Source organism: Mya arenaria, chromosome 12 (assembly GCF_026914265.1).
Source record: "Mya arenaria isolate MELC-2E11 chromosome 12, ASM2691426v1".
NCBI classification, from domain to species: domain Eukaryota; kingdom Metazoa; phylum Mollusca; class Bivalvia; order Myida; family Myidae; genus Mya; species Mya arenaria.
In genome coordinates, this window is record NC_069133.1 from 64,790,219 (window position 1) to 64,859,772 (window position 69,554).

General features: G+C 35.2%; 2 protein-coding genes across 2 annotated transcripts; both read left to right on the top strand.

Annotated features, from left to right (window-relative positions):
- Positions 1-6,464: 6,464 nt before the first annotated feature.
- On the top strand, positions 6,465-11,823 carry LOC128210946 (toll-like receptor 7). The gene is made up of 2 exons (XM_052915288.1): positions 6,465-6,478; positions 6,619-11,823. The coding sequence occupies exon 2, from the start codon at positions 6,993-6,995 to the stop codon at positions 9,228-9,230; it is 2,238 nt and encodes a 745-aa protein (XP_052771248.1). The 5' UTR covers positions 6,465-6,478; positions 6,619-6,992; the 3' UTR covers positions 9,231-11,823.
- Positions 11,824-29,764: 17,941 nt separating this feature from the next.
- LOC128212173 (toll-like receptor 4) lies at positions 29,765-32,727 on the top strand. Its single transcript, XM_052917481.1, has one exon. It carries the CDS (start codon positions 29,900-29,902, stop codon positions 32,135-32,137), a length of 2,238 nt encoding a protein of 745 aa, XP_052773441.1. The 5' UTR covers positions 29,765-29,899; the 3' UTR covers positions 32,138-32,727.
- Positions 32,728-69,554: the final 36,827 nt, after the last annotated feature.

Sequence of the window (69,554 nt, forward strand, 5' to 3'; positions counted from 1 at the left end):
ACTCTGGCTGAATTTGTAACTATGATGTTTTAGTGGCAAATGGAATACGAACATATCAATTTAGTATGCTTTCTACTTTTATTAAACGAACTACAGACTCAATCGAAGGTACACAGTTGGCAACTGGGCTCTACGCAATCTGATGTATTTCGGCTAGCAAAATCTGAAGGTATGTTTGCAGAGCCTGCTAGATGTCTTACATGGACCTGCTAGCGACTGAATATTGATAGGAAAGAGGGCACCATTGGACTTGCTGAAAATTTACCTCTACACAACATTTCCACAGCCTGAACACATGGTTAACTGTCTGTAAAGACACATGCTTGCTTATCATATTGCATAATGTAAGGACTGAATTGATTGATGGCTGTAGCAATGCCCACATCCTCTATCTCACATGATAGCCACGAAACCTGGTGTTTGCACTGAAGAAACCTGCCAAGAGAAAAGGGTCTGGTCTCTTGTTACGTACAGTGTGCCTCCGTAGTACTGTGGTAATCAAACGCTGATCTGTGAAGAACAATATATTTGTGGTTGTTTAGAGCCGACGGAGCATCACTAAAGATCTGCTATGATGAATCAGTCAAATATATAGCTTCTCTTGAGATTGTTTGCCGGCAATCAGATCAATTAACGGAGAAAAGTAAGTTGAGCAATGTCAAAAAATTATTCCTGAAATTTTGTACGCACTTATAAAAGAGCGTAGTCCACGAAAAGTCTCTGTAGGAGCATGCGAAGATAATGTAGCAATGCAATTGGAGCTTGCGAAAATCTGACCACCAGACAATAATGATGCATCCGAGTATGCCAACTGTCTTTGGACAAATCACTGTCTTGGATGGTGACAAACGTAAACGACGCATAGAAAGGGCCTCTAACATATGTTGCCAGTTTCACAAAATATCACCTACAGAGTTTGCCCTACAATACAAGTTATCGGCAAGCTATACTTTCACAGTATCCTGAGTAAGATCACCACGTACTTGATACATTGGCTCTTCCAAAGCTTTCTCAGACCCTGGCATGCCCATATCACAACGTGTACAGATACGCACACCTTTGAACGGGGTAGCAACGCCACAATACTTCAGAGACTGTGTGGGCAAATGTAATTGGTAAAACGCACTAGTCAAGTCACTTTGGATAATAATTTTCCACCGGCCAATAGCTCGTAGTGTGGAGTCTACATCTGGAAGTAAGCTCGGTTGCTGTTTGTAATTACGTTGTCACGTTGATATCTTGAAGTCGACCAAACGAACATTGTCTCACTAATTCATCAAACTTTTGTTGTTATTCAATCAGTCTTTTCCTCGAGTATTGTGGTACTCGACCCTTTTGCTGTTGAGGTTGTACAGGGCTCATAATTACCACGGCCGCATCGTTGAAACCAGCTATATCTGAAGGAAAAAAATATCATCGTACCTTTGAACAGATCTCGGAATTAACTTTAAAATGCCTGTGGAAACTAATTGTCAGGCTCGATAGATACACTGCTTAAATGTACGGTAGTGAGTTTACAGTCTGACTAAGTGAGCTGTTGGGGATCGAAGGCTGGTTCCTCCTATCGGTAGTTGTATGGAACTGTGTACCTGGCTAAGGCGATATGCTGATGCTTCTACACGCGTTGTGTTTCCGATGTGTCATTGTTTATCCGAATTAGTCAATTGATTGCATCAACAAGCCGAGCCGTTAGCCACTGGACTTCTTCAGCTAAAGATCTGGACTCAAAAGCGATAGTTGCTTCAGGATTAATGTCAGCAGGTAGATTAATTTCTAAGAACGACCCATGCACAATGATAGAAGAGGGACGCCCAGTTCTTAACACAAAAGGCTGTGTGCGCCGTACAATATTGGTCCGAGTAATGCCTCGATGTGGTCCATAGTTTGTCTTGTTATTGTTGTCAACAGTGATTCATTGTCATTATTAAAGCCACGTAATGGTTGAGCAGTTGTCTTTCGCTCTCAAGTTGTTCGACTAAGTACTTAGCTAAATTTGGGTCAAGTGACAATGTATATTGTAACTTTTGTTTCCAAGCTTCGAATGGCGTTATCGTTTCATGTTTGTTCAATTGCCAGTTTAGGTGCACGTATGCTCTGTGCCATTGTAAAGTCTAAGTTGAACTTCAGCTTATGTACAGTTGACTTTCTAACTGTCTTTCCTTAAAAATCATTTCTTGGAACGTGTGAGAATTCTTATGTCTACTGTGTTTACAAGATATGGAGTGAGTTTGTATACACCCTAACGTTGCCTCCACGCACGCCAGTAAGGAACCACACGAGGCAAAAAGTAGAAGATTAACCTTTGAATTTCTGTTACAATTTTTACTGAAGAGACATGGCAAAATAATCATGGACTACGGTGTAAGGGAGATAATTCTGTACTGGTATGTGTTCTTCCGTACGGCAGTATCATAGAGAAACCGGTATGTGTTTTAGAATCATATCATAGAAAGTCTACTCTACCTTAGAATAAGTATCAAGTTTAAATATGTTTTCCCTATTTATTTTTGATTTCAAAAGTATCCAAAGTCAAGAAAGAGTACGATAGGATAATGCACTATAATAATTCTGGCCAATTATGGTAATTGCTTAAGCTGCATTAACCCATAAGGGACTCAACTGACATTTAGGGCGTTCCATTAAAACAAGTTGAGACAGATACAGGGACACAGATGGTTTGGAGAAACAACCGCAATCATATGATAATGATGGTTTAGAATCCTACGAAATGTCAGCTGATTTAGGTGTTATTTTTTGTCCCAAACAATTAATTTGAAACTAACTATTAAAATCCAGTATTGAAGAAGTCTGCGGCATTTCAGAGCATAGTTATACTGAATTGAGATTAAAAAAGTGCAATTTTACACAAGAATCATAAAATAATAATTATAGTGTGTAGCGTAATTGTGTTTGATGTTTTTGATTTGTCTGATGCACTTTTAAAAGCATTTAAACAACTTCTAGAGAAAATATCCAATATATTTTTATTTGTATGTTTGATATGTTAAATACAATTATATGATACATGTTTCCACGAAAACCAGCAAAAACAAATTCATTAAAAAAAATTAACGCGGAAAACGAAATGTGTATTGGTAAAAATCACAACTCTAGTTATTTTCCGTTTCGGGATAAAGCCATTCTTGCTAGTACTCATTTTAAAATACTTAATATATAATTGAATAAAATCATTTTCCATTTCAGATTCATTTACAATAAATGATTAAACTTCAAAGGATAGCATATATTATATGAGCATGATGGAATTGGACCAAGCATCATTGTCTCTGCTTGACTTAGTATATTGTATCATTACCAACCGTGAGTAGATATGGAAACTTGACAATTCAAGAAAAGATCAAATTCTTCATGGATTTGTACATGAACTTTGTCAAATAAGCTAATGTTTCTAAAAACACATATTTTTAAATAAAACATAACCATACCAGTTATCTTGATATCTTGTGTTTATTACAGACAAAGGGAAACTTAGATAAGTGCTTGAACTCTCTAATTTCGTAATAAAAATGTTTTATTATACCGGAAAGCCTGCTAAATGAATAAAAAATGCAATAGCATGTTTCGATAATATTATTAAAAGGCTTCTGATTTTACAAAACAAATCCGAAATTCCTAATGATTTGATCATTAGTCAACACTCGAGCTTAGCACTATCTTTAAACATCATTTGCTAACCAGTTCGCCAAGAACAAACTTGGCTCTTGGAAGCAATTTGTGGCTCCTATGTAACCATCGTATGCTTTGAATTTGCTGTGTACATGAAAATACAAGTATCTTCTCTAGATTATGCAATCTGGTTGAAATGTATATAATATTTCCTTAAAACCGACCAAATGTGTGAAGGTCATGGTTATTAGGACTGGTCTATAACACAACAATTTTCAACTGGTGTTCCTAATTTTTGTTACCCAACGTGTACGGATGGTAGATTATGCATGGCAATGATTTCGAAAATTATCCTGTTCTACTTTTCATCAGTATAATAGGGGACCTGTTGTGATTGAAATAATTTAATCAAGGTTGGATTGTATTAAGTTGTAAAAAGTCTAACCGACTTTAGAAAAAGTGTTTGGTTTTAACACGTTGTATTTATTGAAGAATATACACAATGCAAAGTCGAATACTTATAATTGTAATTCGTCACAAAATATTATATTGGTCCGCCGGTTGAACGACTGGTTCCATTATAGCGCTTTATGGACATGTCTGTAAGATGTTTCCAACTTGCCGTAATAAGAGTTATATCCAGCTCACAGTGCCGATATGTCAACGTTTGTGAAACTGCAAGGATAAGACCAGTGACGTTTCAAAACAATTTGTCAACTCGTGTGACAAATACAATCTACAGGAATAAGACCAGAGACGTTTCAATTCATTGTGCCTACTCGTGTGACAAATACAAAACATGCAGGGATAGGCCCAGTGACATTTTAATACATTGTGTCAACTCGTGTGACAAATACAAAACATGCAGGGATAGGCCCAGTGACATTTTGATACATTGTGTCAACTCGTGTGACAAATACAAAACATGCAGGGATAGGCTCAGTGACATTTTAATACATTGTGTCAACTCGTGTGACAAATACAAAACATGCAGGGATAAGCCCAGTGCCATTTTAATACATTGTGCCAACTCGTGTGACCAATACAAAACATGCAGGGATAGGCCCAGTGACATTTTAATACATTGTGTCAACTCGTGTGACATAAACAATCATGCAGGGATAGGCCCAGTGGCATTTTAATACATTGTGTCAATTGTGTGACAAATACAAAACATGCAGGGATAGGCCCAGTGACATTTTAATACATTGTGTCAATTCGTGTGACAAATACAAAACATGCAGGGATAGGCCCAGTGACATTTTAATACATTGTGTCAACTCGTGTGACAAATACAAGACATGCAGGGATAAGCCCAGTGATATTTCAATACATTGTGTCATTTCGTGTGACGAATATAAACTAAACCGCAGGGATAAGCCCAGTGACGTTTCAATACATTTCGTCAACTCGTGTGACAAATATAAACCGCAGGGATAAGCCCAGTGACGTTTAAATACATTGTGTCAACTCGTGTGGCAAATATAAACAGCAGGAATAAGCCCAGTGTCGTTTCAATACATTGTGTCAACTTGTGTGACAAATATAAACTACAGGGATCAGACCAGAGACGTTTCAATGCATTGTGTCAACTCGTGTGACAAAGATTAACTGCAGGGATAAGCCAAGAGACGGGCTTCGTGTCCATTAAGGGTGTACATTGGGACCGGAACATAAATGGAATGTATTAGGCACTAAACATGGTAAGGGGAGTTTCATACCTTACATAGTTCTTATTATAACGTTATAAGGATTGATCAATGACCGTTTACCTGTATGGTCAAGGAGACTTATAATACATTGTAGGATATGAAATGACCGACCTAAGGGGTTCAGTTTGTGGAACTACCGCAAAACGGAATAACCGGAAAATAATAGAGTGTGCAAGGGGTGTAGGAGGAGGCTTGGATTCATACTGAAGTGTTGTGAGGAGCTTTATTGTGTTTGAGGGGCAGAGGGAGGTGGCTATATAAGGGTTTCATATATATTTATAAGTTTTAAAGTAACCCTCACACACAATATGGTATGAACAACATTTCTAATGCAATGTTGAATTCCTTTTTGGCCCCCTTCCCTCATCCCCGCCCCCAAAGCACAAAGTAGACCTTTTAGTTGAAGGGAAAGGGGTAATCAAAGGGGCGAAGTATCAGTGGCGCGAAGCGCCCAACCGAACAGTTTCTACTTTACCGACTTATCTGTTTTTCAATCGTTCAAAGGAAGTAAACATTTGAAGAAAGAAAATGATAAAAACAATTGGAATCAAAACAGTACCTTATGTGCCTTCCTCCAGTTAAGGAGAGCTACAGCTCCGGAAATAGGAAAGTGAGTTGGTCTACCACACTTGTCACATTGAAAGTGCCTTTGTGGAAGTCCAATCTGTCATCAAATACTCCATGTCGAATGCAAAACATAAACAAACATTAAATGTAAGTAGCAAAAAAAAAGTTGTTAATATTGTACCTCATTGTATGTTTCAATTGTCAAAAGGAAATATTTTTCTCAAAAATGACTCTTTAATCATGTTTTACTTTATCTAGCCAACATACCACTAAAGAGATATATATATAAATGTTTTTTAAACTTTTTTTCTCATTTCTAATTAATTATATTTCAATCATCTGCCAATCTCAAACCTCCCGTTAAGAGTTAATTGAAGTTTGGAGGTCAGTTAAGTTTAACAGCCGGTTCGACCGTTAAATCAAGCTGTTAAAGTTAACGGGACTTTTGAGCAACTCAACAGTAATGAACGTTACAATTTAAATGACCGTTAGGTGTTTAACGGTCTGTTAAGCCTAACGGAGGTTTTAAGCAACCGGCCGCAGACGAATACGGAAGTTGATAAGTTTGCCTTGTATAAATTTTATGTGTTCATAAACCTTGACAAGAAGTTAAATTTAAACTGATTTAAGAATATTTCAATATTTGTTTCAGGTTCGACTGAATGTATGTATGTGGTTTAAAAGCTATTGTACAGTTTTGTTTATTTTTCAGATACTGCGATCAAATTACGTCAAAACTTCCGCGTCGCCTAATGTAGTAATCAAAAGAGGAATGCAGAGACTAGCTTCTTCATTGCAAAAGCAAACAAAAACACACTTTTATTGACATCACAAATAAGAAAACAACAGAATCGGAATTTTAATCTTGGATTTTAATGGAGAAAACCGATAAATTGAGTGTTTCTCTTTATCTGGAACAAATAGTTATCATGCATTAAACCAGACTGAGACAAAAAAGGATCACGCATTAACTAATATTCGTTTTACTTCCTAGTTCCTGGTCACAAAACAACTGGCACGTACTTTGAACGCTGTAAACATGGAAGAAGATTAAAGTCATAACAAGAGGAGTTTCGTACCCAAAAAATGTTTTATTCACACATTATTGTAACTTTTTTTGTTTTAAGTACTGGAATCATTTCCGCAGTCGTGTTGCCTAAACAGCATTGTATGAAAATGGGGTCAAGTATACTGAAATGCAATTATATACCACTGGAATTAAATTCGACAGTGAAAACCTTTATATTAGAAGACGCTGATGGAGTGCATTTACAATTTGTTGGTGACACTTGGCGTGAACTTCAGAATCTGAGAATGGAGTTAAAACTGGATACAACAAATCTTGTTTATCCATTCATGGAGATCAAGCCTAACACTTTTATCAACCTTACTCAATTGACTAAACTCGGTATTCATTCTCGCAATGCGTCTTTCTCTAAAGGTGCGTTTAATGGTCTAGCGCATTTAAAAGTTCTTGATTTAGACAATTGTCCACGATTGTCAATTGAAACTTTAGTGTCTGCACTGAAAAGTAGCGACGTCATGCATAATTTGGAAACATTGTCTCTGGACTGGATGTTTTCGTGGGAATCGCCACAATATATGAGATGGACTGAAGACGTGTTCTTGACATTATCTCGAATGCCTTTGAAAGAAATCGTAGTGACTAACACTGGGATAAATTTTAATTTTCAACATTTCGAATATTTAGCAAAATATTTGGAAATTGTAAACCTTCATGACTCCACATTTAGCTACCAGGAGCCGGATTTGCCTGGAGATTTTCTTCGCATGGAGAATTTAAAAGTTTTGAATGCAAGCTTCACGAAAGTTGATGGTCAAAATGATATATTTGGCATGTTTAATCATATTCCAGTCATGTCTAATGCTAGTGTTGTGATAAAGATTCCGCCAATACTAGAAACTTTAGAAACTCTGGATGTAAGTGGAGCTCTCCAAAGTCCATTAAAACACAAAATGATGAATATAAAATTGATTTTTAAATGGAATGAACACAGATGGAAGCCTAAGGACCTAAGCTTAAAAAACAACGATCTGCTGTATGTCGACGTTACGATGGAAACTCCACAGAATAACACTTTCAGGTACATTGACCTTTCCGAAAACAAAATGGAATATATTTCACCTACTTGGTTTGCTACAAGCTCGATGACTATTACGATTATTGACTTGTCAGGAAACAGATTGGATATAATGTTTCGGGAAAACAGTCAAGTGTTTTGTTCTTTATTCCGTAACCTTATAAGGCTTGAAACTCTTAAAATGTCCGATAATAAACTGCATTCGATTCCAACAAATATGTTCGTATCAAATACCAATCTTCAATATTTGGATTTGTCGAATAATAAACTCACCCAGATTACGTTTAAACTAGAAATACTGAACTACGGACTGTATTTAGATATGTCGGGAAATCGGTTTTCGAATCCTGATAAAAAGTCCCTTGATCGGCTGAAGAATATAGAAACTATTATAAATAGAAACAAAACGGGAAATAACAATGAAATACAACTGAAAGACAACACATTTGCCTGTCAAACGTGTGAAAATAAAGATTTTATAGAATGGGTTTCGCAAACAAGTTTGGTTAATTTGATAAAACAGCAGCTAACTTGCTTTACTGAGAATAGCCAAAAAGAAAATATTTCTTTTAAAACATATCAACGCTTGAGCATCTTATGTGATACGCCTGCAAGGAAAGTCCGAATAATTTTGTTGGTAACAAGTTTGGTTGTCTGCATTATCATTTGCACATTAACTGGCATAAAAGCATACCGCAAATTTTCTAGAAAACAAGCTGATTTGGTAAAATTACGAGAACGGATAAAACAGATTAAAGAAAACAAATATTCTAAACAATATTTGGTTTTTCTATCATATTCCAACAAAGATGAAGAGTTCATAGACAATAATGTAGTTCATGGTTTAGAAAAGGCACTTGTCACATATATTGGAACAAATAGAGAGCTTATTTGTCGAGGGGACCTCCATTTTAGGATTGGCCATAACATTTGCAACGAAATGGAGAGATTATTTGTCAAGTGTAGCGCGATGCTTGTATTTGTAACAGAGAACTTCTGCAGAAGTCAGTTTTGTAAAAGAGAGTTTGAATTTGCAACGGCGATGAAGATTCCTGTAATTTTAATGTTAAAAGATGAAGTAGATGTTGACGTTATGCCAGCTGAAATGCGAATGCTTTTTGACACATTGACCAGGTTTTTATGGACGGAAACTGATGGAGGTTTTATTATAAAGACCTCATGGGAAAATGTATGTAGATCCTTAGTCCTTGCAATGAAATAGAAAAAAAAACATTTGATATGAAAAATTATGAAACTCCTGTTCTACACATCGCAATGTCACTGACAGGTTTAACGAATGTGAAACAAAATAATGTTTGTCTTTTCTCCTGTCCTGTGCAAGCCAAACAATAACACATTGATAAAGCATTTCACTGTTTCCTTCATCGTATTCAAGATCTTATATAAGGGAACGGAAACGAATTCATTGTCAAATATGTTTTACAACTGCAACTGTACCTTTTTGTTTGTGAAAGTAAATTGAATGTTCCGATGATTTTAACATTGAAGGATAACGTTTGTGTCGATATATGTGTATTGCAATGTATTGCATTCGCTCAGGAGGTTTTGTTAAAAACCTCGACCAGAGTAATGAGGACGGAGATTGATGATTGTCGTGGAAAAACTTCCTTATAATTATAATATTGTTTTTCTTGTTGTTTGATATATTCATGATAATCTATGATGTGTTATATACTGAATGCTCGTTTGAAGTGCTTCGGTGTTGAATAGTAGTATCATCAAAAATAGTTTTGTGTATGAATGTTTCTTTCCGACTGAAAATAAAACCTATCAGAATGTTTTTTGAAATGACTGAATTGGCGAAATAAATGAGTTTAATGATTTAAACAAGACTAGTACATGTTTCTTCAGTCAACGTCTTTATGTTTTGTTTTGGTAAATTGTTTACCTTAATACTGAATAACAGATTTCAAAAAGTTGTCATTAATCATGATTTGTTAAGTGAATATCAATGAGGTTTTAGACAAGGATATTCAACAGTGGAAGATATGTTTGTCATAAATATGTTAATAGACTTACTTCATAATTCAAAGAAAAACTTATTTTGTGCATTAATAGATCTTAAAGGAGCATTTGATACCATAAACAGAAGCTACTTGTGGCTTAAATAAGATAAATTGTGTATAGCAGGGAAATTTATACAAATTGTAAAAAAATATGTATGAAAATGCTAAAAGTTGTGTACGTGTTAATGGTGTAAAGTCAAACTATTTTCCTTGTACTATAGGTGTAAGGTAGGGCCAGAGCCTTTCTCCGTTGTTATTTTCTATGTTTGTAAACGATTTGCATAGCTTCTTTACAAATAGTAACATTGTTAATGGTACAATTGTGTATAAACATGATGATGATGTTCGTTTGATATATTTTTTAAAGTTATTTGTATTGCTCTATGCAGATGACACAGTCATATTGGCAGAATCATATACAGATCTGCAAAATGCTCTAAACATATATGAAAATTATTGTAAAAGATGGCAACTTACTGTTAACACCACTAAAACCAAAGTGCTTATTCTTTCGAAGGGAAGACGTGTTGAACACGAATTCCTTCTATGCGATGATAAATTAGAATTAGTAAACGAATATGAATATTAAGGTGTGTTATTTAGTAGAAGTGGTTCTTTTTTCAAAGCAAAGGAATATATCGCAAAGCAAGCCACAAAAGCTATGCTTGTTTTGTTGAAGAAAGCTAGATATCATTGTCTTTCTATTGAATTGCAAATTGATTTATTTCACAAAGTTGTCAAACCTATTTTATTATATGGATGTGAATGTTGGGGTTATGGTAATATTAATATTCTCGAGAAAGTGCAACTTAAGTATTTGAAATATGTGTTAGGTGTCAAGAGCAGTACACCAAACTGTATTCTATATGGCGAAACTGGTGTTAAACCTCTAAATATTGACATTAATACTCGTTTGATTGACTTTTGGTCAAAATTAATAACCCCGCCGTTACCTAAACTTACTGTATCTTTATATAATATTGTCCTAAGTAGATTTATGTTTTCCGAAAATCCACGACAGTCCCATTTCCAGTGGATTCGTAATATTAAAGAAATATTGATTAAATGCGGGCATATTTACATTTGGCAGAGTCATGACATTTTAAACAGATCATGGTTTAAGAAAACTGTTTATCAAAAATTGTCCGATCTCTTTATTAATGAATGGTTTTCTACTATAAATACATCTAGAAAATGTATAAATTATAGATTGTATAAAGAAAATTTGAATTTGAAAATTATCTTGTACAGACACCTTACAAACTCTTGCGATATATGATAAAATTTAGAACTAGAAATAAAAAAATACCTGTTGAAATTGGAAGCTGGAATAATGTAGAAAACAACGATAGAAAATGTTTATTTTGTAACGATAATAGCATAGGAGATGAACATCATTATTTATTGGAATGTCAAGAATTTGTTAGTAAAAAAAGTTGTCTTGATAATAAATATATTAGACATCTAAATACTATTAAATTTAAACAAGAAATGCAAATAAGACCTGATTCAGGTATACATTTTGAAAAACTCTGTAAGCTTATTAAAGATATAATGGTTAGATTCTCTTAATGATACATATATTGATGTATTTTGTTTCCCTTTTAATGCCACCTCCATTATAAAGGTATAATGTCAATATTGGATGTCACTGATTGAATTTATTGATTCTTATAGAGTATGTCTTAAAATGTTGAGACTATTCTCGTTCTTTACATAGTTGTGTATATATATATTTCAATACTCTTTTTGTCATGTTTTGTGACATGAGTTATACGAAATAAACTTGGAAACTTGGAAACTTTAAATATATATAGATACATTAACACCTCATTCCTTAACTATGGTTGTTGCTTATCAATTTCACATTATTTGTGTTTAATGTGCAATGGCATTTCCCATCGAAATCGCGTGCATTTGTTCGATACTACTGTCCTGTCACTGGGCCCGATAATACTAATGTGCACAGCATATTTACCACGGAACTATATTATCAATGAAATCGTAGTAAAATTATTGGCAACCTTCAAAACTAAAATATGCAATAATGCAGTTAAAACAAAATGAGCAACGATAATTTGATTGATTTTAATGTAGATTTTGATTTCATGATGGATGGAACAGTTGAAGAAATATTAAACGACAATGATGATGACTTATTTCGGAATTCGGAATTGACATTTGGAAAAAATAGAGCATCTGACAAAACATGAAATCGAGGAAATGAAACAATAACATATTGTAGTGCAACCAGCAACGTCAAGAAGAAAATGCTCAATTCAACGCTTAGTCTTCTCGCGTCCTCTGGCTTTCCGTCCGCGAAAGTTCCTATTGCTAAACACGTTACCCACCCCACCGGCACTGTCGTTTCATCCGATGTTGATTTCCAAATGAATGACAATGCACTTGCTGATTTGTCCAACACCGTATTCCAACATGGTTTAAACACCATTTGATCCTTCAACATAACGTTCAAAAAGTAAATTGACTGGAATTTCACTCCAATTTGAAAAATCGTGACTTATAAACGCTAGTATTGCGTATTTTCGCGAGATATAATGAGAACTTTGTAGGTGGCGATATTTTTGTTGTTTCTTGTAATTGTTAATTTTTCATAATTCCTGTCGTATTTTTTTAGCTGAATTACAGTTATAATACGTTGTGAAAAAAAATACGTCCTTCAAAAAATATAAAAATTAAACCCATGAATAAGGAACTATTTTTTCTGCGCATTCATTGTTTGATAGATTTAAGTTACCGTAGCTGTTCAATTTTACCTATCATTGAGAACAACGATAGAAAGAGAAAAGAGAAAATGCTCTTGAATAATCTATTTTTTTAGCAGAAATATATATTTAAATAAATGTAAATATAAGTATTAAAATTCGACATTTTGCATTTTATTGCGTTATGGTATGCACTGTGGATATATACTACATGAAAAGAAAATGCTCAAAGTGTGCAAGCTCATATCTTAAATTTATAAACTTATCTTTTATTTGTGAGTTCAATCAAAAAAAAAACATTGCGATCGACGCATTAACATTTTAAAAAACAAAAATAAAACGTTGGATATACTTCATTTTGGGCGAAGCGGTACCATAACTCATAGCGGTTATTACAATATTAACTTTTAATCTTTGTGACAATTATTTTTGTCGGTCGTCATTACACCTGCTGCAAAGGAAGGGATACTCAAAATAAAGGTATAACATTAAGATAAAATAGTGTTTTTGCAAAACATATCAATTTCCAAATGAAATTGAAACTTTATGCGCTTGGCAATTTATCCCTAAATATATGATTGTGATAACAAAAACGATATGATTTAATAAAGAAAATGGAGTACTGTTCCGAGACACATCTTCAATCTTCAAAGTTTATTGACAAATCGGCATACACAGCTGAGAGACTCATAATTACTAAGTACAGTGTGTGTATACCACGTAATACATTGCGTAATAAATGCTACGTCGGAAGGCAACATTTTGCTTCAAAAGAAGACTTTAAACAAAGATAACTTCACTATTTCTTCACTATTTTATATGAAACATAGCGCAGTCTACGCCGCTTACGAAGCCCCACCTTCGGTATTTTACCAGAGTTTGATTGAGAGTCTAGTTTCTGAGTTTCGGAGTACTCTTTAAACATTATTTTGGAAACATGTATGTCGAAGTGTTTGATGAAACTAATCAACTTAACAATCAGTAATAAAACGAAGCCGGGGCTCCTTAAGAGGCATAGACTGGCCTTTGTTTCATTTAAATTGTGTAATAAAAGAAAAAGCAAAATCTTGCCGTCCGACGTAGCATATATTACGTAATTTATCAATTGGTATACACACAATGTAAGTGTATAAGTCGGTTGTTAGCTCGTTTATCACACAAGTGTTATCGTCATTTTTTCACTGCGTGTATCACACGACTCAATGTGTTAGTCGGTCGATTGCTCGGTAATCACATTACTAAGTGTGTTAGTCGGTTGTTAACTCGTATGTCATATTATTAAGTGTGTTAGTCGGTTGTCCGCTCGTATGTGACATTACTACGTGTGTCAGTCGATTGTTTGTACGTATGTCACATTACTTAGTGTGTTAGTCGGTTGGTTGCTCGTATGTGACATTACAACGTGTGTCAGTCGGTTGTTTGTACGTATGTCACATACCTTAGTGTGTCAGTTGGTTGGTTGCTCGTATGTCACAATACTAAGTGTGTTAGTCGTTTGTCTGCTCGCATGCCACATTACTACGTGTGTTAGTCGGTTGTCTGCTCGTTAGTCACATTTGTACGTGTGTTAGTCAGTTGTCTGCTCGTATGTCACATTACTAAGTGTGTAAGTCGGTTGTCCGCTCGTATGTCACATTACTACGTGTGGCAGTCGGTTGTTTGTACGTATGTCACATTACTTAGTGTGTTAGTGGGTTGGTTGCTCGTATGTGACATTACAACGTGTGTCAGTCGGTTGTTTGTACGTATGTCACATACTTTAGTGTGTCAGTTGGTTGGTTGCTCGTATGTCACAATACTAAGTGTGTTAGTCGTTTGTCTGCTCGCATGCCACATTACTACGTGTGTTAGTCGGTTGTCTGCTCGTTAGTCACATTTGTACGTGTGTTAGTCAGTTGTCTGCTCGTATGTCACATTACTAAGTCTGTAAGTCGGTTGTCCGCTCGTATGTCACATTACTACGTGTGTCAGTCGGTTGTTTGTACGTATGTCACATTACTTAGTGTGGTAGTGGGTTGGTTGCTCGTATGTGACATTACAACGTGTGTCAGTCGGTTGTTTGTACGTATGTCACATACTTTAGTGTGTCAGTTGGTTGGTTGCTCGTATGTCCCAATACTAAGTGTGTTAGTCGTTTGTCTGCTCGCATGCCACATTACTACGTGTGTTAGTCGGTTGTCTGCTCGTTAGTCACATTTGTACGTGTGTTAGTCAGTTGTCTGCTCGTATGTCACATTACTAAGTGTGTAAGTCGGTTGTCTGCTCGTATGTCACATTACTTAGTGTATAGGTCGGTTGTCTGCTCGTATGTCACACTACTAAGTGTGTAAGTCTGTTGTCTGCTCGTATGTCACATTACTAAGTGTGTAAGTCGGTTGTCTGCTCGTATGTCACAATACTAAGTGTGTTAGTCGGTTGTATGCCCGTATGTCACATAACTAATTGTGTTAGTCGGCTTTCTGGTCGTATGTCACACTACTAAGTGTGTAAGTCGGTTGTCTGCTCGTATGTCACATTACAAAGTGTGTTAGTCGGTTGTCTGCTCGTATGTCACTATACTAAGTGTGTAAGTCGGTTGTCTGCTCGTATGTCACATTACAAAGTGTGTTAGTCCGTTGTCTGCTCGTATGTCACTATACTAAGTGTGTAAGTCGGTTGTCTGCTCGTATATCACATTACAAAGTGTGTTAGTCGGTTGTCTGCTCGTATGTCACAATACTCAGTGTGTTAGTCGGTTGTATGCCCGTATGTTACATTACTTAGTGTGTTACTCGGTTTTCTGGTCGTATGTCACATTACAAAGTGTTTTAGTCGGTTGTCTGCTCGTATGTCACATTACAAAGTGAGTTTGTCGGTTGTCTGCTCGTATGTTACAATACTAAGTGTGTTAGTCGGTTGTATGCCCGTATGTCACATAACTAATTGTGTTAGTCGGTTTTCTGGTCGTATGTCACACTACTAAGTGTGTAAGTCGGTTGTCTGCTCGTATGTCACATTACAAAGTGTGTTAGTCGTTTGTCTGCTCGTATGTCACAATAATAAGTGTGTTAGTCGGTTGTATGCCCGTATGTCACATTACTTAGTGTGTTACTCGGTTTTCTGGTCGTATGTCACATTACAAAGTGTGTTAGTCGGTTGTCTGCTCGTATGTCACATTACAAAGTGAGTTGGTCGGTTGTCTGCTCGTATGTCACATTACAAAGTGTGTTAGTCGGTTGTCTGCTCGTATGTCCCAATACTAAGTGTGTTAGTCGGTTGTATGCCCGTATGTCACATTACTTAGTGTGTTAGTCGGCTTTCTGGTGGTATGTCACATTAATAAGTGTGTTAGTCGGTTGTCTGCTCGTATGTCACCTTACTAAGTGTGTTAGTCGGTTGTCTGCTCGTATGTCAGCTTATTAAGTGTGTTAGTCGGTTGTCTGCTCGTATGTCACATTACTACTTATGTTAGTTGGTTGGTTGCTCGTATGTCACATTACTAAGTGTGTTTGTCAGTTTTCTGGTCGTATGTCACACTACTAAGTGTTTAAGTCGGTTGTCTGCTCGTAAGTCACATTACTAAGTGTGTTAGTCGGTTGTCTGCTCGTATGTCACATTACTAAGTGTGTTAGTCAGTTTTCTGTTCGTATTTCACATCACTCAGTGTGTAAGTCAGTTGGTTTATAGTTCCGTGTTTACTTTATTAGTTATCTAACAAAAGGTAAAAGGGTAATAGTAGTAGCAGCAGCAGTAGTGGTAATAGTAGAAGCAGCAGTTGTGGTAATAGTAGCAGAAGTGGTAGCAGAGGTAATCGTCTTATTGTGAATTCAACACGATGGCAAGCATTTAAATTGCAGTGCAAAATTACAAGCTTTTGTCGATGAACAGAGATATGGAATGTACAATTGAAAACGTCTGAAATATTTTGATGTACATCTCGTTTCCTACTGTTGTCATTGGTTAATTTGAGTCTGTATGTTATCCCAAACTCATATTTATCCCATACCAAAGTCAAAAAGGTCACCAAGGTCAAAGTTCCGGCATGACTGAACTTATATTAACAACTACAAGAATAAGTTCGGTGATAAACAATCCTCCTCGACGAGTGTGACCCTTCAGATAACATATTGTAATCGCTAGATATGTATAACATGATTAGTCGTTTCCTATCGATTATCAATTGTTTACAGATAAAAAGACAAACTATTTGAAAGTAGTTTGGAAATAGGATGTTTTTTGGCAATTCCGTGATAATGTTTTACTGATTTTTTTGTTTTATTATACCAAAAAGTGTTCGTAACGAATTTTTAATTTAGTATTATAATGATTATTATTATTTGAAAACCAAGCATAAGAAGGCTTCTGATTCCGACACATCCGTAAAATCCTTGTAAATATGCTAACACTCGAGTTCAGAACATTTCTGCATCCTGATGTGGCAACCATTTCGCAAATTCATTCAAGCTGAGAACATAGGGGGCACTGGAAGCTTTTTTTCTGGATAGTAAGTACCGCCTGATACTTTGCACATGGTTAACTGTATTTGATGCGTACATACAACGTAAGATTCCACATAGAAGGCTAAGACCGTGTTATGGTCCATTGCGTTGAAACAGGCGCTATATCTTCTCTTTCTAAGGAAACTAATTTTAAAAACAAGCAAATTAGTATGACGTTTAAAAAATGATAAGCATGGTACATAATTACCTAATCCTTACACATACATGTACAATAATATATAAATGAAATTAATTTATGTGTGCGTACTATAAATCAATACCACAGCAATATTAGTACGGAAATGAACAAATTGTTTTGTTTTGGGTAATAAATCACGTTTTAGTAAATAATTTAGCACACATACATTTCAAGGCATAAACAACAAATGTATTCCGAAATATGTATGTTAATTCGAAAAATAATATGCAAAATATTTCCCCATTAACACAAGACAATCACTTTTAACAAGTGATATCAACTGTTAAGTATACGTAAAAACACATTATTTATATGCATGATAACATGAGCTTAAACGGTTATGTTTTGAGGATAATTGTCTCTCTCTTTACAAAAATAATTAAAATGCATACTAAAGTGAAAAGCATTTTCTCAGCCCTAATATAAACTAGTTTATGTCATGCTGATGTCAAGAACACAATCAGAATGATACTTAGGAAGCCTTCTTTGGTGTTAAGCTCTAGAACTGATACCAGAACCTAAAAGGTATGTATCTATTTCATGTAGAGAAAACTGAAGTTCGTCAACTTCAGATGATGTTGTAATAAAAGGTTGACTAATGACGATTGACACTAGATCTGCAGGATCAGGCGGACGTTCTGGTTGAGTCAACGTTGGTTAAATTTTAGCCGGCGCTGGTGGTTGGTAGTCACAGCACTGAGGTTCTAACTCGAATTCCGACTAATTATCCGAATCTGCATGAATTACTAGTCGATCCGTAGAGTTGATATCACTCGGTACGCGGTAACACTCACTTTGCTTCACTTTATACGAAGTAGCGCGAAGCTGATATCCGACGAATATCTTAATGAAATACCACTCACTATCACACGATACCACGAGATATATGTTTCTAGCCTTAAATTTGCTTTTGCCTGAATAAAGATACATTAGGTCATCGACACGAACATAATTAGACTAGCTAGTAAACTCTCCAGTTCGCTTATATTTTTCACTACATGCATATTTTTTGTTTCGAGAGTTATGTTGTTGCAGAATAATGTCCCTATCTGACACTGGAATTGAGATTAATGTGTCCGTAAGTCCCGCGAAACGAGACCTGATTTATGTAAACGCGAGATGAGTCTTGCAACACAGATAGCTTAACCTACATTTCAGACCTGACCACACCTGGTTCATACCAAACAAGTTCACTTTCAAGTTCTTGTATACCTTTCTTAGAAACTGGATTTTTGATGATGTTCTTTATGCGTCCTATTTCAAGAACAATGTTTAGTCTTTGAACAGTGTCATTTGAAAGTATGGGCCATTGAACGGGTATTGTTGTATTGTTCTGCATATAAACAAACCAGCGCTTCTCTGATAGTGTCTCTCTTTTCATCATCTAGTATGCAAGCTTTAGTGTAAAAAGTCACGGTGTCACGCAAAACAAGTATTTTCTGACAATCACGTTCTAAGATATCTGCTGCAAATATTGTACCAATATACTCTAGAGGATCCTCATTGTCCGCTCTTGAACGGGTACTGAAACTTTCAGTAGTGAAGAGCACAAATGACACTTCGAAATTGTTCCCTTGAATGCAATAGATAAATCAAGGGCATATTAATGTCTTTTAATTACAAGCTCCAGTTGATGTTTTGTCGGATGGTCTAACTTGACGTGCAGAGCATTTACAAGACCATCGAGTACGGACCTTGGTACAACAATCAACTCAGCAGGTGAAAGTTATTGATCAGTACCTTTCCATCACTAACAAATTGTGCAATAAACTTGACCCGTAGGTAACGTTTAACATCTTTTAGATTGATAAGCTTCTTAAAAGGACGAGTTTCAGGTGAGCATGTGTACTTCGTAAATCAGGACACTCTGAACGAATTTATAACCATGATGATTTAGTGGCAAATGGAAGACGAACATATCGATTCAGTATGTTTTCTACTTTTATTTAACGAACTACAGACTCAAATGAAGGTACACAGTTGGCAATTGGGCTCTACGCAATTTGATTAATTTCGGCTAGCAAAATCTGAAGGTATGCTTGCAGAGCCCACAAGATGTCTTACATAGACTTGCTAGCGACTGAATATGGATAGGAAAGAGGGCACCCTTGGACTTGCTGAAAATTTACATCTAAACAACATTTCCACAGTCTGAACACATGGTTAACTTTCTGTAGAGACACATGCTTGCTCATCATATTGCATAATGTAAGGACTGAAGTGATTGATGGCTGTAGCAATACCCAAAGCTTCTATCTCACATGGTAGCCACGAAACCTGGTGTTTGCACACTTTGGCTCCGTTAACACGTCTAGTAGTGGACCCTTCTGTGGTAATCAAAAGCTGATTTTATGGTCTGGGAAGAACAATACACTTGTGGTTGTTTAGAGCCGACGGAGCATCACTAAAGATCTGCTAAGATGAGTCAGTCAAATATAGCTTCTCTTGAGATTGTTTGTCGGCAAACAGACCAACTAACGGAGAAAGGTAAGTTGAGCAATGTGTAAAAACTATTCCTGAAATTTTGTACGCACTTATAAAAGAGCGTAGGCCACAGAAAGTCTCTGTAGGAGCATACGAAGATTATGTAACAATGCAATGGGAGCTTGCAGAACTCTTACCACCAGACCATAATGATGCATCCGAGTATGACTATTGTCTTTCGACTAATCACTGTTTTGGATGGTGACAACCGTAAGCTACATCTAGAAAGGGCCTCTAACACACGTTGCCAGTTGCACAAAATATCACCTAGAGAGTTTGCCCTACAACACAAGTCAAGTCAAGCTTAACTACCACAGCATCCTGCATAAGATCACCACGTACTTGATACATTGGCTCTTCCAAAGCTTTCTCAGACCCTGGCATGCCCATATCACAACGTGTATAGATACGCACACCTCTGAACGGGGTAGCAACGCCACAATACTTCAACGACTGTGTGGACAAAGATATTTGGTAAAACGAACAAGTCAAGTCATTTTTGATAATATTTTTCCACTGGCCAATAGTTCGTAGTGTGCAGTCTACATCCTAAAGTAAGCTCGGTTGCGGTTTGGAATTCTAACATCTGTGAAGGCGGTGACAAGACGATAACCACCTTTTGGTTGTTTAACTAGGAATGAGGGGTTAAGATATTCAGCTGTTACGTTGATATCTTGAAGTCGACCCTACACACCTTGGCTCACTAATTCATCAAACTTTTGTTGTCTGCTCGTAAGTCACATTACTAAGTGTGTTAGTCGGTTGTCTGCTCGTATGTCACATTACTAAGTGTGTTAGTCAGTTTTCTGTTCGTATTTCACATCACTCAGTGTGTAAGTCAGTTGGTTTATAGTTCCGTGTTTACTTTATTAGTTATCTAACAAAAGGTAAAAGGGTAATAGTAGTAGCAGCAGCAGTAGTGGTAATAGTAGAAGCAGCAGTTGTGGTAATAGTAGCAGAAGTGGTAGCAGAGGTAATCGTCTTATTGTGAATTCAACACGATGGCAAGCATTTAAATTGCAGTGCAAAATTACAAGCTTTTGTCGATGAACAGAGATATGGAATGTACAATTGAAAACGTCTGAAATATTTTGATGTACATCTCGTTTCCTACTGTTGTCATTGGTTAATTTGAGTCTGTATGTTATCCCAAACTCATATTTATCCCATACCAAAGTCAAAAAGGTCACCAAGGTCAAAGTTCCGGCATGACTGAACTTATATTAACAACTACAAGAATAAGTTCGGTGATAAACAATCCTCCTCGACGAGTGTGACCCTTCAGATAACATATTGTAATCGCTAGATATGTATAACATGATTAGTCGTTTCCTATCGATTATCAATTGTTTACAGATAAAAAGACAAACTATTTGAAAGTAGTTTGGAAATAGGATGTTTTTTGGCAATTCCGTGATAATGTTTTACTGATTTTTTTGTTTTATTATACCAAAAAGTGTTCGTAACGAATTTTTAATTTAGTATTATAATGATTATTATTATTTGAAAACCAAGCATAAGAAGGCTTCTGATTCCGACACATCCGTAAAATCCTTGTAAATATGCTAACACTCGAGTTCAGAACATTTCTGCATCCTGATGTGGCAACCATTTCGCAAATTCATTCAAGCTGAGAACATAGGGGGCACTGGAAGCTTTTTTTCTGGATAGTAAGTACCGCCTGATACTTTGCACATGGTTAACTGTATTTGATGCGTACATACAACGTAAGATTCCACATAGAAGGCTAAGACCGTGTTATGGTCCATTGCGTTGAAACAGGCGCTATATCTTCTCTTTCTAAGGAAACTAATTTTAAAAACAAGCAAATTAGTATGACGTTTAAAAAATGATAAGCATGGTACATAATTACCTAATCCTTACACATACATGTACAATAATATATAAATGAAATTAATTTATGTGTGCGTACTATAAATCAATACCACAGCAATATTAGTACGGAAATGAACAAATTGTTTTGTTTTGGGTAATAAATCACGTTTTAGTAAATAATTTAGCACACATACATTTCAAGGCATAAACAACAAATGTATTCCGAAATATGTATGTTAATTCGAAAAATAATATGCAAAATATTTCCCCATTAACACAAGACAATCACTTTTAACAAGTGATATCAACTGTTAAGTATACGTAAAAACACATTATTTATATGCATGATAACATGAGCTTAAACGGTTATGTTTTGAGGATAATTGTCTCTCTCTTTACAAAAATAATTAAAATGCATACTAAAGTGAAAAGCATTTTCTCAGCCCTAATATAAACTAGTTTATGTCATGCTGATGTCAAGAACACAATCAGAATGATACTTAGGAAGCCTTCTTTGGTGTTAAGCTCTAGAACTGATACCAGAACCTAAAAGGTATGTATCTATTTCATGTAGAGAAAACTGAAGTTCGTCAACTTCAGATGATGTTGTAATAAAAGGTTGACTAATGACGATTGACACTAGATCTGCAGGATCAGGCGGACGTTCTGGTTGAGTCAACGTTGGTTAAATTTTAGCCGGCGCTGGTGGTTGGTAGTCACAGCACTGAGGTTCTAACTCGAATTCCGACTAATTATCCGAATCTGCATGAATTACTAGTCGATCCGTAGAGTTGATATCACTCGGTACGCGGTAACACTCACTTTGCTTCACTTTATACGAAGTAGCGCGAAGCTGATATCCGACGAATATCTTAATGAAATACCACTCACTATCACACGATACCACGAGATATATGTTTCTAGCCTTAAATTTGCTTTTGCCTGAATAAAGATACATTAGGTCATCGACACGAACATAATTAGACTAGCTAGTAAACTCTCCAGTTCGCTTATATTTTTCACTACATGCATATTTTTTGTTTCGAGAGTTATGTTGTTGCAGAATAATGTCCCTATCTGACACTGGAATTGAGATTAATGTGTCCGTAAGTCCCGCGAAACGAGACCTGATTTATGTAAACGCGAGATGAGTCTTGCAACACAGATAGCTTAACCTACATTTCAGACCTGACCACACCTGGTTCATACCAAACAAGTTCACTTTCAAGTTCTTGTATACCTTTCTTAGAAACTGGATTTTTGATGATGTTCTTTATGCGTCCTATTTCAAGAACAATGTTTAGTCTTTGAACAGTGTCATTTGAAAGTATGGGCCATTGAACGGGTATTGTTGTATTGTTCTGCATATAAACAAACCAGCGCTTCTCTGATAGTGTCTCTCTTTTCATCATCTAGTATGCAAGCTTTAGTGTAAAAAGTCACGGTGTCACGCAAAACAAGTATTTTCTGACAATCACGTTCTAAGATATCTGCTGCAAATATTGTACCAATATACTCTAGAGGATCCTCATTGTCCGCTCTTGAACGGGTACTGAAACTTTCAGTAGTGAAGAGCACAAATGACACTTCGAAATTGTTCCCTTGAATGCAATAGATAAATCAAGGGCATATTAATGTCTTTTAATTACAAGCTCCAGTTGATGTTTTGTCGGATGGTCTAACTTGACGTGCAGAGCATTTACAAGACCATCGAGTACGGACCTTGGTACAACAATCAACTCAGCAGGTGAAAGTTATTGATCAGTACCTTTCCATCACTAACAAATTGTGCAATAAACTTGACCCGTAGGTAACGTTTAACATCTTTTAGATTGATAAGCTTCTTAAAAGGACGAGTTTCAGGTGAGCATGTGTACTTCGTAAATCAGGACACTCTGAACGAATTTATAACCATGATGATTTAGTGGCAAATGGAAGACGAACATATCGATTCAGTATGTTTTCTACTTTTATTTAACGAACTACAGACTCAAATGAAGGTACACAGTTGGCAATTGGGCTCTACGCAATTTGATTAATTTCGGCTAGCAAAATCTGAAGGTATGCTTGCAGAGCCCACAAGATGTCTTACATAGACTTGCTAGCGACTGAATATGGATAGGAAAGAGGGCACCCTTGGACTTGCTGAAAATTTACATCTAAACAACATTTCCACAGTCTGAACACATGGTTAACTTTCTGTAGAGACACATGCTTGCTCATCATATTGCATAATGTAAGGACTGAAGTGATTGATGGCTGTAGCAATACCCAAAGCTTCTATCTCACATGGTAGCCACGAAACCTGGTGTTTGCACACTTTGGCTCCGTTAACACGTCTAGTAGTGGACCCTTCTGTGGTAATCAAAAGCTGATTTTATGGTCTGGGAAGAACAATACACTTGTGGTTGTTTAGAGCCGACGGAGCATCACTAAAGATCTGCTAAGATGAGTCAGTCAAATATAGCTTCTCTTGAGATTGTTTGTCGGCAAACAGACCAACTAACGGAGAAAGGTAAGTTGAGCAATGTGTAAAAACTATTCCTGAAATTTTGTACGCACTTATAAAAGAGCGTAGGCCACAGAAAGTCTCTGTAGGAGCATACGAAGATTATGTAACAATGCAATGGGAGCTTGCAGAACTCTTACCACCAGACCATAATGATGCATCCGAGTATGACTATTGTCTTTCGACTAATCACTGTTTTGGATGGTGACAACCGTAAGCTACATCTAGAAAGGGCCTCTAACACACGTTGCCAGTTGCACAAAATATCACCTAGAGAGTTTGCCCTACAACACAAGTCAAGTCAAGCTTAACTACCACAGCATCCTGCATAAGATCACCACGTACTTGATACATTGGCTCTTCCAAAGCTTTCTCAGACCCTGGCATGCCCATATCACAACGTGTATAGATACGCACACCTCTGAACGGGGTAGCAACGCCACAATACTTCAACGACTGTGTGGACAAAGATATTTGGTAAAACGAACAAGTCAAGTCATTTTTGATAATATTTTTCCACTGGCCAATAGTTCGTAGTGTGCAGTCTACATCCTAAAGTAAGCTCGGTTGCGGTTTGGAATTCTAACATCTGTGAAGGCGGTGACAAGACGATAACCACCTTTTGGTTGTTTAACTAGGAATGAGGGGTTAAGATATTCAGCTGTTACGTTGATATCTTGAAGTCGACCCTACACACCTTGGCTCACTAATTCATCAAACTTTTGTTGTAATTCAATCAGTCTGTTCCTCGAGAATTGTGGAACTCGACCCTTTTGCTGTGGAGGTTGTACTGGGCCCATATTTACCACGGCCGCATCGTTGAAACCAGCTATATCTGAAGGAAAATATAATCGTTCCTTTCAACAGATCTCGAAATTAACTTTACAATGCCTCTGGAAACAAATTGTCAGGATCGATAGATACACGGCTTAAATGTACGGAAGTACTAAGTGAGCTGTTGGGGATCGAAGGCTGGTTCCTCCTACCGGGAGTTGTATGAAACTGTGTACCTGGCTAAGGCGATATGCTGATGCTTTTGCACGCGTTGTGTTTCCGATGTGTCATTGTTTATTGTCATTGGATTCGTCCATTGACTGCTTCAATTCGTTAGACACTGGGCTTCCTCAGCTTAAGATCTGGGCTCAAAAGCGATAGTTGCATCAGGATTCATGTCAGCAAGTAGATTAATTTCTAAGAACGACCCAGGACAAATGACAGAAGTGGGACGCTCAGTTCTTAACACAAAAGGATGTGTGCGCAATACAATATTGGTCCGAGTAATGTCTGGATGTGGTCACTATTGTGTCTTGCTATTGTTGCCAACAGTGATTTCACGATAAACCGTGCGGATAGTTTTATCGTTGCTTGTCATGAAAGGAATGCCAGCAAGTACCTCGACATCTAAGTTATTAACAACACGAGCCTCCAACTCTAACTCACATTTACAAATGTACCCCTAGTTAAAATTATAAGTGTTTCATCAACAATATTCAATGAATAACGCCGTCTGCCTTTGGAACTCTCTGATTTGTTGTCTTTTCTGCTGCGCCAAAGTACTTTACTACAGATTGTTTCATCAAATTGATCTCTGCACCACTGGCCAATGTAAATTGCAATGGGAAATGTTTATAGACAGTTTTCATATAAGGTGACTGTTTGGTGACTACACTTCTTGACGCATGTACAACTCGTACAACTCGTTGATTGTGAACCACATTCTTGGACATCTGCCGTATGTGTATCTTATTCTTAAGAATCTGCAAAAATTGTTGTGTGACGGATCTTTCCAGTAGAATTGATATTCTTCCTGTCTTTTTCGGGTAAAAACTGACACCATTGAAAGCATTTAAACAACTTTTAGGAAAAAATATTCAAGATATTTGTATTGGTATGTTTAATATCTTAAATACAAGTATATGATTCATGTTTCCACGTAAAGCCAGCAAAAAACAAATTCAGTAATAAAACATAATAAAGTTAATGTGGCAAACGAAATGTGTATTGGTAAAAATCACAACTCTAGTAATTTTCTGTTTCGAAATAAAGCCATTATTGCTAGTTCTCATTTTTAAATACTGAATATATATTTGAATAAAATCATTTTCTATTTCAGTTTCATTTACAATAAATGATTTAACTTCAAAGGATAGCATATATTATATGAGCATGATGTAACTGGAAGAAGCAGCATTGTCTCTGCTTGACTTAGTATATTGTATCATTACCAAACGTCTTACATGAGTAGATATGGAGACTGGACAATTCAAGAATAGATCAAATTCTTCATGGATTTGTACATGAACTTTGTCAAATAATGTAATGTTTCTAAAAACATAATTTTAGATAAAATGTTACCATGCAGTTATCTTGATATGTTTTGTTTATTACAAACAAAGGGGAACTTAGATTAGTGCTTGACCTCTAATATCGTGATATATCCTATCGGAAAGCCTGCTAAATAAAAAGAAAATGCAATAACAAGTTTCGATAATATTATTAAATGGCTTCTGATTTTACCAAAAAAACCCGGATTTCCTAATGATTTGATAATTAGCCAACACTCGAGCTTAGCACTATCCTTAAACATAATTTGGTAGCCAGTTCACCAAGAACAAACTTAGCCCGAGGCACAATTTGTGGCTCCTATGTGACCACCTTATGCTTTGAATTTGCTTTGCACATGAAAATAAATGTGTCTTCTCTAGATTATGCCATCCGGTTGAAATGTATATTATATTTCCTTAAAAACCGACCAAATGTGTGGAGGCCATGGTTATTAGGACTAGTTTATAAAACAACAATTTTCAACTGGTTTTCCTAATCTTTGTTACCCGACGTGTTCGGATGGTAGAGATGGCATGACAATGATTTCCAAACTTACCCTGTTCTACTTTTCATCAGGATGATAGGGGAACTGTTGTGATTTTTTTATAATTTGATCAAGGTTGGATTGCATTTAGTGCCATATATATAAACTGCTTGGATAATCCCAGTTATGTTTTCAATAAATTGTGTCAACTCATGTGATGAATATAAACTGAAGGGATACAACTCAGTGACAAAATATCCTACTAGACTAGATGCGTCCTTTTCCTGCCACCTTATACAATTTGGATAACACGAAACAGACATAATCAAGGCTAATCAAAGTGCCGATATGTCAACTTCTGTGAAACATAGATAAGCCCAGTGTTTTTTTCAATATATTGTGTCAACTCGTATGACAAATATATACACGCAGGGATAATCCCAGTGGCATTTTAATGCATTGTGTCAACTCGAGTGACAAATACAAAGCAGAGATAATCCCACTTACGTTTCAATACATTCTGTCAACTAGTGTAACAATTATAAACTGCCGGGATAAGCCCATAGACGTTTCAATACATTGTGTCAACTCGTGTGACACATATAAACAGCAGGGATTAGCACAGTGACGTTTCAATACATTGTGTCAACTCGTGTGACAAATATAAACAGCAGGGATTAGCACAGTGACGTTTCAATACATTGTGTCAACCCGTGTGACAAATATAAACTGAAGGGATACAACTCAGCGATAAAATATCCGACTAGACCAGATAGGTCCTTTTCGCGGCACATTATGAAACTTGGATAACACGAAACAGACACCAACAAGGCATCTCGATATTAATTAATCAATTCTTAGTAGAATAAACTGCCGGCTAAACGACAATGTCTTCGAAACGTTTTTGATATTTTGATTCATGTCCCTGTAGATCCCACTGTTTTTGTCGGAGCTATTTTCAGTCCCTGTCACATTTCTTACGAACCGGTGTCATAGCAGCACAGTGAGCAATTTGTAAATTTTGATTGTCAGGTTGTTTAATGGCGTTATTTCTATATGTCAATAGACATATAGAAACGAAATTAAAATCAAAATGAACTTTTTTAACTTGATAAATGATTTCATTTTATATTTCCCGAATGTTAAGGATATAAAATCAAATGCTATTCAAGGATAAGCGTCAGTGGAGACAAAGTATTAGAAACATTTGATGATTGGTTATAAATAGAGGAAACAATTCGAAAAATATTAAGCACTTGCTTTCAGCACGTTTACGAAACCTCATTTGACAATTTGTCCACTCGGAGCAAAATGGTCTGGGAGAGGTTGTGTGCTGCTACATTTTTACCTATTCATGCTTTGCATATGCTTCAGAATGTAAAAGGTCATGTTGAGACAGAAGTTAACGAAAGTTATAAGTGCTTTTGCAATGTTAAAGATACATTATTAGTAGTTAATTCCGTGTAAAAGATTCAACATACTTCAACGGACTCTCTCCTAGACTAGCAAAAAGCTGTGTTTTCCATAAAGTGAATACAAATCTCGTCCAATTATAAGTAGTGCACATTGAAAAAAGTAGAAAAGTGTTTCTAAATGTTTTCACAGTGTATAGTATATCTAGAAAATCTGATAAAGTCGATAACTTTGATCTGCTTTAATGACAAGATTGGAATATCCTGGATATTCGGGCATGCGCATCTTATATTGCTATGAATGCTATCAGTACTATTACCTGGAAATACTGCAGTTGCTTGCGGTAACTTTGAACGGTGTTTTACGATCAGTGCTGATTAGGCTTGCTGAATTGATCATGCATTTTGGTGAAGGTCAATCAATTTCAAGACGAAAACAGTTAAAAGCATTCTTGTCAGTTTAACAAAGTGATTTTATCGCTACGTTTTAGGTGCGAATCGGTGAGTGAGAGCCTTTAAAGATGCCCACTATTATGGCAGCATCAATATCCTCCGGACTGCAGGCAGAGAGACATATATACATTTCTTAAACACCGAAGTTACCTGAATATTTTAATATTATTAATTATCTTAAAATTATAGGCCGCAGTTACTTTAAACTTTAGTGTTAAAGACGCTTCAATCAACATTTATTAATGAAAATATTCTTTTAGCATCCTTACGTATTGTTGTAAAAGTTTATTAACCAAGACAGACTAGACTGACCCCACTGCTAATATAAAAGCAAAATTTGAGATATACAAGACGACAATAGGTTTTAATAGATATGGTGGAAAATAAATAACCAACACAAAACAGACATATAAGAAAGTTGATAAGTTTGCCTTGTATAAATGTTATGTGTGCATAAACCTTGCATAAACCTTGACAAGAAGTTAAATTTAATCTATTTAAAGAATAAATCAATATTAATTTAAGGTTCGAATTAATGAATGCATGTTGTTTAAAAGCTATTGTATAGTTTTGTTTGATTACAATAATGCGATCAAACTACGTCAAAACTTCCGCGGTGCCAAATGTAATAATTAAAAGAGGAATGCAGAGACTAGCTCGTCCGTTGCAAAAACAAAATAAAACACAAAAAACAAATCAGTTAAGCGCACCAAGCGAGGACTTCTAAAACACACATGAAACGGTTTCGAGCCAAATTATATCAATAGGCATTTAACGATCCTTTATTCAGATGGATATTATAGTTATCTTATTGATACCATTTTATAGGCTATTATTGACATCAAAAAGATAAATATAAATGTATCGGGATTTTAACCAAACGACAGGCACGTACTTTAAACTCTGCAAACGTGGCAGCAGATTAAAAGCATAACAAGAGGACTTTCTTTCCCCAAAAATGTTTTATTCACGGATTATTGTAACATATTTTGTGTTAAGTACTGGAATTATTTTCGCAGACTTGTTCTCTAAACAGCACTGTATGGACATTGGGTTAGTTACACTGAAATGCAATTATATTCCACTGGAAATAAATTCAACAGTGAAGACCTTTATATTAGAAGACGCTGATGGTGTGCATTTACAATTTGTTGGTGACACTTGGCGAGAACTTCAGAATCTGAGAATGGAGTTAAAACTAGATACAACAAATCTTGCTAATCCATTCATGGAGATCAAGTCTAACACTTTTATCAACCTTACTCAATTGACTAAACTCGGTATTCATTCTCGCAATGTTTTATTCTCTACAGGTGCGTTTAACGGTCTAGCACATTTAAAAATTCTTGATTTAGACAATTGTCCGCGATTGTCAATTAAAACGTTAGTCTCTGCCCTGAAAAGTAGCGACGTCATGCATCAGTTGGAAAAACTATCTCTGGACTGGATGTTTTCGTGGAAATCGCCACCATATATGAGATGGACCGAAGACGTGTTCTTGACATTATCTCGAATGCCTTTGAAAGAACTCCAAGTTACTAACACTGGCATAGATTTTAAGGTTTCACATTTCGAATATTTAGCAAAATATTTGGAAATTGTAAACCTGCATGACTCCACACTTAGCTACAAGGAGCCGGATTTGCATAGAAATGTTGTTCGCATGGACAATTTAAATGTTTTGAATGCAAGCTTCACAAAATTTGATGGTCAAAATGATATGTTTGGCGTGTTTAATCATATTCCAGTATTGTCTAATGCTAGTGTTGTGATAAAGATTCCGCCAATACTCGAAACTTTAGAAACTATGGATGTAAGTGGAGCTTTCCAAAGTCCATTAAAACACAGGATAATGAATATAAACTTGGTTTTAAAGTGGGATGAACATAGATGGAGGCCTAAGAACCTCAGCATAAAAAACAACGACCTGCTGTATGTCGACGTTACGGTAGAAACTCCACAGAATAACGCGTTCAGGTACATTGACCTTTCCGAAAACAAAATGGAATATATTTCACCTTCTTGGTTTGCTACAAGCTCGATGACTATTACGACTATTGATATGTCAGGAAACAGATTGGATATAATGTTTCGGGAAAACAGTCAAGAGTTTTGCACTTTATTCCGTAACCTTATCACTCTTGAAACTCTTAGAATGTCCAATAATAAACTTCATTCGATTCCAACAGATATGTTTGTATCAAATACCAATCTTCAATATTTGGATTTGTCGAATAATAAACTCACCCAGATTACGTTTAAACTAGAAATACTGAACTACGGACTGTATTTAGATATGTCGGGAAATCGGTTTTCGAATCCTGATAAAAAGTCCCTTGATCGGCTGAAGAATATAGAAACTATTATAAATGGAAACGAAAAGGGAAATAACAATGAAATACAACTGAAAGACAACACATTTGCCTGCCAAACTTGTGAAAATAAAGATTTTATGGAATGGGTTTCGCAAACTAGGTTGGTTAATCTGACAACACAGCAGCTAACTTGCTTTACCAAGAATAGCCAGAAAGAAAACATTTCAATAAAAACATATCAACGCTTGAGCATCCTATGTGATACGCCTGCAAGGAAAGTCCGAATGATTTTGTTGGTAACAAGTTTGGTTGTCTGCATTATCATTTGCACATTTACTGGCATAAAAGCTTGCCGCAAATTTTCTAGAAAACGAGCTGATTTGGTAAAACTACGAGAACGGATAAAACAGATTAAAGAAAACAAATATTCTAAACAATACTTGGTTTTTCTATCATATTCCAACAAAGATGAAGAGTTCATAGACAATAATGTAGTTCATGGTTTAAAAAAGGCATTTTCCACATATATTGGAACAAATAGAGAGCTTATTTGTCGAGGGGACTTCCATTTTAGGATTGGCCATAACATTTGCAACGAAATGGAGAGATTATTTCTCAAGTGTAGCGCGATGCTTGTATTTGTAACAGAGAACTACTGCAGGAGTCAGTTTTGTAATAGAGAGTTTGAATTTGCAACGGCGATGAAGATTCCTGTAATTTTAATGTTAAAAGATGAAGTAGATGTTGAAGTAATGCCAGCTGAAATGCGAATGCTTTTTGACACATTGACCAGGTTTTTATGGACGGAAACTGATGAAGGTTTTATAATAAAAACCTCTTGGGAAAATGTATGTAGATCCTTAATTCTGGCAATGAAATAATCCCATTTAATATGCAAACTTTTGAATCTCCTGGTCATTTGCTAAGCCACATCGCAATGTCACTGACAGGTAAAACGAATGTGAAGCAAATGAGTCTTTTCTCCTGTCCTGTGAAAGCCAAACGATAAAATATTTATAAAGATTTAACTGTTTCCTACAGAATATTCAAGATCTGGCAAGAGGCAACAAAAACATTATCATTGTCACGTGTTTTTGAAAAATGCAATTGTATATTTTAGTTTGTGAAAGTAAATAAAACGTTCCGTTGGTTTAAACATTGAAAGATAACGGTTGTGTCGATATATGTATATAACAATGTATTGCATTCGCTCAAGATGTTTTGTTAGAAACCTCTACCAGAGAAATGAGGACGGAGGCCGATGACTGTTGTGGGAAAACTTCCTTATATTTATAATATTGTTTTTTCTTGTTGTATGATCTATTTATGCTAAGTGTTATTCACTGAGTGATCGTTTGAAGTACTTCGGTGTAGAATAGTATCATTAAAAGTTTTGTGTTTTAATGTTTCTTGCTGACTGAAAATAAAAGCTGAATGTTTATTTCAAATGATTGATTTGGCGAAATAAATTATTTAAATGATTTAAACAAGACTTGTGCATCTTTCTTCAGCCATCTTTAAACATATACGGAGACATAACCGGGATATTTATACTGGCCAGAGGCATAGCCGAGAGAATCATACTGGCCAGATACATAGCCGAGAGACTAATACTGACCAGAGACATAGCCGAGAGACTCATACTGACCACAGACATAGCCGAGAGACTCATACTGACCAGAGACATAGCCGAGAGACGCATATCGCTCAAGAAACTCAAACTGGACGGAGACATAGCCGAGAGACTAATTGTGACCAGAGACATAGCCGAGAGACTCATACTGACCAGAGACATAGCCGAGAGACTCATACTGACCACATACATAGCCGAGACACTCATACTGACCACAGACATAGCCGAGAGACTCATACTGACCACAGACATAGCCGAGAGACTAATACTGACCACAGACATAGCCGAGAGACTCATATCGCTCAGACACATAGCCTTTAGAGTCATACTGCTCAAAGACAAAACTGAGAGACTCATATCGGCCAGACACTTAACTGAGAGACTAATCCCGACCAGATATATAGCTGAGAGACCTATACCGTCCGGATTTATAAATCAGAGAGACTTATACCGGCCAGATACATAGCTGAGAGAGTCATACTGGCCCGATAAATAGCATTGAGACTCATACCTGTCTGATACATAGCCTTGAGACTCATTTCGGTCAGATACATAGCCTTGAGGCTCATACCGGACAAAGACATAGCTGAGAGACTCAAAACCGCCAGATACATAACTGAGAGACTCATATGGGACAAAAATACAGCCTAGAGACTCATCCCAGACAGATGCATAGCAGAGAGAGTCATACCGTTCAGATCCATAGCTGTGAGACTAAAAACGGCAAGAGACACAGCCTAGAGACTTATATTTGCCGGATTCATAGCTGAGAGACTCATAGCGACCAGATTCATAAATGTGAAACTAAAAATGGCCAGAAACACAGCTTAGAGACTTATATTGACCAGATACATAGCTGAGAGACTCATACCGTCCAGATTCATAAATATGAGACTAAAATGGCCGGATATATAGCCAAAAGACTCAATACCGTCCAGATTCATAGCTGTGAGACTATGAATGGTTAGAGACACAGCCTAGAGACTTATATTGGCCAGATACATAGCCGAGAGACTCATCCTGGACAGAGACATACCTGAGGGACAATAATAAACGACCTGGTTCCAAAATGATTTAAACTCTTTCATAAATATGTAACGTCTATTCTAGTTTTGCTAAGTTTATCTACAGGTGCATTTATATCACCTTTACGAAAATAAACTGATAATCCAGTTAAGACCAGCATGTGTTCAATATTCAATCCTTTATTTATAATGGAATCTTTCCGACCATTATAACACTATCTGGACAAACTATCTAATATAGTATCTCATATTACAGGCTTAAGTATTGCTAAACACGTAAGGCGATTTTGTAGGAAAAATGTATATGACTTAATCTTATCATTGTAATGTATGTAATTAAGATAATAAGCGGCCATATAATGCGAATTTCTTTTAAAATGCATTTTTACGCAAAAGTGTAACAAGATTAAGAATGTTTTCAGATCCCGAAATGTTTAACATTATTTTTTCAACAATGAATCCTGTATTTTGATGATTACCTCTGTTTTAAGAAATATATTGTCTACTTAGTATTCATAAACATATGGGGCCGTTTTATCAGGAAACTTACTACGAAATATTCTTTGATATAACCGTATGACACATAACCACGTTATTGAAATGCTTGAGATGTTCATGCGAAGTCAGTTAAATAGCATACCCATGAATAATGGCCATATTCCTGTGTGTGAGATATGTTTGTCATTTGCACTTGTTTCATTATTACAAAGAACGTCCTGATGGCCATGTTCGGATACAAGTATATCGTGTTCTGATATATATTTGGCTTAGATATGCTTTAATATGCTTAAAAAGCAAGGCAATCTTTGGAGAAACACGGAATATATTTAGCTGAGTGTTAGAGCGAAATTGCAAATTATTATTTAAGTCTATTATTATGTTAACGTGGTCTATTTTACTGATGAAGTGCCAGGTAAGGCTAAGTAAACAAAATTCATTTAACACCTTTTATTTTGAAAATACAGATCTAAGTTATATTTTCTAGAAAATAATTATTGCCTTTTGGATACCAAAATGAAAATAGTAATAATAATAGAAAAATCATTGTCAAGGCAACAGATATTAGTTTGTTTGTGTACATTATGTAAGACAATGTATTCAATTCTTTATCAAAAATATGGTACAGTCCGCATGCAAAAACGTTTACCTCTATTGTTTAACAGAGGCAGCTGTTGTGAAGGAAGACATTTTAACTCCCCCCGCACACACACATAAAGTATTTTGATACATGTAATACACATTATACGATTTTTATCCAAGGGAGCGTAAGCGACTTATACTTCATGTCGTAGAATCGCTCAATGAGCTAATGTTTCATGTTATCATATACCCGACTTTAATACATGAAAATGTTGTACTTATCACAGAGCTCTACTGACCACAGGGCCAATTCCAGTGCAAAAAATCATTTTTCTTGATTCTTGAGATTCCGGCTAGCAAAGTCCAGAACCCAATTTACACCATCGGACTTCTGGTACAACACGGCCATAAGACCACTAGAAGAGGCGATTATGAGCACCATAAAGGGTTTGCTAAAGGTAAAGGCCAGTTGTGTACACCTTCAGTCTTTGTGGGGTCAGTCTTGATGCAACATGCCGAACGGCAAACCTGAAACACCGTTTGTTCCCTATCAGCTTCATCCATCTCAACCTGCCAGTATCCGGCCTTGAGGTCATTTAAACAATGTATTTAACTAATTTAAGTACAAACCTTGATACTATGTCAATTATCCGACTTTTTAATGGCTTTCGTATAGGATAAGAGTTGACAGAGGCTAAATCAGTCGCTTTCTATGTAAAGTACGCATATATGCATTCATAATTTATCATGAATTAAACATCCAGTTGCGTTCAGATTTATAGTTTCCTCACCTAAAAGTCCACAACAAATGCAACGTGTTCAATAAGAAGTACATGACATGTATGTATTTTTAAACAGATAAATGTAAGTAATCTGTATGTGTAAACTTAAGACATCGTTTGAATTCAGACAAAAATGATAAAAATATTGACGTTCACGACATACATAATTATAAAGTAGAGGCAAGGACACGATTAGGCATGGAAACTTTGATGCATATGTTTTAATATTTTAGCCAAAAAAGTATGCTTTCTCAAAGATAAATGAAAGCAGATGCCACGGGGTATTTGCAAATCTTAATTGGATGCTGTCTAACCCATGATCTTACACAACGGTAAAATGTTTCAGTTCAACCTAATATGACCGTGAATTATGCTTGAAATAGTTTCATGATGATTTATTCATTATTCTCATCTATTTCAACGCGATCTGGAGTACATTTTACATTTACCGTTGAAGTTTACGAATCAAGGGTTATCATAACATTATTATGAATACTACGGCTATGTTAATTAGTTGCAATGTGTTTTGATACCATGCATATTTACCCGATCAATGAAACGGTATAAGAACGTGATAAGCTCTAAGTCTTTTTTTCCATTTATTAGCAACAATTGACTTCTTAAAGTCAACAACAGGTGGATAACCGCCTAAAGTTCTCATTTTAAGGACCTTGATCCGTAAAGAAACTAGTTCTCTGATCATTAATTAGACCTCTTTACTGTACATTGGTGACTGCTTACCTTAAATAATTGTGATATTGTTTAAATGGAATTTGATTGCTGATAACAAATTAAAAAAAACTTAATTGACACTATCTTACATGCATGACAACATTATTGCGTTCTCATTTAAAGCAGAATTGAAACAATTACAATCTTTCAAGACGAAAAGAGGAATATTAGTGATATTTTTTCTAACATACATTTTACATATTATTAAAAAACAAACAAAAATACATCAAACATTCCGGGATATTTGGCATCAAGAACACGAAAATGTTTCTCTGCACCCATAAAAGCAGCGTTTTTTTCTCTTCTAAAATATCGCTCTGAAATGTCTTCCCACTTTATTTTCCATGAGCCCAGTAAATAGCGTACTGTTCTAGCATTCTATGATGATTTTATATGCAAAATTGTCTACACCTTTAAGAAAAGTATCAGGAATGATATAAACCAAAACAAAGTATTATGAACATATTCATGTCATAACATTCACTCATGGTTGAACGTTATCTAAAGTCTTTGACTCCAATGCACTGCTAAAACAGTAAGCCATTGTTTAATCAATCATGGTTAGATGAATAACACTTCTTCGTACTTCGCATCGTCTAATGTAGCAGTTTTTTCCCTTATACAACAAAGAACAAAATCGTTATACAACATTTTTTACTTATACTGACCAGATCTCTCAAAGACCGAAAACATAATAGATTATTATCCTTATATCTCGCAAAAGGCCAAAACATCATACACAAAGAGTCCCAAGGGCAACAATTCGCAAAATGAGCAAATCTTCCCAAAAAAGAGAAAATCATCGTAAACATGATTCCCAGTCCCGTCCTAACATTACTGTCATGTGTATAACAAATACAGATTATGTTATGAACTGTTTGAGTTTCAACCTTAAATCTTAATCTTAACTTGTAAAAAAATCAACCGACAAAGACTGATAGCACGCAATTTCTTAAACTTCTTTTTGTATCCAAGCTTCACCCTGACGAAAACGTTCAGCATAGTCATTTAGTCATGTAGTGCATTCGTTTAGCTGTGTGGGCATACCACTTCCCACACACACTGCATGTGGTCGTTTCCATGATAAAACTAGATTTGACAGATTGCCCATTTTTTTCTCTTTCTCATCTCGAAGTACTTCCACGGCCAATCGACCGTATATTGTCAGGAGAATCGTAAAGATCACGTCTTTCTATGAGCGCTACCTTTTTGAAAGAAAGTTGTGAGAGTTTACTACCCTGGTTACATACCTTTGCTGTACATAGCGACACATCTATTATGGGTTTAAATAATCGATTATCGCCGACCTCGGACGTAAATAATCGACTTTCGGCTTTACTCCATAATCGTTTAATCCATACTAAATGTGTTTAAAGAATATTGCAAATTCAGTTATTGTCTATTAAATAACTTAAAAAAAAAACGAATTAAGATGCATTCGTTTCATTTAAGTATAAGTAATTTTAAGGAGTATATCGTAGTTTCTGGTCTTTTAACTGTAACACTTTAATAACAATCGCTTTAGATTGATTAAATTGTGTTAATCATGGCAGATCGAACGAGAATCAAATTGCGATATAAATAGCATTTTCATTGAAGCGTTTTAAATTCAACAGCAAATATGTTTCCATAATGGGTAAGCCATTTTTGCGTTAAGCACTTGGCTCATGCAACCATGGATTGATAATTTAATTCACAATCAGCCCCCTATTGCATGATCGATATGAAGAAGAGAATACAACCCAGGTTGTTGTCCTCACCAAGTTTTCTTTTCCAATTAACGGCTAGTAAGTGTATTTTACACGCTCTTCCGTTGTATATGAAACTTTCTCTCCGCTATTTAGCAACAAAAATACTCAAACACTATTCTAGCCCACATGATCTAAGTAATATACATACAAACCCCAATGTTAAATTATTTAAGTAACCTCGATGTTTTACAAATGTGTAAATGTATCACTGTAGTCCGAATGAAATAGGCGATGCTATACGTCCGGTCGCACATTACACTTGAACATCGTTAAAGGGACTCTCTAATCGATTGGCACATACATAATAGCCGTAAATTCAATACTTTAAACCTTACAAGGATATATTTAACGGTTTCCGTCCGGTGTAGTGATGACCAAAGTGTATCAACAATCACGAACACCTAACCAGCGCTGATTGTGAAACACAAGTCAAAGTTACCGCGAGCACCTGCATTAATGTCGATTGACAGTATCGATAGTATTAATAGTATTAATAGCCAAAAAGGTGCGCATGCCATTTTTTTCCAAATTTCTATATTATTATCTATATTTCTTTCCAAATATCTATAAAATAAACATCTATCTAACACATACAAAGACTTGGCGTGTTTTTTCAGCATAGTCTGTTACTATTTAGTATTACACACAGTATGTGTGCTGATTTTGTCAGCGGGATGGCCGGGCAGAGTTTTGGATTGTTGCCTGAAGGTAGGGAATAACCAAAAAATGTGACCAACTTTGTCTTTGTACATCGATGTGTCGGATAATGTCAGCAAAACTAATAAGAACTACAGATCACATGACATTTTAAGTCTTCCTCTTAGGAATACTTTCAAAAGACTGTTTCTAGCAACCTATAGTAAACAAAAACATATTTACCTTTTTTACCAACAACACATAACTAAAACATGCTGTAATTTCCATGTATATAACTTTGCTGTTTAAAATGTATGTTGTTTATCATTGCATACAGTGCTCTAATCCATCTTACTTTTATAATTGTCTGAATGGATATTAACTAATTGTGTATGTGTAGCCCATTTAAAACTATATTCTTCTTATTTCAGGTCAACAATTCATTCCTCAATTAATTGTTATGTTTCGTTATGTTATGTATCTTTGCTATTCATCTAGGAAAACAGCTCATTGAGCTAAAAACAAATGTAATCATATACCCGACTTTAAATAAAGATTCGTGCAACTTTTAAGCATGAGGGATATCAATGTTGCCGGGAAAATATTATTCCTTGCAATTTAGCTCCTAGTTATTGATTGTACAAACGTACTGAAATCAAGTATTTTTAAGGTTATTCAAAGGAATTGTATGAGAGAGCTCCTCTTCATCGGTTGTCTCTTTCACACGAAATGAAAAATAACACCAAAACTGTTTTCATCCTAACCAAGACAAGGAGCAATGATAATAACATTTGTAGCCTTCTAGCATGTTAAATGTCATGTATTAAAGCTCGAGGACGCATATATGCACCAACAAACAACTTCTCCTAAACCACTTTGCCCTCAGTGAATTAATTAGCAATTTTTCAAAGTGTTTCCTTATTTTTTGTAAGGAAATTCCGCTTGATGTCAGGTCTGAACCACTCACCACACTGTGTATTTAAGATATGGTGACACTACTCTTTTTTGAACACTTAATATTTATTTCGCAAGTAAACATTTATTAAGAAAACAAATATGACATAGCTTATTATACTCTACATTCTATACCTTTATGCAGTAAAATTAGCGCCAATACACAAATAATAATTAAAACCTGCACAATGTTTCTATATGTTTCTGACCATGAAACTATGCAGCTGAGAATAATGTACAAGAACACTTGATGCAATAGTGGGATGTTATGACACCGATAGACCACGGATATGAATGATTAAATTGACATTTACTCAGTTGTCTAGAAATGGCAATTCCATGGACGTGAATTTAAAGAACTTAAGATTCATAAACGTTTTCCAATACATTTTTACTCGTTACGCGATGATACGTAGGTAACATATTACAGAAATGTCTAAAAAACAGCTTTAATGGAACCAGACCTTCAAACCGAAGATCAATATAATATGCTATGACGGCATAAAATTATGTATGACTTCGCATATTTTGTTTTTTCTTTCAAAAATAGAACATGTTTTATTTAGTTTTTTTTTCAAAAGTGGGTTAGACTTTCTGTGATAACTAATAGTTATCCATCCGTGGTGAGACTATTAAGATTACAACTGTTCCCCTATGAAACTGATGCTTGGAAGAACAGGATGATTTTCGGACGAATTCATTGTCATGCAAACTTACTCTATCACATTTGGTCGGCTTCAAAGGGAATCAGACATAGAATGAAACCAAACTGCGTTATATGATAAGGACATTGTAAGCGTCTTGTACGCAACACGCAATGCACGAGACGGTCACGTGGTAGCCTCAGATAGCTTTCCAGTGCGCCAAGTTTGTTCAATTAAAATGATTGAGCTAAATTGGTTGCAACTCATGTTTAAGGAAAGTGCTGAGCTCGAGAGTTAAATAATATTTAAAGCATTTCCGCATTTTAACTTAGGGTATTCCGGGTTTGTTTTGTTAAATCATAAGAGTTTTAATAATGATAATCTGAGTTTTAGGTTTCAATGGAATTAATGATGATATTGTTTTTAATATTTATTTCGCAGACTTTCCGGTATAATAAAAGACCGTCATTTATGGCAAGTTCCGACATGTACCTGAGTTTTCCTTTATTAGTTCTTTGAAATACAAAATCCCCGGTATGGCACGCCGTTTTAACAATAATTAATAAAGCCTGCAATGTCACAGGTTTAGCTCTGATAGCCTAGGCTTTGAGAAATTAGTGTGCATACGGCGCGAGAAACCTATGATATCAACCAATATTTCGATAACATGGTAATGACGAATTATTGCGCAAACGGCTAAAACTTTGGTTCAGATTGGTTCATAGCATAGGTTTTCATTGGTCAGTGAGAACTGTTACCATAGTTTTTTTATTGGTCAGTAAAATCTGAAAACTTTATTTGGCCGTGTTTTTACTGGCGTTTCTGTGACCTCGGAGAGTTTTTACTGGCGTTTCTGTGACCTCGGAGAGTTTTTACTGGCGTTTCTGTGACCTCGGAGAGTTTTTACCGGCGTTTCTGTGACCTCGGAGAGTTTTTACCGGCGTTTCTGTGACCTCGGAGAGTTTTTACCGGCGTTTCTGTGACCTCGGAGAGTTTTTACCGGCGTTTCTGTGACCTCGGAGAGTTTTTACTGGCGTTTCTGTGACCTCGGAGAGTTTTTACTGGCGTTTCTGTGACCTCGGAGAGTTTTTACTGGCGTTTCTGTGACCTCGGAGAGAGTCTTGAATATGACGACGGTAGAGGAAGAAAGAAAACAATACGGTGCGAGGTTTGTGAGGTCAGTCGTTCACGCCTTATCAAAGGACCGACGGTTAAAGGTCCGGACGCTATTAGAGATGTCCGGTGTCGGCTACGGAACAATTCATAAAATACTAACGGACCAATGGTGTGTGAATTTATAATGCGATATAAAAATAATCTTTTCTTCAAAAACATTTGTTGATTAATAATAGTTTTATTCTTAAACAAATGTGAATTTCAATAGATTACGAAATAAATATGATATAACTTACTAACTAAGGGTTTATGTAGAGGATAATTGTTTGTTTCAGTTAAAGCTATGCATTATATTTCACAGAGTGAGAAGCAAAAGTAATATTTCACGAGTGGCTTTGCCTCGAGTTATTTATTAACTTTTGGTGTTTGGCTAAAACGGAGCGGATCTCCTCCTCCACAGAAGGCCCGTGTGTGTAAAAGTTGCGGGTAATACATATTAATCATGGTTACCGAGATCCACGCGATGATTCTTAGCCATGCCGTGAAAAGCCACGACCGAAAATGCAGAATACTATAGCAACATAGGAAGTTTTTTTTTTACTTCTTGTACTTGATACGTATTATTGATCAAATATTAAAAAAATTGATATCACACTGTCTATTTTGTTCAAATATTTCCTAATGTAGATATATCAGTATACAACAAATACTGTATTACTATTAAGCACAATTTGTACTGCTCAAATACCTCAAACATAAAAAACTTGTAAAAATGTTTTTTTAATAAGAATGTGATACCTTATTTATATGTCTAGCGTAATGATGTAAGTAACCTATATTTGTTCCGACCTCGTGCATGCGCTGCAGATAAAAGAGACCGGGATTGTATCTTGCATATGGAAATGTATCGTTCCATACTGCACAATCGACACGATTTAAGATCGGCGTCATTGGATTCGAGACAAATAATCACCAACCATGTTCTTCAGATTAATCACTTTTTGATTTTGCCATCTTCCCTACAATCAAAACACAATTGAAAGGAAGTCGATTTGATTCATTGACAGACCTCCGCAGGGCAACATTTCAAATGATCAAACTGCGTAACTCCTAGTGGTATGAGACTTATTTCGGCACTAATGTACCCATCGCCAAAAACGGTGTATTCAGTTTTGTGTGTGCGTGTGCGTGTGCGCGTATGCGGGAAGGTGTGTGCCTGCGTGCGTGCGTGCGTGCGTGAGTGTGTGTGTGTGTGTGTGTGTGTACGCATGTGTGTGCGCGCGCGCATGGGTGTGTGTGTGTGTGTACGCATGTGCGTGTGTGTGCGTGCGTGCGTGTGTGTGTGTGTGACATTATCTTATCTTATTCATTTTTCGCAGCTGGCATTGTTTTAAGTTTTTTTTCCATCCTTAATGGATTCGGAAAATCCCTCTTAAATCAGCTGTTATCATTCCACGTGATTCTTTATATTCATTATTATATGCTTGCCGTTGTTCAACCTCAATTATTTCAGGATGTCGGTGTCGCTGTATCATTCTCAATGTTTTGATCTAGTGGAGCGTCAAGTGCACGTTATTTACGGAATTGTGTGACGTTAGAGTTTCTAGAGTTTCAATTCAGCTTTCAGCTTTCTAATAACAAAACACCCTATCAGCGTTGGCATGAATCTGCTACAACGGCGATTTTAAATCGCAGCAACATGCTGAAGGATTAGTATGTTATTTCTAATTTTCGTAAACAATCATGATGAACAATTATATAATTAAATTAAGTGTCAAAATATTGGGAAATGTCCAAACTAGAAGAATGAACGAATTAGTTATACTAAACACATTCAAACTAGCGGACAGCTGGTATTATTAACAATGGTATTTTGATTGATATTCGCATTGAAATTATCGCAGCACTGTATTAAAAGACTTTTAATGTTACTTCTTATTCAACGGCTGTAGTTTCAGCAAATTACTATTTTTTTTTAAATATATACTAAAAGCATTTAACAAGCATAGTTTACAAATCAACTCAGTGCATTTTATTGCGACACCCGACAATTTAATTCTTTCTGACTTAGCTGGCTCTTTTCCAATTGTATTTCACTAGATCTGATATAACTGCGTTTGATAAGGCTTGCGACGACAAATTGAGTAGTCATTTGGTCCCTGTGTATTTCGTAAATTTTTATCATATATTACTTCAATATATATTCATGAATATTTATCCAAATAGTCCATTCCATCCTCTCTGATGTAATGTACATTTTCTTTGTGGTTTGGTGTCACGACTGATTTTGATTCAAAAAGAATGTTTTTGAAACATGACTCAGGGAATCAGATGCTGTTGACTAGCATACCAAGTTTGAAGTACTTAGATACAAGCATTATTCAGTTATTAAACGAAATCGGATTTTCAGCTATGAGTCACCAAGACCTTGACTTTTGACCAACTGACGTCAAAATAATTTTAGTGGTCATGTTTGAGGAAACTTTAGCAAGTTCGCGGTTTCTAGGCCTTAGCGTTGTTCAATTACTGATAGTGTGAGCCAAGCTATACACAAACAGTAGCCTAGGCGTAAGTGGACAAGTTATTAAATACCCATTAAATGTGTCCAAAAGTTTGTAATAAAGGTATAAGACCTAAGTTATTTTTAGCATGGTGATTATTTTTTCTTTAGTAAATTTATACACTTGTTTTTATAAAGGTTGTTTTCATTAAACATATTTCATAGTTTTATTGCAAAGTAAAACTGTTGGATGGTTAATTTTTTTTTATCATGTGGTGTCAACAACTTAATAGGGACAAGAATAAATATATTCTGTTTAATTGGTTGTTTTGTTTATGTCTACAACAGACAAGGCTATTAAAAATTAAAAAGCTTACAGCACATCAAAACATCAGCATTCTTAATCGTTAAATTAACACGGCTTAAGATAACACTGTATGTTTTCATCAACGATAACTATTTTGTCGTTGGTTTTAAATCCCATACAGCCAATACATTGATTATTTGGCGCTTAACGTTTACCGACTGTTTTACTATGATTAAAGTCAACTATGGTCTGTCATGACATCAATGTTATCAGTACTGTAAGGACAATCCTCAAAACAAAAATAGAAACTGGCTGTAGCTTCGACTTCCTTTTGAAATTTAACAACTATTTCTAAGAATGTTTTTCTGAAATAAAATTTGTTTGATTTTATCAACAGTCTTGTGCTTCGAGCTTCAGCCATGGAGGATGTCTTGTGCGTCAACATGACCATGTTCAACAAGCTGTTTTATTCTTCTCTATACTATTTACATTTTGTTTTGTTATTTCCATGAATTACATTTGTTGGCTGCCTGTTGCGCTTGATAGCTATGCAGAAACACCAAAGTGCCATAGTCGTACCAGCTAGGTTGACCTTCATTATTTGTTACTAATAACAATGCCACTGGATAAGTTCTAAGCGAAACTGCATGCTGCCAATAATAGTAATATAATTGATAATAATAAAAATAGGGCATATTGAAGCAAATATTATATTTAAAGCAAAACATACATGCACATAGATCTATCAATAACAATGATAAATTTATGTAAACATTATACAAACAATAAAGCATAGGTCAAACAGTCACATGTACGTTAATGACACATACATATATACACACTTGTTATTAATGCTGGTACTAACACTTTATTTTAAACTACTTATACTGTTAAATGGAATAACTTTAAATCTAAATTGACGGTCGATAATGTAAATGCCGCATAGTTGCATAAATGAGTGTAGCTCGACATTGAAAATAAATAGTACAGCCTTTCTGACATCAATATAAACTTTAAAAGGGCATTTATCTAATCAGCGATTAGCTCGGAAATATGATACAAGCTTATAAAATAAGATTACTACAACACAATAAAATCTTTTCTTTTACACAGAACACAAAACGTACTAAAATTCGGCAAACTCCAGAAAATCAGGAAATGACTTATCTTCTTCAAAATTAACAAGATTGTGAAGCTTAAAACACAATTAACTCATCAATTCCTGTAGTGTTCGTATGGGAACAAAAAAGCAGTGGAAACTGAAAAAAAACGGTCGTTAATGTAAATGCCGCTTTCAAGAAAAAAAAAAAACGTTGTCAACTTTCTGGGAATCTTCAATAATGAATGGTAGTATAACATGTTTGGGAACATATTGAAATATAACACACCATTTGTGGCCATATGGCTTACCATATAAGAACCGGCCAGTCAGCCCCCTCGGCTAATGTCATATGGCTTACCATATAAGAACCGGCCAGTCAGCCCCCTCGGCTAATGTCATATGGCCCTCAGTTGTATGTTATGTTTTCATGTTAAATCACTGTATTACAATTATGGCATGTGGTTTCATGGCAACTGATGATTCTTATTGAACCTACCGTTGATGGACATTATTTATTTGCATAAATGAGTGTAGCTTGACATTGAAAATAAATCTTGCAGCATATCTGATATCAATATAAACTTTAAAAGGGCATTTATCTAATCAACGACTAGCTCGGGAATATGATACAAGCTTATAAAAAAAGATTACTACAAAACTACAAAATCTTTCTTTTTCAAAGTACACAAAAATTACTAAAATTCGGCACAATTCCAGAAACTCAGGAAAATATAAAATGATTTGTCTTCTTGAAAATTAACAAGAATGTGAAGCTTAAAACACAATTAACTCATCAATTTTTGTGTTCGTATGTGGCCAATGAGGCAGTGGAAACTATTGATACCCGATAAGCCCCGAAGTTTGCAATGAATAAAAGGGTTCAATACTTTATACAGCATTTGTAAGTCATAATGATCGAACATAAAACCGCCTTTTTACATATTTGTGATAAGTTATATAATTCTCTTTATGTCCGTTCTCTCGGACTTCCTTGTGTGTTCAATAAAACAACGAAAACTACTGGGACAAACCCAGTATCCAAACTTTCACATCCAAGCCATTCGCTTGAAACACTTACATAGAACACAAAACTAAATTCTCTTATTTTGAAATAGATTCGCGTTTACTGTCGAGAAAGCGTCTAATATTTATGACAGGCCTTGCCTCCATTTCAATGTTTTGCAGATTAAAGCGGCTCTTATAACTATCTGACTTCGTTTCAATGTCTGTGTCAGGACAACCACAGCGGCCGCTATCAATAACAGGACTCGATTCCATTTCTAGATCTTGGATGTCTATTGCATCTGATACTTTTCTAGATTTTCTGCCTTTCCTTCGCTTCGACGCACGTCTCTCTCTCTCTTTATACCAGACCAGAAGATCCGATGCAATAGGCAACGCCAAGACCGAGATGATTACAGTGATTGCTACAATACCTGCTGATACCGAAGAAGCTCTCCCTTCGTATCTACTGAAATATCTCTGTCGGTACTTCAATGTCGAATATTTTGGTATTGTAAGATTTTTGACAAGCTGAGCAACCTTTTCCTCTATCTCGGCTCGGTTAATCGATTGGTTGGTTGTATTGCTATTCAAAATCATGTCGCCATTATTTAGTTCTTCAATGTACGGTTGAAGACTGCAACTTACCTTTACTCCAGAAATTATAGTTTCATTAATAGTACTACACAGGCTGTGTTCAATGAAGTACAGTCCTGGTGCTGTGAAGTTCCTTCTACAGGTGTCGTTCAAATCGAAAAAATCAAACGCAACGCAAGAATTATCTTCTTGACAATTTTCCTGACACTTCTCTATTGTCGATTGGTTCATATACGTTGAGTTCGGTGTTTTGTTCGGATTGCTGTAAACAGGAGTAACGTATTCCGAACATGTCGAGTTGAATAATTTAAAAGGAACGGTATCCCGGGAGATGTTTGGGTAAATAAAAGTATACTCTTCTATGGAAGGTATTGAACCGTTTGTTACTAGTATATTCAGATTTAAAACGGAACAGTGATTATCTGACCACACTGTCCAATTGTGTGCCCTTTGTGAGTTTGCCGTTAACGAACTGACGCTATGTCCTACAAATGTCACATTTATCCGCTGACCTTTAGGGATAAATATCTTGACGCCACTGTTCCTATACAGTCCCGATGAAATAGGTGGTGTTATAATACCTCCAACATAACCGTGTTTGGTACATATGTTATCGACATTATCTACCATATACGGAAACACACTAACGCTGTATAGATTCCTACCAAAGCATACCACAAGACCAGTTTGAACGTCCTCCGAAGTAGAAACATCAAAGTTAACATGCAATAAACAAAGTACAAGAAAGGAACATGATAGCAGTAAAATCATTCTTCCCATGAAGGAAACGTGATCACACTTTGTTACTTTTTAACGAAATGATAAACAGATTTGGTTTAATATAAGCGACGCACATTTGTACAGTTATACAGAATTTTTTCAAAGTGCTTCCGTATTTATTGCTAGAGAATTAACGTGTATTGACAAATCAGAAGCTAAACTGTTTGATTTACAATCGAATGTTACTTAATTAAAATAATAGTGGTGGGTTAAACCTATCAAGTGCATCATTTCCAGGATAACAATTTCATATTTGTAAAGATAACAAAAGAGCATTGTACTTTATACACATGCCAAAATATATCCCTTTAAAAGGAATTGTTCACATCAATAATAAACCATGTGTTTAATATTAAAGAAGAGGAAATGGATTTTAATTTTTGTTTATTATCAATACAAAACAAAAAAGCTATTGTCTTTAAAGAATGTCATGAATTATACATAATTACACCAATAACATATACTAAATTATTCTGAGAAACTGCTTCATTTTTTGTCCTATTCCTCTTTCTTAAATGCATTGAACAAAGTCTAAATATTCATAAGCGCTGCTACATTTTCTCATGATTAAACTTGAGCAAATGTATGAAAATGAAATACAACTTTAAATGGCAATACGTTTTGGTCTAATGTAAGCACACTGTTGATCAAAACAACAGCAACTGCCATATGTATTGGTTAATTGGTGGCAATATTAAGTTCACTAATATGATGATAATATTTATTTGACATCGACCCTACAAACCATAAATAGGCATTGACATCATTGATATGACATAGAACATCACATTTTCAGTAATGTTATTAGTGACACCATATGTTGTTTTTTTTTCGCAAAAAGAACATCTCTGTGATACATTCAGTAGCTTAAACTATTGATTTAAATTTTTGTTTTATATAAAATAGCATATTATCAAGAAAGTTAATGATCCTGTTTGCAAATTAACTTAGCAAAAAGTCAATCAGTTGAACAAAATACATCCACAATGAAACTTTGCAATGATAATAAGATAATGTTAAATCGCCCGAACAAGAACGACCGTGTCCATGTGTTACAACTAGACCACGATGGTGTTACAAACACACACATAACGAATATGTGACTAATTGCAGTGAAGTTACTGCAATGTTTTGCAATTGGTACTTTCTTCGGCTGATGGCATAAGCAACACTCGTTTTTTAGACCACCTTTTATAACATTAATATCATATTGGCTTATAATGGATCACACCGCCAAAAAGGACCTGTCGTTCTTACACATTATTTCTATGGTACAGAAAGTTCAACCTAGACGAGCCATACCTACTTTTTTCAATAAATAAATTTTAGAGTGTAGACTACAAATCATTCATGTACTTGTCTTGCGATTTCTTTTGTTGCAGAAAATGCATATTCTTTTCCTGTTAAAATTAAAACAGGTGCATGCAGCTTACGGTCCAAGTTATATGGACATACTAATACATTATGATACTCCTTTGTGAATGCCATTTTCTAATTATTTGAGGTTTCGCATAAATCCGGGTATCGAATCACTTAGCATAGCTTCTTTATAAATGTTTTTGTTTAAATTACTGCACCAATGAATTTATACATACTCTTTTCAGACGGAAGTACTTAACTAATTTAAATTTAAGGAGTAACGTTTAATTGCTGGTCCCTTAGATGTAACACGTTCAAAATAATCGTTTTGGATAAGTTAAACGATGCTGATCACGGTAGCTTGAGCAAATAATGTTCACAAAGTGGGTCAGCACTATTTCAATAAACATTTGCCTCATTCGACCTTGGTTTGATCATTTAAATCACAACCAGCCCCCTATAACACTAGTGTATTGAAGAAGATAGTACTGAGGAACGTTGACTCGTGAATATCGTCAAGTGTTCTAGTCCGAGGAACAGCTAGAGACATTTTATCCGCTCTGTCTTTGTCTTCCGATCTTCAATAACCCATTCCAAATAAGCACAGTGTAGTTGAACGAGCTATTCAAGACCACATGATCTTTGTAATATTTATTGAGTCTGTACACGTCGTTTCAGCATCCCTGATCAGCACTGGTCGCGAAACACTTTTCAGAGTTACCGCAAGCACCTGCAGTATTTCCAAGATTTAGTACTTAAAACATCCATAGCAATATAAGATGCGCATGCCCGAATATATCCCGATCTTCTATTTTTATCCCAAGCGTGTCATGAACTCAGCTCAAAGTTGTCAACTCTAACTATTTTCTAGAAGTGTCCTACATTGTGTAAACTTCTAGAAACGTTTTTTCTTCTTTATTCGATATGTACTACTTCGAATTGGGCCGGACAAAAAGGTTTTCACTCTATGGACATTGGCTATTATCTAGTCTAGGAAAGTGTCCTTTTAAGTATGTTGACTCTATTACCTGAATAATCTACCAATACTGTCTTCTTAACAAAGTATTGAGCGAGTGACAATATAGCCGCAAACAACTCTCCCAAAACTGTTTTGCCCTCAGTGAACTTATCAGTGAACTGACTAGCAAATACAGTTTCATAAACGTACTGAAATCAGGTGTTGAATATTTGTTTACATTAGGTATTTCAACGATCTGTCAATTCTAAAGCAATCATCCTGTTTATCTTATAATTGATTTGTGTTACATTTAATCTTGTTTCGCAAACGCTCCAGAATAATAAAATTAAATCATTTATCAATAACACAGATTTAAGAATCTGATTTAACTTACGCTTGTATATGTCAATTAACACAATTTTGAAATAACTCAACTAAAAAAAATGATTATCAAAACTTGCAAAATGTATCTATTAGTTTCTGATCATTAAAGTAAGTAGCTGATTAAGCTTTCCCAGGACATTTAACGTCGTTCAGGGTAATCATGGGCTGCTATGACACCGGTATCTCAGAAATGTCAAGTCTTAGATGGGCAATGGCTGCAAAAAATGTAGTTTTTCTCAGACAACTACAGGAACGTATATCGTCAGATTTGATATGTTTCGAAATCATTGTTTAAATACCAAAGCCGGTATTTTTTGTTGATATACAACTGATAACCAATTATTGTGCTGCCTTGTGGGTGTCTGTTTCGTTTTATCCATGTTTCATTATGTGCCACAAAATGGATTATACTAGTCTAGTATGATCTAACACATTGGGATTATCCCTCCAGTTTATTTTTGTCACACGAGTTGACACGATGTATTGAAACATATAAGCACTATGAGTTGGATATTACTCTTTAATGCAATGAATGCAATGAAAATCGGTTAACATTGTTATAAGAGCAATGATACCTGTGTATGTTATTTTATAAATAAAACATGTTGAAACCAAACACTTGTATGTTTTCTCAAGTGGGTTAGACTTTCTCTGATAAATAAATGTTATCCAACTTAAATTCAATAATTAAAATCACAACAGTGCCCCTATGATACTGATGTAAGGCAGAACAGGATGATTTTCGAAATCGTTGTCATGCCAACTTTCTCCACCATTCGAAGTATAGGAACGGTTGTAACATCATAATTTTTAACATGTAAGATGTCACTCCTCATAACCGTGACCTTCACATATTTGGTTATCGTTTGGTTTGGTTTGGTTTTCGAAGTTTGTTCTCAATTTAAGTGATTGTGCCTACTGGTTATCCAATCATGTTAAAGTTACGTGCTGACCTCGAGTGTCAACTAATATTCAAAGCGTCTCCGCATTTTATACAGGAAATTCCTGGTTCGTTTTGTAAACTCAGAAGCCTATGAATAGTAAAACAGTATCATGTTATTGCATTTCTATTTATTTTGCGGCCTTTCCGTTTAGATAAAACAATTCAATTATCACGGAATTTTACTCCAGACTGTCGGTGTCCCGGTATCATTCTCAATGACTTTGTTTAAATGCCCAGGGTAATTTCTGCACGTAAACATGAGTCCCTTGCTAAAACAATAAAACAATTGACCAGAATTCTGATCCAGTAGAGCTTAATTTACCCTTTCTTTATATTGTATAGCTTTGCATTTTTTTTTAAATATAAATAAATTTAAAATATGCTTTAACCAATTTCGTTTAATCACGTAGATTATTCTTTCTGTGAAAACTAATTGTTTCGGAACTTCAAAATCACAACAGTTTCCCTATGATACTGATGTAAGAAAGAAGACGATGATTTCCAAAATGAAATAGGAGAATTAAAAGTCGGTACACATGACCCTGACCTTCACTCACTACCTCGTCTTTAAAGGAGCACACAAAAGTGTTTTTATTTTGTTTTGTTTATTTTTATTTTAATGCATGGTTATCTATGGACACCAGTATAGGAAATGGGACCCGCACGCATCCTGTGTGTGCCACTTCCGGTTCAGATGGTAAGTCAAACAAACGTTTTGAAAACTGAAATTCACCAATACATATTTTACGATTAGACATTCTATATATCAGACAATGGCATCGTGACTGAAGTAATTAACACAAGAGCAGACAACAACTACAACATTGATGAAAACACAATTTTATTAAACTGATGTATTTATGCCTTAAAGCTGCACTCTCACAAACTGAATGTTTTGACAACTGCCAAGTTTTTGTTTTGTCTTGGAACGAGCCAATTTATGCGAAAATGCATGGAAACCAGTCATATTAGAATGCTGACAAAAATACAGATCGCAGATTTTAATTTAAGTTAAAAAATTGATGTTCTATGCATTTTTCTTAAACCGTTAGTAACGCTTTAGCGATAAAACATTAATATCCGAACTCAAATATGAAATCTGCGATCTGATCTTATGTCAGCAGTCTTATATCACTGGTTTTGCTAATATTTACGCAAACATTGGCTCATTCCAAGACAAAAAAATAAGTTAGTAAAAATAAAAAGTTGTGCGCAATACATTTTACCATCTCAAACGCTAACATGGAGTAGAAAACGCTTGGAATCAAACACACATGACCTTGTCCATTTCTAGACGGTCTCAGTAGTTCTGGTGAAGTCTCTGTTGTTGGGCCACTACCGGGCATAAACTGTATTTTATTGTTACATGGTGCTTACTAACAACAGACACGAAACAATGACCTTTATTATCTTATGTTGTGATAGATTCGCGTTTACTGTTGAAAAAGAGCCCCTTATTAATGCCATGCCTTTTTTCCAATGTTTTATTTTGCAGGTTAAAGCGTCCCATATTCATATCAGATCTTGTCTCCATTTCTATGTCTTGAATAATACAAAGTCCCATATCTAGTTTAGGCTTTGCCTCTATTTGCAGGTTTTGCAGCTTTGCTATATCTGCAATTTGTCTCGTTTTCCCGCCTTTCATCCTTTTCAAGGTCTGTTTCTTCCTGTTCTGATACCAACTATGAACATCCGATGCAATCGGCAAAGCCAACAACGAGACAATGACAGAAATTGCTACTGCATCCGCTGCTACTGGAAATGCTCTCGACTCATATCTACTGAAGAGTCTTTGTCGGTATTTCAATGTCGAATTTCTTGGTATGGTTAGATTTTTGACAAGCTGAGCAACCTTTTCATCTAGCTCTGTCTGGTTGATGGACTGGCTGTTTATATCGTGATTACCACCCAATTCTTCACTATTTGGTACTTCAGTGTTTGTTTGATGGTGGCAATAAGATTTAAAACCAGAGAACATAAGTGATGCATCACCAACCAAGTTGTGTTCAATGTAGTGCATGAACGATTTTGATGTGTTCATGCTCATTCTGCATGTGTAGTTTGATTTGAAAAAATCAAATGCAACACAATTTGGATTTGTAAAGCAGCTCTTCTGATATAATGATGAATTCGATGGACTTATTTGGGTTGACTCCGGTGCTGTTATCAAAGACGTGGAAATAGGAGTAACGAATTTCGAGAATGTCGAATGGAACAATTTCAATAACAATGATTCATTTAGAGTGTCAACGCATACAATGAAATGCTCTTGAGCGTATGCTTCGGATGTTCAGTTTTCTGTTCTATAGTAGAACATGAGGCCTGTGAGGAGACTGTCCAATGCTGTCCCAACTCTGTTTTGTTGCACACATCCGTAAGCGAATTGATGTTGTTGCCTGTGCCATTGTGATCCGAACTGTTTCTGAGATCCCTAAATGTTACACTCAGCAAGTGACCTTGAGGGAAAGTTAAGTTAACTAGTGTGTAAGAAATAGATGGTGTAATAAGTCCGTCCACATAACAATGACCTTGACACATTTGATCGAAATTTGTTTTGTAATCTACACTGTACGGAAAAACACTAACGACGTATGGGTTCCAACCAAAGCAAAGAACAACACCACTGTGGAAGTAAACTGAATTGGATTCAAGAAATTTAATGTAAAATAAAAGTATGAAGCAGCAACACGCTAGCCGTGAGTGTACCTTTTCCATGAGCATAATGCAAACAGTATTTGCTTAAAGTTTTAGACGACGAACTGATAACCTGACGTTCTGTACAGTTATATAGCGTGTTTTTTTTGCGATATACACTCTTATGAGTTCAAAGCATTTCCGTACTTCGTCAAATGAGATGCATTAACAACCAAACCTAATGTTTGATAAACAACACCTCTTATTTTAGTTTTAAAATTTATAATGTCGATATTACAAATTAGTGATTTCCGGTATAAGGGAGCGATGTTTGTAAAAATTAAAAGGCGTAATACAATGCAGCCGTGGTTAAGGAAACGTTAACAATTTCATTTATTTATCAAGTTTTAAATTAAGGAGGAAAGGGGTGTTTTTTGGTCATGTTTGTTAGTAAAATTGTGTATCTTATAACAAACATTGTATGTAGCAGCACATATTAAATATACAACAATTGATGGCAGCTACTTAACGTCTCCGACCCCCAGATGTGAGCCATACAGATGCCTTGTGACCCCTTGTTACTTCGGTATCGTTAAAAATAATTTAGGTTTACAACAATACATGTTCGGCATTAAACAATTGCAAAATAGGTAATTTTAAATTCGTCGGATTTCACTTGGCATAAAAAGCTAACATACAAACTGTAATAATTTATGCTGTACTTTTGATAATTTATAAGTATTCGTAATCAGCTATCAAATATCTGGCACTTCATAGTAAAATTATAATATTTCAATATTTAGCATTTAGGTTACTGAAGCCATCAGAGAACTATCATTGTTGTGGTTCGGATTCCGTAACCTTGTTAATAATCGGATAACTTGCTCAAAGCTTAATACCCATGTTCGCAGGAACATGTCCTCTTCATCAAATATGCAATAAAAACTAATACAGCGCTATGCTAAGGTCTGATGAAAAGGAACTTTGGGTATCACGAAATTTCGTTTAGAATACTCGATTACATTTATTATCTTAACGTTAGATAACATACCGTGATCGCCAATTGATTGTCTTCTTAAAGGTTTTTCCCAGTATTTATATATAGAGGTGTTTTTGAAGTAGGAATTAGAATATATCTTTTATATCTCTTTATTCATCATATAGTGTGACTAATGACCACTGTGTATTGTTTAAAGATGTTAAACCTAACTGCTCGTCGAATTGGTTGGTTGAAATATATTTTCAATTAGTTGTTAGGAATAGCTGTTTTCACTGTGTTTACCTCTAAAATCAAGTAACGTTTAGCATTTGTTTTCGATCTTAAAGAAATTTACCCATTTAATATACATACATTTTGAGTATTAATTGAAATCGAAATTTTCCTGACCATCTTCAAGTTTATTACCGATTATACTTGTACGCTTCTGTTTTCCTCTTTTATCGTTCTAATAAAAAGAAATATAAAAGTGTTAACCGTTTAAATAACATTCTAAGTATAAATTTGTATGAAAAACCCAATCAACGAAGGCACTAAGTAATATAATACACGATATAACATACTGACCAATACATTTAGATATGATACACGAGCATAATTAAAGATGAGCAAACAAAATAGCATGATACACAAGCAAAATAATTGACTTACACACACAATTATATGATACACGATCAACACAACCGACTACCACTTAGTAATATGATACACGTTCAACACAACCGACTACCACTTAGTTATTTGATACACGTTCAACACAACCGACTACCACTTAGTAATATGATACACGTTCAACACAACCGACTACCACTTAGTAATATGATACACGTTCAACACAACCGACTACCACTTAGTTATTTGATACACGATCAACACAACCGACAACCACTTAGTAATATGATACACGATCAACACCACCGACTACCACTTAGTTATATGATACACGATCAACACAACCGACTACCACTTAGTGATATGATAGACGATCAACACAACCGACTACCACTTAGTAATATGATACACGATCAACACAACCGACTACCACTTAGTGATATGTTTCACGATCAACGCAACCGACTACCACTTAGTAATATGATACACGATCAACACAACCGACTACCACTTAGTTATATCATACACGATCAACACAACCGACTACCACTTAGTAATATGATACACGATCAACACAACCGGCTACCACTTAGTTATATGATACACGTTTGCCACAACCGACTACCACTTAGTTATATGATACACGTTTAACACAACCGACTACCACTTAGTTATATGATACACGATCAACACCACCGACTACCACTAAGTTATATGATACAGGATCAACACAACCGCTTTACACACTTAGTTATATGATACACGATCAACACAACCACCTTTCACACTTAGTTATATAATACACGATCAACACAACCGACTACCACTTAGTTATATCATACACGAGCAACACAACCGCCTTACACACTTAGTTATATGATACACGATCAACACAACCGTTTATCACGTAGTTATATGATACATGTTTAACACAATCGACTACCACTAAGTTATATGATACAGGATCAACACAACCGCTTTACACACTTAGTTATATGATACACGATCAACACAACCGCCTTACACACTTAGTTATATGATACACGATCAACACAACCGACTACCACTTAGTTATATGATACACGATCAACACAACCGCCTTACACACTTAGTTATATGATACACGATCAACACAACCGTTAACCACTTAGTTATATGATACACGTTTAACACAACCGACTACCACTAAGTTATATGATACACGATCAACACAACCGACTTGCACACTTAGTTATATGATACACGTTTAACACAACCGACTAACACACCTAGTAGTATGATACACGAGCAAAACAACCGATTAACACGACTTTGTTACATGATACACGATCAACGCAACCGACTAATACTTAGTAAAATGATACACGAGCAAAACAACCGACTAACACACTTTTTATATGATGCACGATCAACACAACCGACTAACACGCTTTGCTATTTGATACACGATCAACACATGGACTATGGACTAACACTTAGTTATGTGATACACGTTTAAGACAATCGACTAACACACTTAGTAATATAATACACGTTTAACACAACCGATTAACACACTCAAAGTAATATGATACACGATCAACACAATCGACTAACACACTTAGTAATATTATACACGAACAACACAACCGTCTTACGCACTTAGTTATATGATACGCGATTAACACAATCGACTTACGCACGTAGTAATATGATACGCGATCAACACAATCGACTTACACACTAAGTAATTTGATACACGATCAACACAATCGACTTACTCACTTAGTAATATGATACGCGATCAACACAATCGACTTACGCACGTAGTAATATGATACGCGATCAACACAATCGACTTACACACTAAGTAATATGATACACGATCAACACAATCGAGTTACTCACTTAGTAATATGATACGCGATCAACACAATCGACTAATACTTTAAGTAATATGATGAAATATGTACATTATTTGAAGATTTTAAGCAACGGTAACTTTCTTTCAATAGCATGTTTATAAAGGGACTTTGGTTCAGCTTAAAAAAAATAAACACTTGCGTCAAAATTGATACAAAATGAATGGAAAATGCTAACATCGTTTAACACAATGCCGTTCTTGCTTAAGTTAGAGTGAGATACGGTCATCTTTTGCTCTTATTATTCCGCAAAGAGCAAAGAGCAAGAATTTATTGCTCCTTATCAAAGTCCAACATCTGAAGCTGGGATAAGATGACATAATTATTTAATAAATTAATCCTTATCTTTCTGTAACTGATTAATCTTATAAATTCCTTATATGATCCATCCTTACTATCTTGTATTACCTTTTTTCTTGTAGTTTGAGTTGTTTAAATGTATTTACATGACACAAGAAACTATGTTGCTTACGTGAATAAAAAATGTTCCGTTCTGTTCTGGTTCGCAATTTATTTTAATAACGTTTTCTTCGTCTAGTCTTATACTTAATATGATTTTCTGCTGGTCTAGTCAGGTTTGTCTTTTTCTGGTATAAAGTTATACTCTTCTTCTGATTAAGATGGTTTTCCTATGGTAAAAGTGTTTTAATAGTTATTAGATACTAACTGGTGTAAAGGTTCATGTTCAGTTGGCTCTGAAGAAGTTGTTAGGATATTGTCAGGTGGCAACGTTTGACTAGAATGCTGCTGACAATGATGCAGAGGCATATTTTCCGAATTGTATAGCTCAGCATTGAAGAAATTTACTGCCCTGATCGATTCCCGAGAATACAGGCCTCAAGATAATGTACATTACATGTTGCATTCATTTTTCATGAATTTTAAACACCCATCATGAGGTTATTAAAACCTTAGTTTTGGGGCATATGTATAGAGTTCTGGAAAATTATAATCACCTCAAAGAGACTATTAGAACTGAATAATCCTACAGGGGAATTAAGTCCCTTGAATGTGTATACTAACTATCAACATTATGAAACTTTGACCAAGACCCACTCTATTTCATATATTTACCCCTGGTTCCGCAATATACTAGTCTATAGTGAGCGAAATATCTGGAAAAAAACTTTGTCAATAGACTAGTTCATTACTAATAAAGCAAAAGATAAATTCGAGGAAATAATGAAAGGTCATAATATAATAATCGAATATCAACCTAAAATGAAATATTTCAATAACACCAAAATTATGAAAAAGGATATTATCAACATGAGGTTATTCAACTAATATGTAAATAAACTACTTAATTGCATTGTTACTAATTGCAAGTCTGCCTCTCAGTTAAACCCCGAAATACTTTTTTGTTTAATTTTCATGTTCACGAACATATTTGTCCGAAAAATGCATGTCGGCTGATTTCTATGAAACTTGACACAAACGATCATTGTACTTTTTAGTGGTTAATGCATTTTCATAATGAGCTTGTTGAGATATGAGATAGAGCACTCCCTCGCGCACACGTGCGTTTTGGTGTTATTGGTGTTAAGTTAATATATGAATAAAACTGTTATTCTATGACTTAACGAGACAGCGTTTATCAATGTTAGTAACATTTGATATGAGTAAATCTCTAACCCACCCCCTCCCCCCACCCCAACCCTCTTCGTGATTTAACATCTGTTTGAAGTTGACACAGTGACGTGTTCCTATATATTTCGAAATATTCGTAACGTTATAAATTCAGTTTGAAAGTTATGTGGTTCGAAAAGATGTGGTTACACCGATATTTCAATCATAATGTACTTATAGGTAAATGTGAAGCTTGTAGTGAATAAAACCCGAAAACAATAACATTTGAAACTTTCTTAATGAAACTTTACATATACGTAAACAAGAATAATAATGAGAATATTAATTGATGCATAATTGATGTATGTGAAATTAAGAATTAAAATAGCAGAATAAATAAAGTGAAACATTTACTCTGAACATAGCCGATGCATCCTTACCAAAGCAGGTGACAATAAAACGTTCATAACGTTCTGAACATCACACTTGCAATTGTATGTAACAAATGCAAGACATGAGGAGGCAACACTGTAGCCGTCATTACATTCTCCCAGGCCATTATGCTCCCAGTGAACTTATTGAACTTATTGACCATGAAGGTTCATGACAGTGCTGGAATCAAGTGTTTATTCAACATGTTCCCAAGTGTTTCCTCGTTTTAGACAAGGAAATTCCGCGTCCTTTCAAATCCGAAGCAATCATCATACTACATTTGTTTTCCGGTGACACTTATCGTTTTATCAAATTATTTGTTAATTTTGTAAAAGTTCCGGTATGATTAAATGAAATCATTTGTCCTATATTGACATAGTCGGATATGTTTCTGATTTTCCTTCCGGAATCAAACATGAACGACATATTACCAGAACCAAGCAATTAACATTCGCATGTTGGTTGTAGGGAATGATTATATTCATTTGTGAGTTAAGTCAAATGTTAATAATAATGTTTACTTATTAAAACATGAATATAACATGTCTATGGTATAAACGTGATATCAAAGTGAAACAATAGATAACTAAAACAGATATTTAAGACCATTTTCACCAAAATGATAAAAGATGTTTTCTAATGAGTTTTGGCTTAAATGAATGGAAGCTTACAAAGCAAACCCGTTATGCTTAACAATATATAATACAAAGTGTATGTGCAGTCCCGTTCGTTAATTAATTTTTGTTACACTGCATGTTTTTCTTATTTAATTAAATAAATATCTGTGCAACTTTAGTATGTGTTCCTCGGCCATTTTTCATGCAGTAAAATGTGTAATGATATTATCGGTGTTCAGTTTTTTCAATCAAACATGTTTTTGAAATGAAATAGTATTCATAATTGTTATAAAAGATAATATGCTACCTTTAAATATTTTACATGAGTAGTGTACGTTTATAATATACAGCCTTTACACTTTAACAGGAGTAGTGTACGTCTATAACATACAGCCTTTACACTTTTAAAGGAGTAGTGAACGTCTATAACATACAACCTATACAGCCTTTACACTTTTACAGGAGTAGTGTACCTCTATAACATACAGCCTTTACACTTTTACAGGAGAAGTGTACGTCTATAACATACAGCCTTTACACTTTTACAGGAGTAGTGTACGTCTATAACATACAGCCTTTACACTTTTAAAGGAGTAGTGTACGTCTATAACATACAGCCTTTACACTTTTAAAGGAGTAGTGAACGTCTATAACATACAACCTATACAGCCTTTACACTTTTACAGGAGTAGTGTACCTCTATAACATACAGCCTTTACACTTTTACAGGAGAAGTGTACGTCTATAACATACAGCCTTTACACTTTTACAGGAGTAGTGTACGTCTATAACATACAGCCTTTACACCTTTAAAGGAGTAGTGTACGTCTATAACATACAGCCTTTACACTTTTACAAGAGTAGTGTAAGTCTATAACATACAGGAGTAGTGTCCGTCTATAACATACAGCCTTTACACTTTTAAAGGAGTAGTCTACGTCTATAATATACAGCCATACAGCCTTAACACTTTTACTGGAGAGGTGTACGTCTATAGCCGTTTACAACATATACATTTGTGTAGTGCATGGTTCTGGTAATATTTCGTTCATGTTGGTTCACGAAATAAGTATAGCATCATTTCTGTTACGCATATACGTTGCTGTGGAAACAGAAATGAAGGCACATTAATAGGTGCAAATACAATGATTATGAATAACTCTGTAAATACAGACAATGGTGGTGATGTGTTGACAACACCAATACACTTTATGTCAGCTGCAAACATGGCAATCATAATGTAATGAAATTCTTGGTGGACAAGTATGGTTTAATTATTTTTAGTGTGACGGTTGCTGCGGTTTGCAGTTTTTCTCTCAATGTAATTATGTCGGGTTTTTTTAAGAAATGTTTTTATAAATATCTTGAACAATTGATAATAAACTTCACAGTTTTGACTTGCATTAACAGTTTTCAGGTTCTGTTATGACCCGTTAACCGATAGAAGTTCTGCTCTCTTCATGATGTCCTGCTCGAATCACAATTTATAACAACGATGAGTGTAATATGCACTCTGCACATCGTTTAAATATGGTTAACATTTGTGGACAGTTGTTTCAAATTCCTTCAAACGGTTCATGAGATATGGAGCAGACACGAAATGAAGTCATAGGACCTTTGACCTGTAAGTGTGGCATTGTCCTTGAACATAGCTGGTTGTAATATGCGCTTTGCACATCGTTTGAATATAGTGAACATTTGTGGCAAGTTATTTAAAAATATTTCGAGCGGTTCAAGAGATATGGAGCGGACACGATTCGTGACGGACGCACGGACAGACAACTGGAGCGAAAACAATATGTCTCCCCATTTATAGGGGAAGATATAATTTGTGAAGTGAGTTAGAATTTCTCTGAAAATTAAATGCTATTAAACCTTAATGAGATTATTAAAAAAAGGCATTTTCCCTGAAGTATTCATGTTAGAAGAACAGGATGATTTTCGACACATTGTCATGCCAACTTACAATACCATCCACAAATGGTAAAAACTTCTGGTAACTTCGATATATAACGCAGGTTAGTAACACCAGATACTATATGCACTGTAATAGGTAAGTGTATATAGCCGTGACCTTTACAAATTGGTTCGGGTTAAAAGGGAATATTACTTTAATGTTATGAACACAGCAAATACAAAGCACGTTATGGTCATGTGATAGCCAAACACATTGGACGCTCTGTTAAGCAAATCATGGTTAAGGAACAACCGAGTGTTAATTAATATTTAAAGTGTTTCCGCATTGTGTACAAGGACATTCCGGGTTTATTTTGTAAACTCAGTGTTTGTAAAGTAATTATATATTTATAAGTTTCCAATGACACTTAATTATGTTTTTGCATTTCCTATTTATTTCGTAGGTTTTCCGATAAGATAAAAATAATTCATTTATCACGAAATTTAAGAGCTTTTAACACATATCTGAGCTTCCTTTTGTGTGTACTTCTGAAGTTTGAAATAACCAGCAAGATAATTGTATAGTATCCTTTTTTAAGAATGTTTCGAAAAACTTTATTTTTTATCAAATTCATTTACAAAACCATACGGAATTTTTCAAATATTTAACTGTCAACCTGCCACATTCTTACATGCAAGTTTAAATGAAACAATAAATAGCTGAGACAAGGATTGTTCTCCCGAGTCCTCCATGCACATACAGTATAAGCTATTAAGCTATCCCTTTACGGTAATTCTTTAATTGCTTATACATCTTTTTTTTTTTTTTAATTTTATATTTATTATCTGAAATGAACATTTTCAATAATGGCTTTATTTCAATAGAAAAACTCGACTAGAGATGTGTAGTAACACACATTTGCAACGTTAAATTATATTATATTTTATTAATGAAATGTGTTTACTGGTTATCAGATGATAATACCTAAAATATTAAATCTATCAATTTAAGATGTCTTGTGGGATGTTATTTGACTGTACACAATTATAAAAAAGATAAAAAATATAAACGCACACGAATTTAAACAATCAAACACAAGCACAATTCCCACAATACTTGTAAGACTCTGTTTATACTGCTAGTGCGATTCTGAACTTGTATTAAAATCCAGCTTTATGATGATTTATAATGCAGAAAGTTATATTTTATACTGGCATTTCTAAAGTTTCTGTCTACCTTCATGGATCTTACAGAAATCAGCTTCGTTCATTCATCGTGATTCTTTATCCTCACATTTGTTCAAACTTTGTAATTTTAAACTGTCGGCACCCATCATTCTCAATATCTTGATCTAATAAAACGCACAAGGCACTTTATGCACGCATATATGAGTCCCTTGTGGCTTAATTCAGCTGTGAAAAAAATACGATTGCGATTTCATATTGATCTGAATGCTGACATAGCTTAATTCTATCTTAATAATCTATGAATGTGCATATCAATAAAGTAAAAAAATAAAACATCTTCAAACCAAAAATGTTTTCTCAAGTGGATTAGATGTTCTGTGATAATTAATTGTCATTCAACCTTCACGTGATTATTAATATAACAAAATTTCCGCTTCTATAATAGTGTAAGGAAGAACAAGATGATTTTCAAAAATGAAACAGGTGATGCTAAGGTCAGTTTACATAGCCGTGACCGATACACAGATGGTCGGCTTGGAAATGACTTTGTCATAAAATGTATTAATTTATATACTAACCTTGAAACACTGAAACTTGATTAACTGAAATAAGTTCTTCATTGAGCTTGATCTAATTATACAGAAATAATCTACAAATCTAATCAGTACAGATTGGAAAAACCGTTCCAGTCTACAAGCGAACATCTACAGAAATGTCGAGTGATTATGTTTAAAAAAAAGAGATGATAAAGTCAGCTGCACATGCTTAAAAGTTCAGCCTTCAAAATGTGTTGTCCTAATCACGTCATAGCCGCATTTTAAAGACAAATATTTCGGAGACAATATTTTATGAAGAACAGACATTTCCTGACTGGTGCAAGCTGTTAGGAACGTAGTTGTTTAACCACTTATCGCTGTTTGCACTATGAGATCGGGTCAGGAAATCATTTGTCTCAAATTATTTTCCCTTTTAACAGTGAGATTATCCCTACAAATCTGTATGCATCCTTAACAAAGCAATCCAAAGGGGTCATAACACAGTCGTAGCATTTAAAAAGATTGTTTGCATAATATATACGCAGCAAATTCAAACTATCAGACAGTAGCATACTAGACACAAACAGCTTTCATTTCCTCCGTTGTTCTCTCTTTGAATGATAGTGCGAACTGGGTGGAAAATCACATGTTAGGAACCTTCTGACCTTGAACCTTAGCATGTTCGCAATTTAACAAGGAATTTCCGGGTATGGTCTAATAATTCTCAACTGCATAATCAAGGAGCGTTAACGTTTGTCAATGTTATCCTGCCGCTACCACTTCCACTAACACAAAAAACTTATAATTATGATAAAATTAATAATACAAACAAAATAGTGTACTGTGACCTTTTAGGTTGTTTTGCTTTTATTTACATCCCTTCCTTGTTTTCAGAGAATCAGTAGATATCGGAAATTAAGAAAGAGAAGATCGACTTTAATCTGAAGATATCAGATAAAAGCAGTGTACTTGAACATCCATACACATAAAAAGACGTAAAATATTTCAGTGATCAAAATTTATGTTCTCATCAGGTTGGGGATTTGGCAGGTCAGCGAGGTCGAGCGAGGTCAAAAGAACCAGATACATTGACGCTGCTTCGAACCTTTGATTGCTCGATACAGAACTTATCTACTATTTCTACGTAGATGGTAATAAAACCAAACGTATCAATAGAAGAAATACTAATGATACACATAGATTTATGACTTTATTGAACGATGATTACACAGTAATCAATCACACAATGACAACTACAGGAGACAAGCGAAACACTCAACAATTTATGAACAAATTATGTTCATAAAGCTGGGGCCCAAATGACAAAGAAGAGAGAAACAAAGTGTATCAACAACACAAATAGGCCGCAACATGAATTAAAAAAGCTTTATCAATAAGACGTATATGTGAAAATTGTTGAAGCACATGTTTTAAAATATACAATTCTTACACTAGTCAATTATAACAACATTCGATTAACATAACAACTATATTAACAGTTTACATTCAGCGAATCCGAGGTTGACAAATATCTACAAAGAAAGATGCCTATATACAGCTCGATATAAAATCTCAGCTCAACACTACAAACTTACATATTCTCTTAATACACTTAAAGTCAATCAATGAAATCTTTATTTCCTCCTATATATATATGTAGAGATCATAAAATATTTAACAACAATTTGGTTACAAAGTGTAGTCGAGGGTATAATAATACATCTTTTACATGACACATGTCTTCCAGTATTTAAAAAAAAAATATTCTTGAAGAATACATTCATGTTGATCTCAACTCCTCGACACGAAATTAATAGACTAACATGTATCGTTCTTGTTTTAAGATTTCCATGTGGTGCTTTTTTCTCTTACTCGGTAGGAATGATAAAGTTTTTCTTTAGCTTCAATAACCTTAGCTTCTTTTTCTTTTTCCGATATAATAATATTACTTACTATAGTTTTCGATTTGTGGTTAAGCGATGGAGTCCGCCAATGGTTTTGTTGATGATTGAAAGATTTTTTTACATTATTAAACGAAATGAAGACATAAGTTTAATCCTTTTTAAGGAGAACTTTGTCGGATTTTTGTCTGTGAATGACTTTATCTTACCTCTTAAAAGCAAGCACTGTTGCTTCGGCTCGATTCATTCGTTTGTACTTAAAATTAATTTATCAATTGTTATGTTACTTCATAGTTGATGCGTGCTCTTATGAGGCATATATTTTTTCTTTTAGTAATCATTGATAAATGTTGGATCAAGTGAGCGGTTTTGGCCAGAATAACAATGCTTAAGACCCCAGTAGACTCGGGTTTCAGTGACCTCTTGTTTAACTGACCGCAGATAGGCGGTAATCCCATCAATTATCTGTAAAGTAATTTTAATGAGCGCGTGGTCTATTTGCGGTATTCTTATTTGAGAATGTGGTGATAAAATGTGTGTGCCTCTTGTCATTTCGGCAATTGCATTGAGCAGGGTTAATATTTTAATGTTCAACTACTGGGCTGGTGTCTGTAGCTTACATTGTATTATTTATTCATTTTGAAGCTCGTCTTACATTAACTTAAATGAAGATCTGAAATAAATGCTGTTTGGTAAAGATATCCAGGTGTCAATACCATAATAAAAAATGAATTATTCATGTCATTGTTATTTTATTGTATATGAGCGATTGTCTTTATTTCAGAGATGACATTCATATAATCAAAGGCCATTATCTAAGCGATGAATTTTATTTCAGTGATGACATTCATATGATCAAAGGCCATTATCTAAGCGATGAACTTTATTTCAGTGATGACATTCATATGATAAAAGGCCATTATCTAAACGATGAACTTTAATTTTAGTGATGACATTCATATGATTAAAGGCCATTATCTCAGCGATGGACTTAAATTTCAGTGATGACATTCATATGATCAAAGGCCATTATCTAAGCTATGGACTTTATTTCAGTGATGACATCCATATGATCAAAGGCCATTATCATATATCCAAAATGAAAAAAAAAACCGAATGTGCCCGCCGCAACATCTTTGGTCATAAAAGTTTATTACTGTAACATGTTGCCTAATACTCACAAACATGAAACACACGACGTTTCTTATCTTATGTTGCGATAGATTCACGTTTACTGTCGAAAAAACGTCCTATATTTACATCAGACCTTGTCTCCATTTCTATGTCTTGATGAATAATACGTCTCATATTTAGTTCAGGCTTTGTCTCTAGCTGTAGGACTTGAAATTTAGGTGCATCTGCAATAAGTCTCGTGTCTTTTTTCTTCCTGTTCTGATACCAACTATGAATATCCGATGCAATCGGCAAAGCCAATAACGAGACAATGACAGAAATTGCTACTGCACCCGCTGCTACTGGGAAGGCTCTCGACTCAAATCTACTGACCAGTCTTTGTCGGTACTTCACCGTCAAATTTCTTGGTATTGTAAGATTTTGGACAAGCTGGGCAACCTTTTCATCCAGCTCTGTCTGGTTGATAGACTGGTTGTTTATATCGCGATCTTCACCCAAGTCTCCACTATTTGGTACTTCAGTGTTGTTTTGAAGGTTGCAATAAGATTTAAAACCAGAGAACATAAGTGATGCATCACCACTTAAGTTGTGTTCAATGTAGTGCATGTACGATGTTGGTGTTGTGATGTTCAATATGCAGGTCAAGTTAGATTTGAAAAAATCAAATGCAGCACAACTGTGATTGTTGAAGCATTTTTCCTGACACGACTCTTGACTCGAATTAACTATTTGCACAGGATTCAGTGTTCCATTTGAATAAGTGGCAATAGGAGTACCGTATTCCGAGCATGTCGGATGGAACAATTTGAAGGAAACAGTATCGCTTGGGTTGTTGACACGAACAACAAAATGCTCTTCGGTGTATGGAAATTGTTGAATTGTAGTGTTTACACGTATAACAGAACTTCGATCTTCCGAACAGACGGTCCAGTGTTGTCCCATATGTGTGTTGTTATATCCATTCGATGGAGATGTAGTTGTGTTCCTTGTGTTGTTCTGATGCGGACTGACTCCAAGATGGAAAAATGTTACATTCATATAGCCTCTATCAGGGATTGCTAAATTGACCTGTATGTACCTCGCAAGTCCAAATATAATAGGTGGTGTTGTAAGTCCGTCCATATAACTATGAGCTTTACAGATTTGGTCGATATTGCAATGTACTCCACGCGGAAATATACCGACACGGTATGGGTTCCAATCAAAACATAAAACAACACCAGTCTCAAAGGTAATTGGATTAGACTCATTAAACTTCACGTAAAATAAACAAAGCATGAGAAGAGAACATGATAGTCGTAAATGCATCTTTTCCATGAAGATGATGCGTTGGTTAAAAGTTTTAAATGAACTGATAGGCAGGGGGACTATATTTTAATTTAACGAGATTCGCAACGATACGGCTGATTTTTTTCAGATAATTTCCGTCTCTGTCAAATCAGAAGAATGTCAACTACCAAGCCTGATATTTTGTTTACAATAACACTTATCTTTATCAAAATTGATACTGGTGATTTAATTAAGTGCAGTATTTCACCTACAATAACACATTAATTATAAAGATAACACAATGCGGTAATATTTGTATTCGTTCCATTAAGTACCAATGTATAAGGAGCGGTTTCCACTTCCGTGTATACATAATGCGTAAATTGGAAGAGAAAAAATGACAAATTTTAGTTCTGTAAATAAGTTATGCTGTGTTTTTAAGAACTCATATTGTATGGCATATACAAACGAATCATATATACTTAATTGATATATAACTATTATATATAATTGAGTACAACTTATTCACGTTGATAAAATCCTCATGTACATTTCTGCTCTATTAAATATCTACCAAAATATATATAAACTATCGTAGCTATATTTTTGAGATTCAACTTCGTGCTTGTGTTCATGTGCCAGATTGTAATAATTTTTTTCAGGCTTGTTTTCTTTCATTCCATTCTGATAGCCCTGTTCTTCCCTGTTGCAAAAATGTATATTATTGAAACCGTTTTACCGCTCGCTTAAGTTTGTATATTCTACTTCTAGTTAGTTACTTTCCATATAAGAAAATGGAAACACAATACACCGTTTACATAGCTACACGAATGTTACATATCATTGATTGATTGTTTCGTGTGTGTATGCCAGCAGCGTACTCTTCACCAGAACTGTTACTACATATACCTGTTCTTACTAACTTATTAAGTACACCCTTTTACTTTTCTTTCACAGGAAATGCACGTACATGTTTTTAGAATGCAACTTACATTTTTAGTTAATAAAATTGCAGAAAGGCAATCATTAAGCATCAGCCTTGATCATGAATCATTTCAACTTGTGTGGGTGTTTAAAGGTCCGCCTACTGCCACTCATCCGATACACACTCCCTGTTTGATATTTGGCGTTGACCATACATCACCCCATGAGGTTGTAATCCAAGTCAATTAGATGAATTGAAGAAAAACTTTAATGATTAAGAATGGGTCGTTTGCTACCCCCACTACGCCAATTCTTTATCATTAAGATTTTATTTCATGTTATCTAAATTAAACCTAAAACGATTTTGTTCTGACCTTATTTGCTCGTTTGTAGTATTTAATTG

Coding starts and splice junctions, on each gene's coding strand:
- LOC128212173 (XM_052917481.1), top strand. CDS start 29,900: ATGTTTTATTCACGGATTATTGTAACATATTTTGTGTTAAGTACTGGA.
- LOC128210946 (XM_052915288.1), top strand. CDS start 6,993: ATGTTTTATTCACACATTATTGTAACTTTTTTTGTTTTAAGTACTGGA.